This window comes from Ovis aries, chromosome X (genome assembly GCF_016772045.2).
Source record: "Ovis aries strain OAR_USU_Benz2616 breed Rambouillet chromosome X, ARS-UI_Ramb_v3.0, whole genome shotgun sequence".
Classification (NCBI taxonomy): domain Eukaryota; kingdom Metazoa; phylum Chordata; class Mammalia; order Artiodactyla; family Bovidae; genus Ovis; species Ovis aries.
In genome coordinates this window covers 71,138,135-71,210,223 of record NC_056080.1, presented here as the reverse complement: position 1 = coordinate 71,210,223, position 72,089 = coordinate 71,138,135, and the positions used below count along the sequence as shown (strand labels likewise).

The following is a 72,089-nucleotide window of genomic DNA, read 5'->3' as shown; positions in this document are numbered from 1 at the left end:
TAATAAATGCATTCAGTAAAGTTGCAAGAGACATGAATTTTATACAGAAATCCATTGCTTTTATGTACAATAATAATGAACTATCAGAAAGAGAAAGCAAGAAAAGAATCCCATCTAAAATTGCATTAGAAAAAAAAATATATATATATACCTAGGAATAAAGTTAACCAAGAAGATGAGAGACCTACACTCTAAAAACTATAAGACACTGAAAGAAATTGAAGATGGTACAAAGAAATGGAAAGATATCCTGTGTTCATGATTGGAAGAAATGTTATTATTAAAATGTCCATACTACTCAAAGCAATCTACAGATTTAAGCAATTCTTATCAAAACACTCATGGTATTTTTCACAGAACTAGAACAGGTAATCCTAAAATTCATAAAGAACCACAAAGAACCTGAATATCCAAAACAATATTAAGGAAAAAAAAAAGAATAAAGCTAGAAGGATAATGTTCTTGTATTCACTCTATACAACAAAACTACAGTAGTCACAACAGCATGGAACTAGCACAAAAGTAAACATATAGATCAATGAAACAAAATAGAATGCCTAGAAGTAAACTCATGCATTTTGGTCAATTATCAACAACCGAGGAGGTAAGAATATATTGGAGAACACACTGGAGAAAAGACAATCTCTTTAATAAGTGGTGCTGGGAGAACTAGAGGTCTGTATGTAGAGTAATAGAATTAGAAATTTTTCTCATATCATATAAAAATAAACTGAAAGTAGATTTAAAGTCTAAATGTAAGGCTGGAAACCATAAAACTCCTAGAAGAAACCAGGCAGTACACTCTTTGACAAAAGCCATAGCAATCTGTCTCCTAAAGCAAGGGACACAGAAACAAAAAGAAACAAATAGACCTAATCAAACTTAAAAGCTTTTACACAGGAAAGGAAACTATCAACAAAATGAAAACACAACTTACTGAATTGGAGAAAATACTTGTAAATGATAATGTCTAATAAAGGATTTATATCCAAAATATATAAACAGCTCATACAACTTAATATAAAAAATTAAGAGAACACCTAAATAGACATTTTTAAAAACTCATATAAATGTCCAATAGGCACAAGAAAAGATATTCCACATCTCTAATAATCAGAGAACTGCAAATAAAAACAACAATGAAATATGACCTCACATCTGTCAGAATGACTGTCATCAAAAAGACAACAAATAACAAATGTTCAAGAGGACAGAGAGAAAAGGGACCACTGATACACTGTTGACAGGAATATAAATTGCTTACAGCCACTATGGAAAATAATATGAAAGCTGCACAAAAAACTAAAAATAGATATTTCAAAAAAAGGAACACCAACTCAAAAAAGACATATGTACACCAATGTTCATAGAGGCATTATTTACAACAGCCATGATATGGAGGCAGACTAAGTGTCCATCAATGAAATAATGGAATCTTCAAAACATAAAAAGTCTCACAGATATGCATAACAAAGCATTGGTTATCATTGGGGAGAGGGATGGGGTAGCGGATTAAGAAGTAAAAAAACTATGTATAAAATAAACTACAGGGGTGTAATGTATGGAACAGGGAATATAGCCAATATTTTATGATATTAAATGAAGTACAATATATAAAGATGTTGAATCACTTATGCTGTACTTCTGAAACTATCACCTAAACTTCAATAAAGAAGAAAACTAAAAAGTTTCTATATGAACACTTACACTTACATTAAATAATTTCTGACTCACACAACTCTCAAAACTATTTTGGCATCATCTGAAGTGGAAAGTATCTCTAACAGTAGCAAATGCTTTGTTCTTTCTCACAATATTATCCTTTAAGACTCAATCAACTCACCTGATTATTCAAGTTTTAAAAAGGTTTCCTGGCAAGAAGAAATTTTAAAGTGTTGAGTGCTCTGTCATAGTAAAGGTTTCTAGAAAAATGGTCTTTTGGATAACTATATATTTTAATCACCAAATATTACCACTTCTTATAAAAGTAATAGTGAAATATTAGAAATTTCACACATAGAAATGGTAAATATGTAGATGTATTTTTCCTAACTATTCAAGACTATTTTTCATTATTTTTTGGTTCACTTAAATTTTGCATCCAGATTCTCATCCTGTCACCTTTCTCATCTCTCACTTTCTAATTATCAGTATAAATTGGATAAATTTTTAAGTCACCTATGGCAGCCACTTAAACCCATTCTTTTTGTCTTTAAACTTCTAATCCCACTTAATCTTCTATTTGCCTCAGTTAAAAGAGCTTTACCTCATCTGTAGCCCTAAACTTTTTCACCTGTCACTTGCACAAATTTTTGAAAATCAAACAAAAAACAGCAGAACAATTAAACAAGCAAGGGAAATATTTTTGTCTGCCTAGGGAAAATATTTTTTCATTATAAACAGGAAGATCAGTTCAGTTCAGTCGCTCAGTTGTGTCTGTCTCTTTGCGACCCCATGAATTGCAGCATGGCCTCCCTGTCCATCAACAACTCCCGGAGTGGAGTTCACTCAGACTCACATCCATCGAGTCAGTGATGCCATCCAGCCATCTCATCCTTGGTCGTCCCTTTCTCCTCCTGCCCTCAATCCCTCCCAGCATCAGAGTCTTTTCCAATGAGTCAACTCTTCTCATGAGGTGGCCAAAGTACTGGACTTTCAGCTTTAGCATCACTCCTTCCAAAGAAATCCCAGGGCTGATCTCCTTCAGAATGGACTGGTTGGATCTCCTTGAAGACCAAGGGACTCTCAAGAGACTTCTCCAACACCACAGTTCAAACGCATCAATTCTTTGATGCTCAGCCTTCTTCACAGTCCAACTCTCACATCCATACATGACTACTGGAAAAATTATAGCTTTGACTAGATGGACCTTAGTCGGCAAAGTAATGTCTCTGCTTTTGAATATACTATCTAGCTTGGTCATAACTTTTCTTCCAAGGAGTAAGCGTCTTTTAATTTCATGGCCGCAGTCACCATCTGCAGTGATTTTGGAGCCGCCCCCAAAATAAAATCTGACACTGTTTCCACTGTTTCCCGATCTACTTCCCATGAAGTGATGGGACCAGAGGCCATGATCTCCGGTTTCTGAATGTTGAGCTTTAAGCCAACTTTTTCACTCTCCTCTTTCACTTTCATCAAGAGGCTTTTTCGTTCCTTTTCACTTTCTGCCAGAAGAGTGCTGTCATCTGCATATCTGAGGTTATTGATATTTCTCTCGGGAATCTTGATTCCAGCTTGTGCTTCTTCCAGCTCAGCGTTTCTCATGATGTACTCTGCATACAAGTTAAATCAGCAGGGTGACAATATACAGCCTTGATGTACTCCTTTTCCTATTTGGAACCAGTCTGTTGTTCCACGTCCAGTTCTAACTGTTGCTTCCTGACCTGTATACAGATTTCTCAAGAGGCAGGTCAGGTGGTCTGGTATTCCCATCTCTTTCAGAATTTTCCACAGTTTATTGTGATCCAAAGTCAAAGGCTTTGGCATCATCAATAAAGTAGAAATAAATTTTTTTCTAGAACTCTTTTGCTTTTTCCATGATCCAGCAGATGTTGGCAATTTGATCTCTGGTTCCTCTGCCTTTTCTAAAACCAGCTTGAACATCAGGAAGTTCACGGTTCACATATTGCTGAAGCCTGGGTTGGAGAATTTTGAGCATTACTTTACTAGCATGTGAGATGAGTGCAATTGTGTGGTAGTTTGAGCATTCATTGGCACTGCCTTTCTTTGGGATTGGAATGAAAACTGACCTTTTCTAGTCCTGTGGCCACCGCTGAGTTTTCCAAACTTTCTGGCATATTGAGTGCAGCACTTTCACAGCATCATCTTTCAGGATTTGAAATAGCTCAGCTGGAATTTCATCACCTCCATGAGCTTTGTTCGTAGTGATGCTTTCTAAGGCCCACTTGACTTCACATTCCAGGATGTCTGGCTCTAGATGAGTGATCACACCATCGTGATTATCTGGGTTGTAAAGGTCTTTTTTGTACAGTTCTTCTGTATATTCTTGGAAAGACCCTCATTTATACCATACTACAATTTCCAGGAAACAAAACATTCATCTTATATAAATTAGAAAGCCTGCGTGCAAGCTGGAATAATTCTTCAGTTTAACCTGATAAATGGGTAACTGAAACAAGAAGCAGAAGTGGTCTTATTTATGATTCCTCCTTGCCAATCAGCTATGTGCATTTGAAAGTACTGAATGAGGAATCAAATCCTGAATTGAATCAGAGCCCTCCATTTGCTCAAAACTTGCTTGGGCAAATCATATAATTTTTCTGAGACTGTTCTCATTTTTAATGGGTAAGAAGAGGATAATAATACCTACCAGTTTGCCTCAGATTCAGTTCAGTCGCTCAGTCATGTCCGACTCTTTGCGACCCCATGAATCACAGCACGCCAGGCCTCCCTGTCCATAACCAACTCCTGGAGTTCACTCAAACTCATGTCCATCGAGTCGGTGATGCCATCCAGCCATCTCATCCTCTGTCGTCCCCTTCTCCTCCTGTCCCTAATCCATCCCAGCATCAGAGTCTTCCAATGAGTCAACTCTTCACATGAGGTGGCCAAAGTATTAGGGTTTCCAATGAAAACTCAGGACTGATCTTCTTTAGAATATACTGGCTGGATCTCCTTGCAGTCCAAGGGACTCTCAACAGTATTCTCCTACACCACAGTTCAAAAGCATGAATTCATTGGCCCTCAGCTTTCTTCACAGTCTATCTCTCACATCAGTACACAACTACTGGAAAAAAAAACCATAGCCTTGACTAGACGGACCTTTGTTGGCAAAGTAATGCCTCTGCTTTTTAATATGCTATCTAGCTTGGTCATAACTTTTCTTCCAAGAAGTAAGCGTCTTTTAATTTCATGGCTACAGTCACCATCTGCAGTGATTTTGGAGCCCAAAAAATAAAGTCTGACACTGTTTGCACTGTTTCCCCATCTATTGCCCACGAAGTGATGGGACCAGACGCCATGGTTTTAGTTTTCTGAATGTTGAGCTTTAAGCCAACTTTTTCACTCTCCACTTTCACTTTCCTCAAGAGGCTTTTTAGTTCCTCTTTACTTTCTGCCATAAGGGTGGTGTCATCTGTATAACTGAGGTTATTGATATTTCTCTTGGCAATCTTGATTCCAGCTTGTGCTTCTTCCAGTCCAGCGTCTCTCATGACGTACTCTGCATATAAGTTCAATAAGCAGGGTGACAATATACAGCCTTGACGTACTCCTTTTCCTATTTGGAACCAGTTTTTTGTTCCATGTCCAGTTCTAACTGTTGCTCCCTGACCTGCATATAGGTTTCTTAAGAGGCAAGTCAGGTGGTCTGGTATTCCCATCTCTTTCAGAATTTCCCACAGTTTATGGTGATCCACACAGTGAAAGGCTTTGCCATAGTCAATAAAGCAGAAACAGATGTTTTTTCTGGAACTCTCTTGCTTTTTTCCATGATCCAGCGGATGTTGGCAATTTGATCTCTGGTTCCTCTGCCTTTTCCAAATTCAGCTTAAACATTTGGAAGTTTATGTTTCACGTATTGCTGAAGCCTGGCTTGGAGAATTTTAAGCATTACTTTACTAGCGTGTGAGATGAGTGCAATTGTGTGGTAGTTTGAGCATTCTTTGGCATTGCCTTTCTGTGGGATTGGAATGAAAACTGACCTTTTCCATTCCTTTCACCACTGCTGAGTTTTCCAAACTTTCTGGCATATTGAGTGCAGCACTTTCACAGTATCATCTTTCAGGATTTGAAAGAGCTCCACTGGAATCCCAATACCTCCACCAGCTTTGTTCATAGTGATGCATTCAAAGGCCCACTTGACTTTATATTCCAGGATGTCTGGCTCTAGATGAGTGATCACCCCATTGTGTTTATCTGGGTGTGAAGATCTTTTTTGTACAGTTCTTCTGTGTATTCTTGCCACCTCTTCTTAATATCTTCTGCTTCTGTTAGGTCCATACCATTCTTGTCCTTTATCGAGCCCATCTTTGCATGAATTGTTCCCTTTGTATCTCTAATCTTCTTGAAGAGATCTCTCGTCTTTCCCATTCTGTTGTTTTCCTCTATTTCTTTGCACTGATCACCGAGGAAGGCTTTCTTATCTCTCCTTGCTATTCTTTGGAACTCTGCATTCAGATGCTTATATCTTTATTTTCTTCTTTGCTTTTTGCTTCTCTTCTTTTCACAGCTATTTGTAAGGCCTCCCCAGACAGCCATTTTGCTTTTTTGCATTTCTTTTCCATGGGAACGGTCTTGATCCCTATCTCCTGTACAATGTCACGAAGCTCTGTCCATAGTTCAGCAGGCATTCTATCAGATTCTAACTTTATTTCTCAGATTACTAAGTATCAAACAAAATGATATACAGCAGTACTTTGTAAACTATAAAGTTCCATCCAAATTGAGTTATTTTAGGCAGTATAATGAGATTTATATTCTTCTATATTAGAACTTTCATTTCCATTACACACCACAGGCAAAATACAGACTTCTGAGGCCTGCTCCAAACTTATTCTATCAGAATCTGTAGAGGCAAGTCTCAACCATCTGTATTTTTAGCAAGAACACTAAAGTTTGAGAGGTACTACCCACTCCAGTATTCTTGCCTGGCAAATCACATGAACAGAAGAGCCTGTAGACAATGAGGTTGCAATGAGTCAGACACGACTGAGCTACTAACACACATATAATAGTACATCATTCTCTTTTCTGGCATATTCTTTTCTTTCTACATCAAGGTAAGTTTAACTGTTATGTACCATTGAATTTTCTTATTATCTTTAAGTTGTTTGCTAAAATACAATGAAAATGCTGTTGTGTTGTCACAAAGCAATCTCAATTAAATTTTAAAAAGTAATTTAGAATTCAACTGAAATTGTCTGATAAGCGCTTTTAATTTTAAAAAGGGAAGCTTGTTCTTTGTATTAAAATGGATTGAAAAATAGATAATTTAAAAATGAAGAATTGTGAAAATAACTCAATATCCTGGGGGAATTATAATTACCATATTAGCTTTATTCATGCCAGAGTTTAACACATTCAATAGTTCCTGAGTTAAGAGACTATATTGTTTCTTTACATCTCAATTATTCCAGTAAAAATTCAAGATTTCAAAACACATGTCTCTAAGTTTCATACATGAAATTTACCATATCTGAGTTTATCAATATGTGACTTACGCTGTTTCAGTTAAACCTTGTTATTTAAAGTCCCAAAAGAACAGTTTGGGCTTCCCTTGTGGCTCAGCTGGTAAAGAATTTGCCTGCAGTGCACGAGACCTGGGTTCAATCCCTGGGTTGGGAAGATCCCCTGGAGAAGGGAAAGGCTACCCACTCCAGTATTCTGGCCTGGAGAATTCCATGAACTATATAGTCCATGGGGTCACAAGGAGTCGGACATGACTGAGCAACTTTCACTCACTTCACTCATACATATCACCTTTATCACTTTACCCATGTTTTAAGGGTGAAAAAAGAAAAACACAGTTGCCTATTTAGGTTAGACAGGGTAGGAGGTATTACTAAATCTGGTAGAATGGAAGAAACAAAACCAATATCTAATATAACCCAAGACAAAAAGAAATACTACTAAATACAATGAACAATGAATGAATAATTGTGCCTAGGGTGTGCCTAGAGTGCAAAATTATATTTTTGAAGACTACATCTAGCTTTTAAAAACACTAACATTGATAAATTGAACATTTCCAGATTTCATACTAACATGTTTATGAGAATACAATAAGTTCAGTGATCTTAAATGTTTAATTGGATTATGTGTTAATATAACATTAACATATTTTTAGAGACTCTATTAATTTGGAAACAACCCAAATAACCATCACAGTACATGAATAAATCATGATATATTTATACAGCAGAAAACTCTATTACAGTGAAAATGAATGAACTATGGTTACATGTAGTAACATAAATAAGGAACATTATAATGAGTTACAAAAGCAAGTCAAAGAAGAAGGAAAAGTAGTTATGATTTCATCAACACAAAGTTCAAAAACACATAACACTAAAGAACATACTGTTTAGGAATGCAAATACTATAGTAAAACTATTAAAAAAAAACAGGGGATATTATATATAAAGTTAAGACAATAGTTGCCTCTAAAGAGAGAAGGAAAGGAATGTGATTAGGAGAGGATTACACAAGAGAATTTTGGGGGAATGGTAATTTTCTTTTCTCATAATGGATACTCAGTCACAGGAGTTTGTTGTTCTGTACTCATGTTTTACAAATATTATTTTACAGGCACTCGATGTTTAAAACAAATTAAAATTTCATGTATTTATTTTCTCTGTAATATATTTGCTCTGTCATAAAACAAGTATATGATTAACAGATTTCAGTTCTTTGTTTCAAACAGCAGCAGTTATAACTGAATATGCTGGTGGCTCAGATGGTAAAGAATCTGCCATCAATGCAGGAGATTTGGGTCCAATCCCTTGGTCAGGAATATCCCCTGGAGAAGGGAATGGCTACACACTCCAGTATTCTTGCCTGGAGAATTCCATGGATAAAGGATCTTGGCAAGTCACAGAGTCAGACATGACTGAGTGACTAACACATGTATTTACTTTAAATAGTTCTATTACTGTGCCTAAGATTTAAAAAAAAAAAAAAACTAAATCTAACTTTAAGAAAAAAAGAAGTTCAAGGATAATACAAGGGCAGTTTTTGGAATCAAAATTAGTTTAGAACTGTGTGGTTTTTTTTTTTTTTCTAACTTAAGATGGACAACAGTAACAAACTTACAAACTGGACAAATATCTTCAGAACTTATTTTTACCCAAAACCTGATCCTATCCTAATATCCCTCTCTTAAGAAGATCCACAATATGCAAAAACACTTTTAAGATACTTTTTTAAAGAAAAGATTTGCTCTTTTTTTTAGAAGAACATAAGTAAAGTGAAAGTCACTCAGTCATGTCCAACTCTGCAACCCCACAGACTATACAGTCCATGGAATTATCCAAGCCAGAATACTGGAGTAGGTAGCCTTTCCCTTATCCAGGGATTGAACCCAGGTCTCCCACATTGCAGGCGGTTTCTTTACTAGCTGAGCCACAAAGGAAGCCCCCATAACTAAAGTACTTTACATAAAACTTAGAAATGCTTAAGCTTTGGTGCATTGTTCTGGTCTACATGTGGATTTACTGAAAGAATTGTATAAATACATATTAAAAACGTAGCAAAGAATTTTTAGAAACATTCTTTTTTACCTTTTCACCAAAAATGTCCTCAAACTGTGAAATACAATTGTTTATTTAGCAAGTAAAGTGATAAAATAATAATGAAATCTGCCAAGTTTTGTCTCCAGAGAAGTAAATCTTGCATCCCAAACACATACATGTGGAAAGAAATAAAAATCTTTATACAGTTTCACCTATGGAAGTGGTTTACAGATTATTCTTCCTCAGAACTATAAACAAAAAGGATTGTTTTTCCAGCATTACGGGTTTAGAATTAGTTAACAGTCTGAAGTCTAATAATTATTAACACAAAATAATCAACAGTATCATTTTGAACCATTTTGGTTCAATAGGAAATGATCTTTAAGATAAAAAGAGGCTTACCAAATTATTTGTTCATTATTTTTCCCACATAGTTAAATATTAAAGATAAAGAAAAAAGTTAACATCACACATAAATTTCCCCACTAAAAATATAATTATTATGGCTATTTTTTCCCCTAAAGTAATATATATTAGTGCTTTCCTGGAATTTCTAAGAGTTCTGAATTGAAACACGACGCCAATGCCAAAGATCCTTCCCATAAATCTAGAGATTTAGCATCTAGTAAATTACCTTTGGGCATATTAACAAATCACATATAAATGCTAATCACTATTTAGCATTTCTATTAACCTCCTGCTCACTATAGATTTCATAGTAGCTTTCCTATTTTACACCATTTATTATTAAAAATCTATTACTAAGATATATTTCACAGTAACTTCATCTCTTAAACTCCTAGGCTTACTTTTTTGTCCTCCCCGTCTAACCTAACAAATCAAAATCACCATCGCCAAATCCCTCAGGTCCTTATTTCATACAAGCAGAAGTTTTTAAAAGTACTTTAAAATCCCTATACCTTTTTCCTTCATCCGTAAAACTTAAGCTCTGAGAACAGAAGTGAGGCATCAAGGATAGTATGAAATCTGAGGAAAGAAGTGTGGCAGAAGGTTAAAGAGAGTATGGAGTAGGACGAGAGAAACAACTATGTCTGCTGGGTGAGGAAAGCCGTTAGGCGCTGGTCACGCTAAAGACACGAGGGGGAGGGGCGTGACCTCTTGCCCTCGAGCCCCCTAACGCCCCCCAGTGACTGCCGCGCACTCTAATGGCTTCTCCGAATGGCAGCCATTTTGACTTTGCCCTAGCCACGCCCCTCTGACGCAGACGGCTCCTCCCCCAACCTGCGCAGAAACAGGAAGCCGAATTGCGAACCGTGGAGCAGGGCAAATAGCAGCTCTGGACTAGAACCGCGCTCTGAGCGGCTTCAAATCCTTGCTGCTGCCAATGGCTGTTGCAGTCCATGAAAGTCATGGGACCATATCGAATATGGAGCGTATTCTTTCCTGTTTGAAAAGCTGCTGCTATGGCTTAAGGAAGCGGGGAAGGGGAGGGCTGGGAGCCCTGAAAGTGGCTTCTGCTGCTGCTGCTAAGTTGCTTCAGTCGTGTCCGAAGTCGTGTCTCTGTGCGACCCCAGAGACAGCAGCCCACCAGGCTCCCCCATCCGTGGGATTCTCCAGGCAAGAACACTGGAGTGGGTTGCCATTTCCTTCTCCAATGCATGAAAGTGAAAAGTGAAAGGGAAGTCGCTCAGTCATGTCCGACTCCTAGTGACCCCATGGACTGCAGCCTACCAGGCTCTTCTGTCCATGGGATTTTCCAGGCAAGAGTACTGGAGTGGGGTGCCATTGTGGAGACCTTTTCAGGTCTAGTTGAGGATGTGTGAGGGCTCTGACAGCGCTGGCAGCTTGTTTTTTGTTTGTTTGTTTGTTATTGTTTTCCTGTTAGCTGCATCCATCCTAGAATCAGGAGACATCGGACTGCTTTGCCAAGAGTCAGGAGTCACGGGACTGGTTTGAGAAGCTTCCTGAACGTGAACCCTTGCTTGTTGAGGACTACTGTTACTTGTTTTTTTCTGTGAATTTATCCACTTCTGACAAATCGAAGTAGGGTCGTGTGGAAACAGGTGACAGAAGTTTGCCAGAGGTTTGGGGCAGAGGTATAGGTTTTGAATGGATAATGAGGGCAAATAGTTTTTGTGAACAGTGTAGCCTGGCGTGTTGCAGCACATGGGGTCACAAAGAGTCAGACACGATTGAGTGAACTGAACTTAATTTTTGTGGTACTTCTTCCTTTTTCTGGATGCAGGTGACTGGTAATGAGTTAAGGTTCTTAATATCATTCCTCTGAACTAAATTGAGTGCTTGCTTTTTAATAATCTGATTTAACAGATGAGGAAACTCAGTTCCTAAAGCTACGAAAATTCATCAGTGCCACCTGTGTTACCCCTTAAGCAAGGAGGTTGAGGTTAGAAACGAACCTGTGAGAAGCCCTGAATTGAAGAAGGATGAGATAGTTTTTCACAACTGAAATGCCATCACAGAATTTCCATGTGGCTGTTCTTCCAGAAATTGGTATTACAAAAATAGAGTAGTTTGGTATCTTGCTATTGAATGAAACTTGGCAAAATAACAAAATGTGGGTCATAGAAATTCTTTGATAGCTCATATTAAAACTATTTTGCCTATATTAATTTGTAAATCTGAAATATAGAAAGACGTTTGGTGAGAGGATTAAATAATGTAAACCATACTGAGAATATTGGTAACATTTTGTGCTGAACTGGCCAAGATAAACCAAGAAAAAAATGTGAACCTTTGTAGAGATGCAGAAATAGATCATTTTATGAACAGAGTAGATATCTGAAAGGCTCAGTTTAAAGGATATAATTTACAGAAGTGTAGTTGTGTTAGATAATATTTTTTAAAGAACCATCATAAAAGAAAGAGCACTGGACTATGAGTCAGAAAGTCAATTTCCAATCTCATTTCTGCCTTTTAAAAAACATGTGTTGAGATGTGTCATATAGTCTTTGTCATGTAATGTTTACTCATCTGTAAACATTTTGACCTGCCAAGCTTTTAAAGCTTTTGTGAAGATGAAATGTAAGGGCTCACCAAATTGTAAACTTTTGAAACATGTTAAGCATTAAGAAGTAGAGTACAAATTGCTGTCTCTTTCCCCAGATCTTTTGGAAGAATTTGAGGTAATAGCTCTAACACTGCCTTTGTTTCCTACTTTAATAATACAGGTTACTTTTGCTCTACCTAAAAGCCTTTGCTATGTGATTTCCATTAAGATAGTTACTAATTCTCTTTCACTGTGAAGTATGTATGCCTGCCTATAATTTAAATTAATAATACTATTATCAACAGTTTAGTACCTAACAAAAATGAACTACTAACAACTCTTCAGTCCATCAAAGGAAGTGGGAAGTGCAGAGGTTTAACTTGAATCATACCATCTGGCAGTGATTAGTTCTCTTGATTCTTTTTTTTTTTTTTTTTTAGTAAATGGACCTTTTCCTGTGAGTAGAGGAAGAAGAAAATGACATGGACTCAGACCTATCTTTCATAAATAAATAACTTGAACTGAAACTTGAGTAACATTTATTTGTCACCTATATAAAATGCAGAAATCGCATTGTTGCAGTATGCAAAAAGAATAAATGTGCTACCACAATCGAATTAGCATGGTAATTGTGAATTCTGTCTTCAGGCAGTTAAGTACACTAAAGCAATGATGTTAGATTAGACCAGTCATATTTTAAAGAGTTTGATGGAGTAGCCAGGTTTATTTCTTGTAATGTGTTCATGTAGATGTTTTACAAGTATATAGTTAATAGCAATATGTGTGCAATATAAACATTGTTTCAAGAGTAGTACTTGATGAAACAAGGAAAGAATTGAAGGATACTTCTGTACCCCAATGTTCTTTTTTTTCCTTTTTTGCTTCTCTCATTTTCTACCACTCTACTGTGTTATTCCTTAAGCAATGAGGTTGAGGTTAGGAAAATGTTCTGACATTTTTTGTTATTTTGTTGTTGTCGTTGGACTTAGTTAAAACATATTCATTTCCAGGAAGCCTTCCAGGTCATCTACCGAATCTCCTAACCTATCATCCCAACAAACCAAATCTGAAAGCACTGCTGCTGCTGCTGTTAAGTCGCTTCAGTCATGTCCGACTCTGTGCAACCCCATAGATGACAGCCTACCAGTCTCCCCTGTCCCTGTGATTCTCCAGGCAAGAATTCTGGAGTGGGTTGCCATTCCTTCTCCAATGCATGAAAGTAAAAAGGGAAAGTTAAGTCACTTGGTCGTGTCCGACTCTTAGAGACCCCATGGACCACAGCCTACCAGGCTCCTCCATCCATGGGATTTTCCAGGCAAGAGTACTGGAGTGGGGTGCCATTGCCTTCTCCGTCTGAAAGCACAATTTCCCACAAATCCCTATTCTTTCCTCCTTTCCCCATCTGTTTCCTTTTCATTTTAGAAGCTCCCCCCTTTTTGTTTTTACCTTTATAATCATATGTTTACTTATCTCTTTCATTAGACTGAATTCCTTAAGGATGGAGTTCTTATAATTTTTCTTTGAATCCTCATTTTCTCACACAGCACTTGGCCCATAGTGAGCAAAAAAAAAAAAAAAAAGAGAGAGAGAGAGAGCAGATGACCTGCTAAGAATTAACACTTATTGAGTCTCTATTGTGGGCTGAGCAGTGCATTTAGGATGTCAGTACAGAGATTTATAGGACCCATTCCCAATTTTAAGCAACTTTTGATCTAACTGAACCAGGACACATAAGAAAATGAATGCTAGAACAGCAGTTCTTAATCCCATGTGTGGATTTACTAAGCTTGAAATGGTATGTAAAATTTTGTATATTAGTATGTGCCTTTTCCTGGGGAAAACGTCTATTGTTGACATCTGTTTCTCCAAGGGACCCTAACCTGGAAAAAGTTGAGAATCAGTGAAGTAGATAATAGGTACTGTAGACATAAGAGTAAAGAAAGGGATGTTGTAAACTGGACTAGTATCATTGTCTCCTTTTGTAGTCACCTAAAAAGATGAAACTGTGTTATAGGCAAAAGTTGCCAGCTACCTTACAAATGCTCTCCGTTGTGAATGGCTTTACATGCTAAAGCAGAATTACATATCAGAGTCTCTGAGGCTTTGCTATTATTGTCTCTGAAGCTTTGCTATTATTGACAAATGCATTTTTGACCACAATATTATTATTTCAAATTTTGTTTTTCAATATAACCTGAAAGTAGTCTTATGATTTATGTCCTAGCTAACTAGTAGAAGATGTATCTTATAAGAAGTATTGCATGTAAGGATTGCTTATGATTCATCATTTGATGAACTTGTCAACTTCTTTCATTTTACAGATGTGAAAACTGAAGCCTAGAGATGGATAATTAACTGCTGAATAGAAGAACAAAGAGGAAGGAGGAATTCAATGCCAGCTCAACTCAAAGTCACTATGAAAGTTAGAATGCAAAGAAAGAAATAATAGTTGAGTTGGCTTTGAATTCTTCCTTCCTCCTGTTCTTCTATTCATCAGTTACTCGATTATCCATCTCTGAGCTTCAGTTTTCACATTTGTAAAATGAGGGAAGTTGACAAGTGATCTCTAAGTTCTCTTTCAATTCTGAAGATCTTGAGTTTCTGTATTTTCAAACTCTACAATCCATACATATACAAAGGATGATTAAGATGCTGGGAGCTACTACAGAGGCACATGCTGACCCACACTGACAGCCAGTCAGACACAGAGGCCTCATTGGCCAGCAGTGAAGTGCTGGACCTCATCGCCTGGGAGCAGGAGCTGCTAAGCCCAGCCTGCTCCCCATCCCGGTCCTGAGGAGCCCCAGTGGCAGTGCAGGGCATAGTGAAGCAAGTGGTGGCTGAGGAAGAGGAGCACCACACTGAGGAGTAATGGGATGAGGATGCTGATGACTCTGAGGACGGCATGGTCAGCAACAAGAGCCTGGATCTCAACCTTGTGAACAAGCTGATGGGCTACAAGCTGGCTAAGGAGAAGATGAGAGCAGGTGCACAGGACTATAAGCATGCCTACCACGTATGTGGGAAGAGCTTCAAGTTCCTTGGGACCCTCAGCTGCCTCTGTAAGGCACAGGGCCCTGAGGAGCCTGGGGCAAGAGCACTGTCTTCCGGGAGCCTAAGGGACCACCACTGAGCCACTTCCCGGGCCAGCTGAGCCCCAGACCCTGGAACCCCTGGCCAAGGTGGAGGCCAGACCTGAAGCCCTGGAAGATAAGCAGACGAGGAGGTCAAGGGGCCCTCTGACCATGTGGGGGGAAGAGCGGGGTGGGGGGCTGCAGAGAAGAAGTCCTTGGAGAAGAGTGACAACAAGAAGCCAAAGACAGGCTCCCCCAGGAGCACAGCCAGCAAGGCGGACAAGAGGAAGAAGATGTGCAGCATGTGTTGCAAGAGGTTCTGTTCCCTACAGGACCTGATGCAGCACATGAGGTCGCACACAGGAGAGAGGCTGTACAAGTCCCAGACCTGAAAGTGGACCTTTTCCTTGAAGCACAGCCTGGTGCGCTACCAGGGGTCCACCAGAAGGCCCTGCACACCGAGCACCACAACAAGGACAGTGAAAGAGAGGCCAGGGGGGATGGCAAGAATGAGTTTACCCACAGTGGCATCACCCACATGTCAGAGAGCAAGGTGGACTTGGGCCTGCTTGCCAGCAACCACATGGCAGTCACCCAGAGCCAGGAGAGCATGGCCACCATGAGGAGAGGGCAGTGGGTTGGACCACCATCACTGGCCAGGACAAGGCTGGCAGGAGTGCTCACAGGGTCACCACTGTAGGCAGCCCCTAGGAACTGGTATGTCAGGGTGACCCTGGCCAGGATAGCCCAGCTCCCCTTATGCAGGATGTGCTAGAGCTGTCCAGCTGGAGGCCTGCCCACCCTTTCCTGGCTTCTGCCAACAGTGCCTTTCTCCTGGGCCTGGAGTGATTGCCTGGCCTGCGCCCAAGCCCACAGATGAAAGCCAGCAGAGCAAAGTGTCCTAAATCTATGTTTTCTGAGGTATCCTTAGTGTCCTTCAGTGATTTGGGGGACAGAAAGAGAGAGAGAGAAGGGCAGCTGCCTCCTCTGTGCCATAGCCTTACTGACTGTACAGAGATGCAGCACATGCTATTCGAGTGCCTTAACTACTTACCAGCCCATTGGAGTCATCCTGGGTGTTGTGTGCTCCCAAAATGACTTTTTGAAAAACAAAGGATATATTTTAATAAATTATTTGGAGAGTAAGAATTAACCTTACCTTCTATCATGATGTGTGTGAACTTACTTTTGTGAATCTATGATGGTAACGTTTGTTCTGTGAGCTGGAAACAAGAGGAAAAAAAAAATGCCCTTGGATACCTAGGGCCAATAACTGGAGGATATGTGAAAAAGATGATCATTTCTCAAATACACTTTTTTTTGTTTGTTTTATTCTGTTTGCTACATGGTGGAGCTGTAATTTGGTCCTCAGTGTCTTGCAGAATGTGGTTAATGAAGGTTTCTAATTTGGTTCAAGCCAATGCCAGGAAAGATTCTAGCTTCGACCTCGTACATGTTTCCACTCTCACAGTGTTAGACATGCCATTACTGTTGCAGTTTCCAGACAGAGAAGAATCCCCTGGCAACTGAACTGATGGAAAACATGCATAGATGTAATATATCTGATCCCATCCCCTTTTTGGTTTATGTATTATTATTATTTGTAGGTCATCAGTTTGATGGTCATCAATTTGTCCTGGGAGATCTGAGCCACCCCCACCCAGGTCTCCTTTTGAGTGTCTGCCCACAGATTTTCCTTGTCTCCCTCAGATGGCAGCTCTTCTACTGTACTTAGACAAGCCTCTCTTCTGTGACTGAAGAACCCAGCAGAGGTCGTGTGGTCCTCCACCCACTCAGGGGCCTGGGTGCAGCTGGAAGGGGAGAGGAGGCTAGGTGGGTGCCGGGGTTTCTGAGAAAGCCAGGCAGCAATATCTGTCGCTCCCCAGGTTTTCCTGCCAAACCCAGCCCAGGCCTCACCCGCCTGCACTCCTGTCCTTTGCAGAGTGAGGAAATTCTACAACTGGTAATGTGAGACTGAAGAGGAAAAATAGGTGTTTGTTTACCCTCCTATAAGCTGGATTTGGTGCTTGAAGATAAACACCTTGTCTCTGGTTTCTGAATTTCCTGAGCCCCTGGGCATGCAAACTAAGCTATGATTCACCCAGAGTTTAAACAAATCACAAATTTCATAGTTTAATATTGGGGGAAGGGACAGAACAACAAATAAATGATACATCTCTCAACCTCACTAATAAAATGTGGCAAAACCTATCAACTACAAGGGTACAGATGAAGCCTAAATAAAGCTTTAAATCCACAGTGATTATTGCGAGTGGCAGCCTTGGGTGCATTGCTGGGCTAGTTCCTGCTACATCTCACCCCAGCATGGAGTTGGGTTGGGCACACAGAGGTGGATTTTTTTCCTAAGCATTGTATGCAGTCAATTGACCCCCTCACTTTAGCTGCCAGCAGTGACTAGAAACTGATCATACTGTAGCTGTGCTCAGCGGCCTGTTCTCCAGTCAGACCCCAGGACCCAACAACCTCAGTGCCTCAGACCTCCTGGGACTCAGAACTCCTCTGTCCATAGATTTGTGCTCACCACATGGACCCCCTAACCCCTCCATTTCTTCACCAACTTATGGTGGCCAAAATCAACCTGCCCAGTCTTCAAAGGAAGCTATGTGTTCTTGATCTTTGCATATGAAAGGAGAAAGGTTGAGGTATATAAGATTTTTATCTATATTCGGGATGTGTGAACCAGTTTCAAAATGAGGTTTTATTTTTTCTAGGTGAAGATGCATCAGAACCAATGATCCTCCCGCCCCATATCACTTCATACCATGTGTGGTATGCTTACCTAAAACCAGTTCATTCATCCTTTAAATTTTTATGACAATTGTTGTTAGTTTTGTTGTTATTATTATTATTTGGGTGTCTTGTTTTTCTTCCCAGCTCTCCACGCTAAAACTCAGAACGTTGTGGGGAGAAACCATGAGTAACTCTCTGCTGGGGAATATTACTTAGCCATAAAAAGGAGCTAATGTGAGTCAGTTGAACTGAGATGGACAAACCTAGAGCCTGTTATACAGAGTGAAGTAAGTCAGAAAGAGAAAAATATAGTGTTAATGCATATATATGAAAACTAGAAAAATGGTACTGATTAACTTATTTGCAGGGAGGGCATAAAAGCACAGATATAGATGGGGGATTTGTGGACATAGCAGGGGAAGGAGAAGGTAGGACGAATTGAGAGTAGTGTTGAAATACAGGCTTCCCTGGTGGCTCAGACGGTAAAGCATCTGCCTGCAATGTGGAAGACCAGGGTTCGATTCCTGGGTCGGAAAGTTCCCCTGGAGAAGGAAATGGCAATCCACTCCAGCACTCTTGCCTGGAAAATCCCATGGACGGAGGAGCCTGATAGGCTACAGTCCATGGGGTCACAAAGAGTCAGACACGATTGAGCGACTTCACTTCACCATATGTGAAACTGTTAGCTAGTGGGAAATTGTTATATAACACAGGGAGCTCAGCCTGGTGCTTTGTGATGACCTAGAGGGATGGGATGGGGTAAAACGTGGAAGAGGGGTTCAAAAGGGAGAGGAAATATGTATACCTATGACTAATTCATGTTGATGTGTGGCAGAAACCAACACAACATTGTAAAGCAATTATCCTCCAGTTAAATACAAGTTAAAAAAGGTATAATTTATACTGTATATTTTCCAATTTTATATGCATGGTATCATGTTGCTTTCTTTTTTATTCAATATGATATGTCTGATTCACTATGTCATTTTCACTTTCACCTCAGTATAGTTTTTTTTTTTTATTATTATAGAAATATCACACAATTTACCCATTCTATTTACTGATGTACATTTAGGCTGTTTCCATAGTTTTCTGTCATTGTAAACAATAGTTCTTTGGTCATTCTTGTACATATTTCCCATGTCAGCTGAGAACAGTTTCTCTCGGGAATATATCTGAGTGGGGTTGCTGGGTTAGAGACTATAGGTATTTTCAAGTAATGATTCTTTTTTGATTTCCATTGTAATCTATACTACATTTACTAGGAATCCAGAACAATGCTTAATTTCATATTTATATATTGATCTATATCTGTGATTATGCAAATCTGTTAGTTGACCATCAGTTTTCATGGATGTTTTGTTTTCCCATCCTAGTTTACTAGATGTTAGGTCATGAACCATTCATCTGAAAGTTGGTTTGTTGAATACATCAAATGGTGGATTTTATCTAATGTTTTTTCTCTTTATGTTCAGGTTAACATTTGTGTTTTTTTCTTTAACTTCATAATATGGTTGAAATACATAGATCCATTTTTCAAATATTAAACTATGCTTACATTTCTAGGCTAAACCCATCATGCAGTATTTTTAGTGCATTGCTTGAATAATGTTTTTCTCAGTCTCCACACTTTGATTCTGAACGATGAAAGAAACTGTTTTTAAAGCATTGTTCCATGATGTTTTTAGAGTCTTGGAAGCTACTGGAGTAATTAATTGAACTGACCAAGCTTATGTTCATTCATTAAAAGTGCAAGAAAAAATTCCACAGGGCATGAGGCAGAATATTGTTTCATTGATAATCTTTTGTATAGTATTTTTGCCTCTCTGTTTTCAAGTGAGTTTAGTTTATAATTGTCCATTCATTTATAGTAGTATTCTTTTTTTGTTTTGGGTATCAAAAGTTGGGGAGTGTTCTTTATATTTTCTATTCTTCGGAAGAGTTTGTTTAAGATAGGAATTGCTCTTTTCTCAAATGATTGATGTAATGTACCAGTAAATGTAATGTACCAGTAATGTACCAGTGAAACCATTTGGTACTGTGTCTGTTGTTATTTGTTTATATGTTTTAACATATTTAATCAAAATTTAAAATACTATTTAACTGTTTCTAATTTGTTTCAGAAATATTGTCCTATGATATGTCCATTTTTTCTAATTCCAATTTATTGGCATACTGTTCATAATTTATCATTTTAAAGTAACTTCATCTGAAGCTATTTTCTATTTTTATTTCTGTACTTTGTTTATGCCTTGTCTTTTTCCCTTATCACTTTCTGTAGAGGTATGTTAATAGTCTTTACAGAGAACTCAACTTTAAACTTTTTGATCCTTTCTATTGTATTTCTATTTTTTTAACCTCTGAGTTTATTTTCTTATACCTCCTTCAGATTTATTCTCTGTTTTTCCTGGCTTTGTGAGATGAATGCTTAATGAGTTAATTTTTAGCTTACCTTCCTTTCTAAAGTGAGTTTTTAAGTACAGAAAATTCTAAGTATGACATTAACTTTACATTCCACAAGCCACATTCCACTTATTTATTTGTGTTTCAATAGTAAGTGTTATTAAATTAAAAAAAAATGTTTCTTAAGTTCATACATATAGACTTTTCCAAATATATGTATGACTATATATGTGTTTTATATTATTTTATTTTTTTAAGAGAAACCTTTTGGGTTTTATTTATTTTTTAATATAAATATATTTATTTTAATTGGAGGTTAATTACTTTACAATATTGTATTTGTTTTGCCATAAATCAACATGTATCCACCACAGGTATACACAAGTTCCCCATCCTGAACGCCCCTCCCTCCTCCCTCCCCGTATGAACCCTCTGGGTCATCCCAGTTCATCATCCCCAAACATCCAGTATTATGCATTGAACCTGGGCTGGCGACTCTTTCATATATGATATTATACATGTTTCAGAGCCATTCTCCCAAATCATCCCACCCTCTCCCTCTCCCACAGACTTCAAAACACTGTTCTACACATCTGTGTCTCTCTTGCGGTCTCGCATACAGGCTTATCATTACCATCTTTCTAAATTCCATATATATGCATTAGTATACTGTATTGGTGTTTTTCTTTCTGGCTTACTTCATTCTGTATAATAGGCTCCAGTTTCATCCACCTCATTAGAACTGATTCAAATGTATTCTTTTTAATGACTGAGTAATACTCCATTGTGTATATGTACCACAGCTTTCTTATCCATTCATCTGCTGATGGACATCTAGGTTGCTTCCATGTCCTGGCTATTATAAACAGTGCTGCAATGAATATTGAGGTACATGTGTCTCTTTCAATTCTGGTTTCCTCGGTGTGTATGCCCAGAAGTGGGATTGCTGGGTCATAAGGCAGTTCTATTTCCAGCTTTTATAAGGAATCTCCACACTGTTATCCATAGTGGCTGTACTACTTTGCATTCCCACCAACAGTGTAAGAGGGTTCCCTTTTCTCCACACCCTCTCCAGCATTTATTGCTTGTAGACTTTTGGATCACAGCCATTCTGACTGGCGTGAAATGGTACCTCATTGTGGTTTTGATTTGCATTTCTCTGATAATGAGTGATGTTGAGCATCCTTTGATGTGTTTGTTAGCCATCTGTATGTCTTCTTTGGAGAAATGTCTATTTAGTTCTTTGGCCCATTTTTTAATTGGGTCGTTTCTTTTTCTGGAGTTGAGCTGTAGGAGTTGCTTGTATATTTTTGAGATTAGTTGTTTGTCAGTTGCTTCATTTGCTATTATTTTCTCCCATTCCGAAGGCTGTCTTTTCACCTGGTTTATAGTTTCCTTTGTTGTGCAGAAGCTTTTAAGTTTAATTAGGTGACATTTGTTTATTTTTCCTTTTATTTCCAGTATTCTGGGAGGTGGGTCATAGATGATCCTGCTGTGATTTATGTCAGAGAGTGTTTTGCCTATGTTCTCCTCTAAGAGTTTTATAGTTTCTGGTCTTACATTTAGATCTTTAATCCATTTTGAGTTTATTTTTGTGTATGATGTTAGAAAGTGTTCTAGTTTCATTATTTTCCAAGTGGTTGACCAGTTTTCCCAGCACCACTTGTTAAAGAGATTGTCTTTAATCCATTTTATATTCTTGCCACCTTTGTCAAAGATAAGGTGTCCATAGGTGCGTGGATTTATCTCTGGGTTTTCTATTTTGTTCCATTGATCTATATTTCTGTCTTTATGCCAGTACCATACTGTCTTGATGACTGTGGCTTTGTAGTAGAGCCTGAAGTCAGGCAGGTTGATTCCTCCAGTTCCATTCTGCTTTCTCAAGATTGCTTTGGCTATTTGAGGTTTTTTGTATTTCCATACAAATTGTGAAATTATTTGTTCTAGCTCTGTGAAAAATACCATTGGTAGCTTGATAGGGATTGCATTGAATCTATAAATTGCTTTGGGTAGTATAATCATTTTCACTATATTGATTCTTCTGATCCACGAACGTGGTATATTTCTTCATTTATTAAGGTCCACTTTGATTTCTTTCACCAGTGTTTTATATTTTTCTATATATAGGTCTTTAGTTTCTTTAGGTAGATATATTCCTAAGTATTTTATTCTTTTCGTTGCAATGGTGAATATAATAGTTTCATTGATTTCTCTTTCTATTTTCTCATTATTAGTGTTTAGGAATGCAAGGGATTTCTGTGTGTTGATTTTATATCCTGCAATTTTACAATATTCATTGATTAGCTCTAGTAATTTTCTTGTGGAGTCTTTAGGGTTTTCTATGTAGAGCAGCATGTCTTCTGCAAACAGTGAGAGTTTTACTTCTTCTTTTCCAATCAGGATTCCTTTAATTTCGTTTTCTGCTCTGATTGCTGTGGCCAAAACTTCCAAAACTATGTTGAATAGTAATGGTGAAAGTGGGCACCCTTGTCTTGTTCCTGACTTTAGGGGAAAGGCTGTCAATTTTTCACCATTGAGGATAAAACTTGCTGTGGGTTTGCCATATATAGCTTTTATTATGTTGAGTTATGTTCCTTCTATTCCTGCTTTCTGGAGAGTTTTTATCATAAATGGATGTTGAAATTTGTCAAAGGCCTTCTCTGCATCTATTTAGATAATCATATGGCTTTTATTTTTCAATTTGTTAATGTGGTGAATTACATTGATTGATTTGCAGATATTGAAGAATCCTTGCATCCCTGGGATAAAGCCCTCTTGGTCACGGTGTATGATCTTTTCAATGTGTTGCTGGATTCTGATTGCTAGAATTTTGTTGAGGATTTTTGCATCTATGTTCATCAATGATATTGGCCTGTAGTTTTTCTTTTTTGTGGCATCTTTGTGAGGCTTTGGTATTACGGTGATGGTGGCTTCATAGAATGAGTTTGGAAGTTGATCTTCCTCTGCAATTTTCTGAAAAAGTTTGAGTAGGATAGGTGTTAGCTCTTCTCTAAATTTTTGGTAGAATTCAGCTGTGAAGGCTTCTGGACCTGGGCTTTTGTTTGCTGGAAGATTTCTGATTACAGTTTCAATTTCCGTGCTTGTGATGGGTCTGTTAAGATTTTCTATTTCTTCTGGGTTCAGTTTTGGAAAGTTGTACTTTCCTAGGAATTTGTCCATTTCTTTCACGTTGTCCATTTTATTGGCATATAATTGCTGATAGTAGTCTCTTATGATCCTTTGTATTTCTGTGCTGTCTGTTGTGATCTCTCCATTTTCATTTCTAATTTTATTGATTTGATTTTTCTCCCTTTGTTTCTTGATGAGTCTGGCTAATGGTTTGTCAATTTTATTTATCCTTTCAAAGAACCAGCTTTTGGCTTTGCTGACTTTTGCTATGGTCTCTTTTGCATTTATTTCTGCCCTAATTTTTAAGATTTCTTTCCTTCTACTAACCCTGGGGTTCTTCATTTCTTCCTTTTCTATTGCTTTAGGTGTAGAGTTAGGTTATTTATTTGACTTTTTTCTTGTTTCTTGAGGTATGCCTGTATTGCTATGAACTTTCCCCTTAGCACTGATTTTACAGTGTCCCAAAGATTTTGGATTCTTGTGTTTTCATTTTTATTCATTTCTATGCATATTTTGATTTCTTCTGTGATTTGTTGGTTATTCAGCAGCATGTTGTTCAGCCTCCATATGTTGAAATTTTTAATATTTTTTCTCCTGTAATTGAGATCTAATCTTACTGCATTGTGGTCAGAAAAGATGCTTGGAATGATTTCAATTTTTTTAAAATTTACCAAAGCTAGATGTATGGCCCAGGATGTGATTTATCCTGGAGAATGTCCCATGGGCACTTGAGAAAAAGGTGAAATTCATTGTTTTGGGGTGAAATGTCCAATAGATATCAATTAGGTCTAATTGGTCTATTGTGCCATTTAAAGTTTGCATTTCCTTGTTAATTTTCTGTTTAGTTGATCTACCCATAGGTGTGAGTGGGGTATTAAAGTCTCCCACTATTATTGTGTTATTGTTAATTTCCCCTTTCATACTTGTTAGCATTTCTCTTACATATTGTGGTGCCCCTATGTTGGCTGTGTATATAATTATAATTGTTATATCTTCTTCTTGGATTGATCCTTTGATCATTATGTAGTGTCCTTCTTTGTCTCTTTCCACAGCCTTTGTTTTAAAGTCTATTTTATTGGATATGAGTATTGCCACTCCTGCTTTCTTTTGGTCACTATTTGCGTGGAATATCTTTTTCCAGCCCTTCACTTTCAGTCTGTATGTTTCCTCTGTTTTGAGGTGGGTCTCTTGTAGACAACATGTGTAGGGGTCTTGTTTTTGTATCCATTCAGCCAGTCTTTGTCTTTTGATTGGGGCATTCAACCCATTTATGTTTAAGGTAATTATTGTAAGTATGATCCCATTGCCATTTACTTTATTGTTTTGGGTTCGAGTTTATACACCCTTTTTGTGTTTCCTGTCTAGAGAGTATCCTTTAGGCTTTGTTGGAGAGCTGGTTTGGTGGTGCTGAATTCTCTCAGCTTTTGCTTGTCTGTAAAGCTTTTGATTTCTCCTTCATATTTAATTGAGATCCTTGCTGGGTACAGTAATCTGGGCTGTAGGTTATTTTCTTTCATCACTTTAAGTCTTGCCATTCCCTCCTGGCTTGAAGAGTTTCTATTGAAAGCTCATCTGCTATCCTAATGAGAATCCCCTTGTGTGTTACTTGTTGTTTTTCCCTTGCTGCTTTTAATATTTGTTCTTTGTGTTTGATCTTTATTAATTTGATTAATATGTGTCTTGGGTGTTTTGCCTTGTGTTTATCCTGTTTGGGACTCTATGGGTTTCTTGGACTTGGGTAATTATTTCGTTCCCCATTTTAGGGAAGTTTTCAACTATTATCTCCTCAAGTATTTTCTCATGGTCTTTCTTTTTGTCTTCTTCTTCTGGGACTCCTATGATTCGATTGTTGGGACATTTAACACTGTCCTGGAGATCTCTGAGATTGTCCTCATTTCTTTTAACTCATTTTTCTTTTTTCCCCTCTGACTCATTTATTTTTACCATTCTATCTTCTAATTCACTAATCCTATCCTTTGCCTCTGTTATTGTACTATTTGATGCATCCAGAGTGTTTCTGATCTCATTTATTGCATTATTCATTATATATTGACTCTTTTTTATTTCTCCTAGGTCCTTGTTAAACCTATCTTTCATCTTCTCAGTCCTTGTCTCCAGGGTATTTATCTGTGATTCCATTTTAATTTCAAGATTTTTGATCATTTTCGCTATCATTATTTGGAATTCTGTATCAGGTAGATTCCCTCTCTTCCTCTTATGTATGGTTTGGTGGGCATTTATCCTGTTCCTTTCCCTGCTGGGTATTCCTCTGTCTCTTCATCCTGTTTATATTGCTTCATTTGGGGTGTCCTTTCTGTATTCTGGCAGTTTGTGAAGTTCTCTTTATTGTGGAGTTTCCTCACTGTGGGTGGGGTTATATCAGTGGCTTGTCAAGGTTTCTTGGTTAGGGAAGCTTGTGTTAGTGTTCTGGTGGGTGGAACTGGATTTCTTCTCTCTCTTTTCGAAGACAATGTGCCTGATGTCCTCTGCCAGCATCCAGAAGTTGTTTTGTGGATTTTACTCATCGTTTAAATGTTCTTTTCATGAATTTGTGGGGGAGAAAGTGATCTCCCCTTCCTATTCCTCCACCATCTTAGGAACGCCGTACCAGTGTCACTGACAGAGCGAGACTGAGTCACATGCTTTAAGAGGCAGCAGGCTGGGGGCCTCCCAAGCTGGCTCCCCTGGCCTGGAGACCTATATATGTATTTTAAATAAACTGTAACTCTTAGAACAGTTTTAGATTCTTACAAAAAATTCTGAAGCAAATTATCATAGTAATTCATTATTGAACTGTGGTTAGGCAGTAGGTTTGTCTGATATGTTTTATATCTCTTTTATGGCACAGTGTAACAGTGGAAACAGTGTCAGACTTTATTTTTGGGGGCTCCAGAATCACTGCAGATGAAGAGTGCAGCCATGAAATTAAAAGATGCTACTCCTTGGAAGAAAAGTTATCACCAACCTAGACAGCATATTCAAAAGCAGAGATATTACTTTGCCAACTAAGGTCTGTCTAGTCAAGGCAATGCTTTTTCCAGTAGTCATGTATGGATGTGAAAGCTGGACTGTGAAGAAGGCTGAGCACCGAATAATTGATGTGTTTGAACTGTGGTGTTGGAGAAGATGCTTGAGAGTCCCTTGGACTGCAAGGAGATCCAACCAGTCCATTCTGAAGGAGATCAGCCCTGGGATTTCTTTGGAAGGAATGATGCTAAAGCTGAAAGTCCAGTACTTTGGCCACCTGATGCAAAGAGTTGACCCATTGCAAAAGACTCTGATGATGGGAGGGATTGGGGGCAGGAGGAGAAGGGGACAACAGAGGATGAGATGGCTAGATGGCATCACTGACTCGATGGACGGGAATCTAAGTGAACTCCGGGAGTTGGTGATGGACAGGGAGGCCTGGTGTGCTACGATGCATAGGGTCACAGAGTCGGACATGACTGAGCGACTGAACTGAACTAAACTGAACTGATGATCAGTTTCATGTGTTGTATTCTTATAAATGATGTGTACTCACAAATTAATGGGCACAGGTTTCACTATAATTGTCTATATGTTAAATTTTAAATTAAGATACTTAATCAGGTCTTTTGTAATTTTATTAGTCTTAGTTTTGTCAGGGACTGAGAGAATTTTATGGAAATCCACCAAGGTTAATAATTCCCTGTGTCAGTTTTATATATATCCGTACAAACTTACTTTGAGACTATATGGAGGAACATGAGTGCTTGCCTGGTAGCGTAGCTGGTAAGGAATCACCTGCAATGTAGGAGACCCCCAGTTTGATTCCTGGGTTGGGAAGATCCACTAGAGGAGGGCATGGCAACCCACTCTAGTATTCTTGCCTGGAGAATCCCCATGGGCAGAGGAGCCCAACAGGCTACAGTTCATGGGGTTGCAAAGAGTCATAAATGACTGGGTGACTAAGTACAGCACAGAGGAACATGAAAGTTTACAATTATTTCAGTTTGTGAATTTACTTTCTATCGTTTTATAGTGATCCACATTTTTTTAAAATTTTCTAATGCTTTTAGATAGTATGCTTTGATTGATAAAGCTACAACTGTTTTCTTAGGTTAGTGTTTATGGACAGAGAACCCTGGCAGGCTACAGTCCACGGTTTCACAAAAAGAGTTGGACAAGACCTACCAACTAAACAACAATTTGTCTGGTACAATTTTTTCTGACTTTTAACATCCAATGAATTATTATCATGTAAAATCCTATCTAAAGTACATATTTTTAATTTGTTTCATTATTTTTAAATATATCCTGATATATTGGGGATGTTTCTTTTTATTTTATGATTTCTGTTTATTCTGTTTCCTCAGTGATTCAATTTTGCTACTTTCTTTTGGATTTATTAAGTGGTTTACCCCATTTTTTCCTCTATTATTTTAGAAGATACACACTATTTCCTTAGTAGTACCCTTCACATTTTTACATGCATAGTTAATCTCATGTCTAAATAGAAACTCTTTTCTTGGATTTTCAAACATATAACTTGTCACCCCATCCTCTGTCTTATATGATGTTTATTGTCTAATTTTTATTTGTTCTCCTTTTTTCACCTGCAGAATTAGACCTTATGATTATCTTATACTCAGCACTTCTCTGGATTTACCTGTGTTCACCAGTCTCTGCGCTCACTAAGCCTTTCATTATGTCAGACCTAATTTTGTTTCTTGTGATGTACATTTGGTCATCATTATTCACAGACTATGAATTTGCAAATTCAGTTACTAAAATCTGTTTTTAGCCTTAAATTAGTCCTTGCTGTGTTTTCAATGTTATTCATGGACATGCTCTGGCAGTGAAAAATTAGAATGTTCAAAGGAGCATGTTCACAATTGAGGGTGAAGAGTGTGATGCTCTTCCTTCTTATTTTAGCTCTCATAATGTAAACAAACATTATTTTCACTTCATCAATCTTTTTTTTTTTTTTTTGCGCTTTCTGTTGGTGATTTCACTTATCTCCAATAAAGAAATCAGATTGATTATATTCTTTGCAGCTGAAGATGGGGAAGCTCTATACAATCAGCAAAAACAAGACTGGGCGCTGACTGTGACTCAGATCATGAACTACTTATTACAAAATTCAAATTTAAATTGAAGAAAGTAGGGAACACCTCTAAGCCATTAAAATATGGCCTAAATCAAATCCCTTATGATTATATGGTGGAAGTGACAAATAGATTCAAGGAATTAGATCTGATAGAGGGTCTGAAGAACTATGGACAGAGGTTTGTAATATACAGGAGGCAGTGATCAAAACCGTCCCCAAGAAAAATAACTGCAAAAAGACAAAATGGTAGTCTGAGAATGCCTTACAAATAACTAAGAAAAGAAGAAAAGCAAAAAAGATATACCCATCTGAATGCAGAGTTCCAAAAAATAGAAAGGAGAGATAAGGAAGCCATCTTAAGTGAACAATCCAAAGAAACAGGAAAGCAATAGAATAGGAAAGACTAGTTCTATTGAAGAAAATTGGAGATACCAAGGGAACATTTCATTCAATGATGGGCACAACAAAGGACAGAAATGGTATGGACCTAACAGAAACAGAAGATATTAAGAAGAAAGGGCAAGAATGCACAGAAGAACTATATGAAAAAGGTCTTAATGACCCAAACAACAGTGATGGTGTGATCACTCAGCTAGAGGCAGACATTTTGGAGTGTGAAGTCAAGTGGGCCTTAGGAAACACTACTACAAACAAAGCTAGTGGAGGTGATGGAATTCTAGCTGAACTATTTCAGATCCTAAAGAAGATGCTGATAAAGTGCTTCCCTCAATATGCCAACAAATTTGGAAAACTCAGCAGTGGCCACAGGACTAGAAAAGGTCAGTTTTCATTCCAAACACAAAGAAGGGCAATGAAAAAGAATGTTCAAACTACAGCACGACTGTACTCATTTCACCTGCTAGTAAGGTAATGCTCAAAATCCTTCAAGCTAGCCTTGAATAGTACATGCACTGAGACTTCTAGATGGTCAAGCTGGATTTAGAAGACAGAGGAAGCAGAGATCAAATTGCCAAAATCTACTGAATCATAGAAAAAGCCAGGGAATTAAAAATCTACTTCACTGACTATTCTAAAGCCTTTGACCGTGTGGATCATAGCAAACTGTGGAATATCCTTAAAGTGATGGGAATACCAGACCAACTTAACTGCCTCCTGAGAAACCTGTATGCAGGTCAAGAAACAACATTTAGAAAGACACATGGAACAAAGGACTGATTCACATTTGAGAAAGGAGTATGTCAAGGCTGTATATTATCACCCTGCTTATTTAACTTATGTGCAGTGTACATCATGTGAAATGCCAGGTTGGATAATGCACAAGCTGGAATCAAGATTGCAGGGAGAAATATCAATAGCCTCAGATATGCAGATGGCACCACATTTATGGCAGAAAGTGAAGAGGAACTAAAAAGCCTCATGATGAAAGTGAAATAGGAGAGTGAGAAAGCTGGCTTAAAACAGCATTCAAAAAGGAAGATCATGGCATCTTGTCCCATCACTTCATGGCAAATAGATGGGAAGAAAATGCCAGCAGTGACAGACTTTAATTTGGGGAGCCCCAAAATCACTGTGGACACTAACTTCAGTCATGAAATTAAAAGATGTTTGCTCCTTGGAAGAAAAACTATGGCAAACCTAGACAGATTATTAAAAAGCAAAAACAACACTTTGTCGACAAAGATCCACCGAGTTAAAGCTGTGGTTTTTCCAGTAGTCATGGGTGGCTGTGAGAGTTGGACCATAAAGAAGGCTGAGCACTGAAGAATTGATGCTTTCAAACTGTGATGCTGGAGAAGACTCTTGAGAGTGCTATTGGACAGCAAGGAAATCATACCAGTCAACCTTAAAGGAAATTAACCTTGAATATTCATTGAAAGGACTGATACTGAAGCTGAAACTCCAATACTCTGGCCACCTGATGGGGAGAAATGACTCATTGGAAAAGACCCTGATGCTCAGAAAGACTGAAGGCAGGAGGTGGGGACGACAGAGGATGCAATGGTTGGATGGCATCACCGACTCAATGTACATGAGTTTGAGAAAACTCAGAGAGATAGTGAAGGGCAAGGGAGCCTGGTGTGTTTCAGTCCGTGGGGTCACAAAGAATCCAACACTGCTGAGTGACTGAACAATAATGAATGTACAAGTGTAATGTTGAAGTGCAGTGTAATGTTCCAAATTGCAGGACTATGATGCGGCTTATGGAGAGTATATGTTTGTTAGATATACTTCTTTCATGCACGAGTTACAGTGCTGTTTGCCATGAATTCAGTGTTAATGGCTCAGCAATATATATTATGTAAGATGTGTTAAAACATAAATACACAGAAAACAAAGTTATGTATTCATAGGTTGACAAAAGTGTTTTGACCAGAGACTCACAGGAACTTAGCCCTGTATTTTCCTTAGGAGCAGTGTTTCTGTACTCATTAATTCCCTGTTTGCAGTGATTTTATGAAGCATAGCTACTTTGAATATTGTGAATCTACTGTAGATCCTTTGGAAGTTACATTACCATTTCATTTGAAATTCTGGTCAGTCTGATCTTTAACTCTTATAAATAATCTGAATTTTCATTATGCCTGTCTTAAATATTTAGTATTTGATATTCTGAGGTGTACTGTGATGTATCTAAGTATAGATTGAATTTTATATTTCCTGCTTGAGATTGTTCTTTGTTTGTTTGTGCTTTGTCAACTACAAATTGGAACTTTCCATCTATCTCTATAAGGTTTAAATCATGAACTGCTGCAGCTGCTGCCCTTCCAACAGCCCCTGAAAGGAGTTCAAGGTGGAGATCAGAAATGAGGCCTTCTGTGCTCAGAAAAAAACTGGCAGAAAAGGTCTTCAGGTGGCTAGTTATCTTCAGTGGATGATTTTGTAAGCATGATTCTTGTATCTTCTCCTATCTAGAAAAGCACTAGTGACGTCTGTTCCTTGTGACTAGAAGTAACCTTCATGAAACTAGCAGAAACCTTCTGCAAAAAAATGTGTGCATGATTGCATGTATCCCCCCTTTACCAAAATGACATATATACCAATCTTTCCTCCTACCTTTTTGGAGCAGTTTCTCAGGAGTACCAAAATGCTGTTTCCTGGACTATAGTCTTCACTTTGTCCCAAATGAAACTTAACTCACAACTCTCATGTTGTGTGGATTTTTAAGTTGGCAGCTAATCAAGGAATATAGTAAAGTTGCAGGATATAAAATCAACACACAGAAATCCCTTGCATTCCTAAACACTAATAATGAGAAAATAGAAAGAGAAATTAAGGAAACTATTCCATTCACCATTGCAATGAAAAGAATAAAATACTTAGGAATATATCTACCTAGAGAAACTAAAGACCTATATATAGAAAACTATACAACACTGGTGAAAGAAATCAAAGAGGACACTAATAGATGGAGAAATATACCATGTTCATGGATCGGAAGAATCAATATAGTGAAAATGATTATACTACCAAAGCAATTTATAGATTCAATGCAATCCCTATCAAGCTACCAACGATAGTTTTCACAGAGCTAGAACAAATAATTTCACAATTTGTATGGAAATACAAAAAACCTCGAATAGCCAAAGCAATCTTGAGAAGGCAGAATGAAACTGGAGGAATCAACCTGCCTGACTTCAGGCTCTACTACAAAGCCACAGTCATCAAGACAGTATGGTACTGGTACAAAGACAGAAATATAGATCAATGGAACAAAATAGAAAACCCAGAGATAAATCCACGCACCTATGGACACCTTATCTTTGACAAAGGTGGCAAGAATATAAAATGGATTAAAGACAATCTCTTTAACAAGTGGTGCTGGGAAAACTGGTCAACCACTTTTAAAAGAATGAAACTAGCACACTTTCTAACATCATACACAAAAATAAACTCAAAATGGATTAAAGATCTAAATGTAAGACCAGAAACTATAAAACTCTTAGAGGAGAACATAGGCAAAACACTCTCTGACATAAATCACAGCAGGATCATCTATGACCCACCTCCCAGAATACTGGAAATAAAAGGAAAAATAAACAAATGTCACCTAATTAAATTTAAAAGCTTCTGCACAACAAAGGAAACTATAAACCAGGTGAAAAGACAGCCTTCGGAATGGGAGAAAATAATAGCAAATGAAGCAACTGACAAACAACTAATCTCAAAAATATACAAGCAACTCCTACAGCTCAACTCCAGAAAAAGAAACGACCCAATTAAAAAATGGGCCAAAGAACTAAATAGACATTTCTCCAAAGAAGACATACAGATGGCTAACAAACACATCAAAGGATGCTCAACATCACTCATTATCAGAGAAATGCAAATCAAAACCACAATGAGGTACCATTTCACGCCAGTCAGAATGGCTGTGATCCAAAAGTCTACAAGCAATAAATGCTGGAGAGGGTGTGGAGAAAAGGGAACCCTCTTACACTGTTGGTGGGAATGCAAAGTAGTACAGCCACTATGGATAACAGTGTGGAGATTCCTTATAAAAGCTGGAAATAGAACTGCCTTATGACCCAGCAATCCCACTTCTGGGCATACACACCGAGGAAACCAGAATTGAAAGAGACACATGTACCTCAATATTCATTGCAGCACTGTTTATAATAGCCAGGACATGGAAGCAACCTAGATGTCCATCAGCAGATGAATGGATAAGAAAGCTGTGGTACATATACACAATGGAGTATTACTCAGTCATTAAAAAGAATACATTTGAATCAGTTCTAATGAGGTGGGTGAAACTGGAGCCTATTATACAGAATGAAGTAAGCCAGAAAGAAAAACACCAATACAGTATACTAATGCATATATATGGAATTTAGAAAGATGGTAATGATAAGCCTGTATGCGAGACCGCAAGAGAGACACAGATGTATAGAGCAGTGTTTTGGAGTCTGTGGGAGAGGGCGAGGGTGTGATGATTTGGGAGAATGGCATTGAAACATGTGTAATATCATATATGAAATGAATCACCAGTCCAGGTTTGATGCATGATCCTGGATGCTTGTGGCTAGTGCACTGAGATGATCCAGTGGGATGGTACGGGGAGGGAGAGGCATTCAGGATGGGGAACACTTGTATACCTGTGGCGGATTCATGTTGATGTATGGCAAAACCAATACAATATTGTAAAGTAATTAACCTCCAATTAAAATAAATAAATTTATTTAAAAAATAAAAATCCAAAAAAGTAAATAAAAATGAAGATTTCCTCCTCTCATCAGTTATGGCAGACTCTCAAGTAACATCTCTTTAAATATATCACTTTACACATTCTCTTATTATGTCTGTGGTATTCCAGACATTCTTTCCAGGTGTCTCAGATAGTGAATAATCTGCCTGCAATGCAGTAGACCTGGGTTCAGTCCCTGAGTCAGGAAGACTCCCTGGAGTAGGAAATGACAACCCACTCCAGTATTCTTGCCTGGAGAATTCCATGGACAGAAAAGCCTCTTGGTCTATCATGGAATCGCAAAGAGTCAGACACAACTGTGCAACTAACACACAATTTCCGGACACTAGACCTTTTAATTCTATTTTCTGTTTTTTCTTATCTTCTCTTCCATATTAACCTGTTTCCACTCTAATCTTTAGGCACATGTATAGTCAGTTTGCTCATTTTCTCATCAGCTTTGTCTAATTTTCTTTTTATTTAGTTTGCTCCACCTCTAGCTGTGAGCCAAGGCCCATGACAGTTAATCATGTTAACTCATCTTTCTTTACCAGCTGATAAGACTTCTTTATGTTGTACCCTTATGTTAATATTGTAGCCTTCACAAGTTCTAGCTTTATTAAGACAATTCAGTTCCAGCATCTCATCTTCTTTGTGCTCTATAGGGGATTTGTCTTCAGTGGCTTCAGTGCTTACCTACTACTGATATTTACTTTTCCTCTTTCTCTTTGTCTCCTGAGGATTTTCCTTTCACATTTGTAATCTAAGCTCTGTGTTTAAAAGGGCATTTGTTGTAGTTTATTTAATATTTCAATGTGTTTTTATAAATATCTGGGCCTCCATTATAATGGAAGTGGTTCAGTCTTTTTAGGATAAAGGGAGGGAAAGCTTGATGGTATTAGATGGACTTTTGTAATGGATCTCCTATTAATTTTTTGACTAGTATTTCATGCCATGATCAATCTCAACTATTAATATTAAATTAGAGTTGGCTATCATAAATGGAATATTGCTTGCCATATCAGTAAACAAAGGATGTCACAGTCATCAGCGATTACAGCCATTGCCAATAGTAAGCTGATAAGCCCTAAGAGAACTCAGGAAGAAAATAATATCTGACATTTGGCAGCCATCAGACTATATCCATTCCCAAGGTGAGCTGTGAGGAAATTCAGGATGTAAAAACATGGGATACTGGCCACCGATAATTGAGGTGCATATCAAAGGAATGATTTCAGTGATCCAGACTCTTGCATCTTCCCATACATAGAAAAGTGCCAAATTCCTTATCTTCGGATATCTGGTATTTTTTAGTTAACAGTAATGTGTTAATGTTCTGACTACCTTCCCTTTGTTGTAAAACTTCTGTATATTCTGGATTCCTCCTCACTTCCTTGCAATGGTTCTCTCATGGTTACTTGAGGTGCTGTCCCCTAGGCTTTAAGTTCTGAAAATTCATGCCAAATAAAACATAACTCAACTGTTAGGTTGTGAATATTTTTTTCTTAGTTGACAGCTGTAATGGGCATTCAGTAGTCAGTCCTTCTCCTTCATGGATCACAGCCTTGTTGTGGAGAAGGGGCTTGTGTAACTCAGTGAAGCTATGAACCATGGCATGGGTGACTCATAGTGAAGTGTTCTGACAAATCATCATCCACTGGAGGAGGGAATGGCAAACCACTCCAAGACTTTTGCTGCAAGAACCCCATGAACAATATGTAAAGACAAAAAAGTACTACATCAGAAATGAGTGCCTCCCCCCGCCCCCCGATAGGAAGGTGTCCAATATGCTACTGGGAAAGAGCAGAGGGCAATTACTAATAGCTCCAAAAAGACTGAAATGGCTGGGCCAAAGTGGAAACAACACTTAAGAATGGGCACAATAAAGGATAGAAACAATAAGAACCTAACAGAAACATAAGAGACTAAGAAGAGGTAGCAAGAACAGAGAGAAGAACTATACAAAAAAGATCTTAATCATCTGGCTAATGATGGTATGGTCACTTATCTAGAACCAGACATCCTGGAGTGTGAAAACAAGTGAGACTTAGGAAGCATTACTGCAAGCAAAACTAGTAGAGGTGATGGAATTCCAGCTGAGCTATTTCAAACCCTAAAAGATGATGCTGTTAAAGTGTTGCACTTAATATGTTAGCAAATTTGGAAAATTCAGCAGTGGTCACAGGACTGGAAAAGATCAGTTTTCATTCCAATCCCAAAGAAAGGTAATGCCAAAGAATGTTCAGAGTACTGTACAATTGTGTTCATTTCACACACTAAGAAGGTTATGCTCAAAAGCTTTCATGCTATGCTTTAGCAGTACATGAACTGAGAACTTCCAGATATATGAGCTGGATTTAGAAAAGTCAGAGGAACCAGAGATCAAATTTCCAACATGTGTTGAATCATAGAGAAAGCAAGGGAATTCCAGAGATACATCTACTTCTTCTTCATTGACTACACTAAAGCTTTTGACTTCTTGGATCACAACAAACTGTAGAAAATTCTTAAAAGACACGGGAATGCCAGACTATCTTACCATCTCCTAATAAACCTCTATGTGGGTCAAGAAGAAACAGTTAGAATCTTACTGGAACAACTGACTGGTTCAAAATTGGGACAGGAGTAGGTCAAGGCTGTATATTGTCACCCTTAACTTTATGCAGAGTACATCATGTGAAGTACTGGGCTGGGTGAATTACAGACTGGAATCAAGATTACTGGCAGAAATATCAGCAACCTCACATATGCAGATGATACCACTCTAATGGCAGAATATGAAGAGAAACTAAAGAGCCTCTTGAAGGGGGTGAAAGAGGAGAGTGAAAAAGCTGGCTTAAAGCTCAACATTCAAAAAGCTATGATCGTGGCATCCTGTCCCATCATTTCATGGCAAATAGATGGTCAAAAAGTGGAAACAGTGAGATTTTATTTTCCTGAACTCCAAAATCACTGTGGATGTGATTGTGAAAGGTTGCAGCTGTGAGCCATGTGCTACACCATGATTTGTGACTTCTGGAAGAGAGGATTTTTATCCAGGGCCAGAGATGAGACTTGACCATGTGGACCTTTTTGTGTATGAGAATTTTATTAAATTATAAAAGAGAGAAAGCTTCTGACATAGACATCAGAAGGGCAGAGAAAGAATGCCCCCTTGCTAGTTTTTAGGAAGCCATTTTATGTCTGTTCAGTTGAGTCCCTCAGTCGTGTCTTGACTCTTTTTGATTCCATGGACTGCAGCATTTCAGGCTTCCCTGTCCATCACCAAATCCCGGAGCTTGCTCAACCTCATGTCCATTGAGTCGCTGATGTCATCCAACCATCTCATCCTCTGTTGTACCCTTCTCCCACCTTCAATCTTTCCCAGCATCAGTGTCTTTTCCAATGAGTCAGCTGTTTGCATCAGGTGGCCAGAGTATTGGAGTTTCAGCTTCAGCATCAGTCTTTCCAATGGATATTCAGGACTGACTTCCTTTAGGATGGACTGGTTGGATCTCCTTGCAGTTCAAGGGACTCTCAAGAGTTTGCTCCAACACCACAGTTCAAAAGCATTAATTCTTTGGCGCTCAGCTTTCTTCACAGTCCAACTCTCACATCCATACATGACTACTGGAAAAGCCATAGCTTTGACTAGATGGACCTTTGTCAGTAAAGTAATATCTCCACTTTTTTATATGCTGTCTCAATTGGTCATAGCTTTTCTTCCAACGAGCAAGCAAGCTGCTAATCAAATAAGAGAGACACCTCAAGGCTGAGGGAGTTTTACCAGGTCCTGTCTCCCACAATATGCATTTTTGAGTTAGAATGGCACAAGGTGTGTCATCCTGGGTCATAAAACAATTGGCATGAATATGGGTTTGTTGAGTGATTATCAGCCCAAGGTTTGAGAAAAGAAAAAAAAAAATTAGTCTTAGGAAGAACAAATTTGAAGAAAGGCAGATTCCAAAGCAAATAAATAGTTTCACTAACATAGCTTAAGAAAACATGTCCACAAGAAAAACGCATTGATTAGCCCAAGGTATGAGAAAACTTCAGGCTGAACCAGGCTTCCTCAACACAAAATTAAAAGAAGCAAGCCTCTTTTAATTTTGTGTAGAAAAGGAACAACAAAATCTGACACTTGCAGTTTATTTCCTCCTGCAACCTGGGGACCTCTGGCCTTCCTACCTGTTAACCCTCTCAAGTGCAGCCACAAAATTAAAAGACACTTCCTCCTTGGAAGTAAAGCTATAACAAAACCTAGACAGCATATTAAAAAGCCCACAAAGTCCATACAGTCAAAGTTATGGTTTATCCAGTAGTCGTGTATGGATGTGAGAGTTGGCCCATAAAGAAGGCTGAATAAAAAAGAAATAATGCTTTTGAACTGTGGTGTTGCAGAAGACTCTTGTGAGTCCCTTGGACTGCCTGGAGAGTACACCAGTCAATCCAAAAGGAAATCAACTCTGAGTATTCATTGGAATGACTGATGCTGAAGCTGAAGCTCTAATACTTTGTCCACCTAATGCCAAGAGCCAATTCACTGGAAAAGACCTTGGTGCTGGGAAAGATTAAGGGCAAGAAAAGAGGGCAGCAGAGGATCATATGGTTAGATTAGCACCACTGACTCAATGGACATGAGTTTGAGCAAACTCCTGGAGATAGTAAAGGACAGGGAATTCTGGTGTGCTGCAGTACATGGGGTCACAAAGAGTCAGACATGAATTAGTGACTGAATAATAACAACACAGTCAGTCCTCAGTATTTGCAGTTTATAGTAAATTTCAGTTTTAAGGGAAAATTAAATCATTCTTTAGAAACAGCAATGAACATATGAATTATGTGGATTCATCTAAAATATTTGGCTTCTTAATCCAGCTTTTAACAATAGTGACTTTTTCTACAGAAACAGCAATTCTATTTGGGAGATGATTTGAGAAATGAGAAACTCATTTAATTTTCTTTCTTTATTTTCATCTATATCAGTGATTCAGATTCTTAGCAGGGTTTAATTTTGCCTCTTCCCCACCTCAGGTGACATTTGACAATGTCTGGAGACATTTTTATCTGTTGCAATTCAAGGGATGGGGAGTGGATTGCTTGTGTTCTCTAGTGGGTAAAGGCAGAGAATGCTGATAAACTTCCTGGACATCCCCCACAAAAAAAAGTATGACCTAGCCCAAAATATCAATAGTGCTTAGGTTGAAAAACCCTATTCATAATGGGAGCTATAATTTTCTCAGTCATCTAGCTAAATTTGATAATTATTTTAAAACATAAAGTATATGATACATTAAAACTACCGAGATTTCATTCACATATACTTATTTTGTTAGCAATTCTAGGTACATCTGTTGTGAAAAATACTCAATGTAGCAAAGCCATTCCTCTTATTATCTATAAATATAAGGTGTTAAAATCCTGAAGGTACTGAGAGATGAACAAGATTAAATTTATGGTTTAGCTTTGGTAAATAATCAAATAATTCTTATTTTCTGATAATAATATAATCAATCCAAAAATCGGCCCTTAAACGACCCAATCAAAAAATGGGCCAAAGAACTAAATAGACATTTCTCCAAAGAAGACATACAGATGGCTAACAAACACATGAAAAGATGCTCAACATCACTCATTATTAGAGAAATGCAAATCAAAACCACAATGAGGTACCACTTCACACCAGTCAGAATGGCTGTGATCCAAAAATCTGCAAGCAATAAATGCTGGAGAGGGTGTGGAGAAAAGGGAACCCTCCTACACTGTTGGTGGGAATGCAAACTAGTACAGCCACTATGGAGAACAGTGTGGAGATTCCTTAAAAAATTGCAAATAGAATTACCTTATGACCCAGCAATCCCACTTCTGGGCATACACACCGAGGAAACCAGAATTGAAAGAGACACATGTACCCCAATGTTCATTGCAGCACTGTTTATAATAGCCAGGACATGGAAACAACCTAGATGTCCATCAGCAGATGAATGGATAAGAAAGCTGTGGTACATATACACAATGGAGTATTACTCAGCCGTTAAAAAGAATTCATTTGAATCAGTTCTGTTGAGATGGATGAAACTGGAGCCGATTATACAGAGTGAAGTAAGCCAGAAAGAAAAACACCAATACAGTATACTAACACATATATATGGAATTTAGGAAGATGGCAATGACGACCCTGTATGCAAGACAGGGAAAGAGACACAGATGTGTATAACGGACTTTTGGACTCAGAGGGAGAGGGAGAGGGTGGGATGATTTGGGAGAATGCCATTCTAACATGTATACTATCATGTGAATTGAATCGCCAGTCTATGTCTGACGCAGGATGCAGCATGCTTGGGGCTGGTGCATGGGGATGACCCAGAAGGAAGTTGTGGGGAGGGAGGTGGGAGGGGGGTTCATGTTTGGGAATGCATGTAAGAATTAAAGATTTTAAAATTTAAAAAAATAAAATAAAAAAAAAATAAAAAATAAAAAAATAAAAAAAAAACTATATAGTATATGTTTATTTTTCTAAAAAAACCTATATATTAAAAAATTATTTATTTTTGGCTGTTCTGAGTCTTCATTGATACATAGCCTTTTCTCATAGTGAGCAGAGTCTACTCTCTATTTGCAGTGTATGGGCTTCTCTTTGCAGTGACTTCTCTTATTGTGTGGCACTGGCACTAGGGCATGAGGCTCTCAGTGGTTGTGCCTTTCAGGCTCTAGAGCAGAGGCTCAATAGTCATGGCTCACAAACTTAGTTGCTCCTTGGTATGTGGGATCTCTCTGTACCAGGAATTGTACCTATGTCTCCTGCACTGGCGGGTGGATTCTTTACCACTGAGCCACTAAGGAAGCCCCCCTCCCCCGACTGCAAACACACACAAACACACTTTTTTTTTTTACATATAAATTTAAAATTGAGGGTCTTTTTCTTACAGTATATTTTACCTTTTACTAAAGGGTAGAACACAAGAGAAAACTCTACACATGTACATCACTAGATGGTCAGTACTGAAATCAGATTGATGATATTCTTTGCAGCTGAAGATGGAGAAGCTCCATACAATCAGCAAAAACAAGACCTGGAGCTGACTGTGGCTCATATCATGAACTCCTTATTGCAAAATTCAGGCTGAAATTGAAGACAGTAGAGAAAACCACTAGACCATTCAGATATGACCTAAATCAAATCCCTTAAGATTATAAAGTGGAAGTGACAAATACATTCAAGAGATTAGACCTGATAGACAGAGTGCCTGAAGAACTATGGGTGGAGGTTCACTGTACAGGAGGCAGTGATCCAAAGCATGCCCAAGGAAAATATATGTAAAAAGGCAAAATGGTTGTCTGAGGAAGGCTTAGCTCTTAAGCTAAGAAAAGAAGAGAAGCTAAAGGCAAAGGAGAAAAGGAAAAATATACCCATTTGAATGCAGAATTCCAAAGGATAGCAAGGAAATATAAGAAAGCCTTCCTCAGTGATCAATGCAAAGACATAGAGGAAAACAACAGAATGGGTAAGACTAGAGATCTCTTCAAGAAAATTAGTTACCAAGGGAACATTTCATACAAAGATGGGCTCGATAAACGACAGAAATTGTATGGACCTAACAGAAGCAGAAGATATTAAGAAGAGGTGGCAAGAATACACACAAAAGAACTATACAAAAAAGATCTTAATGACCCAGATAGCCACGATGGTGTGATCACTCACCTAGATCCAGACATCTTGGATTAGGAATTCAAGTGGATCTTAGGAAACATCACTACGAGCAACGCTAGTGGAGGTGATGAAATTCCAGCTGAGCAATTTCAAATCCTAAAATATGATGGTATTAAAGAGTTGCACTCAATATGCCAGCAAATTTGGAAAACTCAGCAGTGGTCACAGAACTGGAAAAGGTCACTTTTCATTCCGATGCCAAAGGAGGGCACTGCCAAAAAATATTCAAACTACTTCACAATTGTACTCATTTCACATGCTAGCAAAGTAATGCTCAAAATTCTCCAAGCCAGGGTTCAACACTAAGTGAACCTAGAACTTCCAGATGTTCAAGCTGGATTTTGAAAAGGCAGAGGAAGCAGAGATCAAACTGCCAAATCCGTTTGATCATAGAAAAAGCAAGGGAAATTCAGAAAAAAACATCTATTGCTTCACTGAATACAATAAAGTCTTTGACTGTGTGAATCACAATGAAGTACGGAAAATTCCTAAAGAGACAGGAATACCAGACTATCTTACCTGCCCCATGAGGAACCTGTATGCAGGTCAAGAAGCAATAGTTAGAGCTGAACATTGAACAACGGGCTGGTTCCAAATTGGGAAAGGAGTACATCAAGGCCATATATTGCCATACTGTTTATTTTTTAACTAATTAATTTATTTTAGTTGAAGGCTAATTACTTTACAATATTGTGGTGGTTTATTGCCATACATTAACAAGAATCAGCCAAAGGTGCTTATTTAACTTTTATGCAGAGTACATAGTGTCAAATACCAGGCTGGATGAAGCATAAGCTGGAATCAAGATCACTTGGAGAAATATCAATAACCATAAACATGCAGATAATGACACCATAATTGCAGAAAGCATAGAGGAAAAAAGAGCCTCTTGATGAAGATGAAAGAGAGTGAAAAAGCTGGCTTAAAACTCAACATTTAAAAAACTAAGATCATGGCATCTGGTCCCATCACTTCATGTCAAATAGATGGAGAAACAATGGAAACCATGATAGACTGTTTTCTTGGGCTCCAAAATCACTGCAGATGTTGACTGCAGCCACAAAAATAAAAAAATGTTTGCTCCTTAGAAGAAAAGCTAGGACAAACCTAGACAGCATATTAAAAAGCACGGCTATTCTGAGAAAGGTCTGTGTAGTCTAAATTAGGGTTTTCCAGTAGTCATGTATGGATATGAAAATTGCACTTTCAGTTCAGTTCGGTTCCATCACTTAGTTCTGCCTGACTCTTTGCCACCCCATGGACTGCAGCATGCCAGGCCTGCCTGTTCATCACCAACTACTGGATTTACTCAATCTCATTTCCATTGAGTCGTTGATGTCATCCAACCATCTCATCCTCTGTTATCCCCTTCTCCTCTGCCTTCATTCTTTCCCAGCATCAGGGTGTTTTCCAATGAGTCAGCTCTTTGCATTGGGCAGCTAAAATATTGGAATTTCAGCTTCAACATCAGTTCTTCCAATGAATATTCAGGACTGATTTCCTTTTGGATGAACTGATTGGATCTCCTTGCAGTCCAAGGGACTCTCAAGAGTCTTCTCCAACACCACAGTTCAAAAGCATCAATTCTTTGCCACTCAGCTTTCTTTTCTTTGTGAGTCAAGCTCTCACATCCATACATGACTACTGGAAAAACCATGGCCTTGACTAGACTGACCTTTGTTGACAAAGTAATGTCTCTGCTTTTTAACATGCTGTCTATGTTGGTCATAAATTTTCTTCCTAGGAGTGAGCGTCTTTTAATTCATGACTGCAGTCACCATCTGCAGCGATTTTGGCGTGCAAAAAAATAAATAAATAAATAAATAATATAAATAAATAAATAATAAAAATAAAGTCTGCCACTGTTTCCACTGTTTCTTGACCTATTTACCATGAAGTGCTGGGACTGGATGCCATGATCTTTGTTTTCTGAATGTTGTGCTTTAAGCCAACTATTTTTGCTCTCCTCTTTCACTTTCATCAAGAAGCTCTTTAGTTCTTCGCTTTCTGACATAAGGGTGGTGTTATATACATATCTGAGGTTATTGATATTTCTCCTGGCAATCTTGATTCCAGCTTGTGCTTCATCCAGCCCAGTGTTTCTCATGATATACTCTGCATATAAGTTAAATAAGCAGGGTGACAATATACAGCCCTGAGGTACTCCTTTTCCTATTTGGAACCATCTGTTGTTCCATGTCCAGTTCTAACTGTTGATTCCTGACCTGCCTACAGGTTTCTCAAGGGGCAGGTCAGGTGGTCTGATAGTCCCACCTCTTTAAGAATGTTCCACAGTTTGCTGTGATCCAGAGTCAAAAGCTTTGGCATAGTCAATAAAGCAGAAATAGATGTTCTTTTTCTGGAACTCTCTTGCTTTTTAGATGATTCACTGGATGTTGGAGACTTGATCTCTGGTTCCTCTGCCTTTTCTAAAGCCAGCTTGAACTTCTGGAAGTTCACAGTTCACATACTGTTGAAGCCTGGCTTGGAGGATTTTGAGAATTACTTTACTATCGTGTGAGATGAGTGCAATGTGAGGTAGTTCGAATATTCTTTGCCACTGCTTTTCTTTGGGACTGGAATGAAAACCAACATTTTCCAGTACCGTGACCACTACTAAGTTTTCCAAATTTACTGGTATATTGAGTGCAACATTTTCATAGCATCATCTTTTAGAGTTTGAAATAGCTCAACTGGAATTCCATCACCTCCACTACCTTTGTTCATAGTGATGTTTCCTAAGGCCCACTCGACTTTGCATTCCGGGATGTCTGGCTCTAGGTGAGTGATCACATCATTATGATTATCTGGGTCGTGAAGATAATTTTTGTAGTTTTTCTGTGTATTCTTGCCACCTCTTCTTAATATCTTCTACTTCTGTTAGGTCCATACCATTTCTGTCCTTTATCGAGCCCATCTTTGCATGTAATGTTCCCTTGGTATCTCTAATTTTCTTGAAGAGATCTCTAGTCTTACCCATTCTGTTGTTTTCCTCTATTTCTTTGCATTGATCGCTGAAGAAGCCTTTCTTATCTCTCCTTGCTATTCTTTGGAACTCTGCATTCAGATGCTTATATCTTTCCTTTTCTCCTTTGCTTTTCACCTCTCTTCTTTTCACAGCTATTTGTAAGGCCTCCTCAGACAGCCATTTTGCCTTTTTGCATTTTTATTTCTTGAGGATGGTTCGGATCCCTGTCTCCTGTACAGTGTCATAAACCTCCGTCTATAGTTCATCAGGCACTCTATCTATCATATCTAGTCCCTTAAATCTATTTCTCACTTCCACTGTATAGTCATAAGGGATTTGATTTAGGTCATACCTGAATGGTCTAGTGATTTTGCTACTTTCTTCAGTTCAAGTCTGAATTTGGCAATAAGGAGTTCATGATCTGAGCCACAGTCAGCTCCTGGTCTTGGTTTCGTTGACTGTATAGAGCTTCTCCATCTTTGGCTGCAAAGAATATAATCAATCTGATTTTGGTGTCAACTATCTGGTGATGTCCATGTGTAGAGTATTCTCTTGTGTTGTTGGAAGAGGGTGTTTGCTATGACCAGTGAATTCTTTTGGCAGAACTCTATTAGCCTTTGCCCTGCTTCATTCTGTATTCCAAGGGCAAATTTGCCTGTTACTCCAGGTGTTTCTTGAATTCCTACTTTTGCATTCCCATCCCCTATAATGAAAAGGACATGTTTTTTGGGTGTTCATTCTAGAAGTTCTTGTAGATCTTCATAGAACTGTTCAGCTTCCACTTCTTCAGTGTTACTGGTTGGGGCATAGACTTGGATTACCGTGATATTGAATGGTTTACCTTGGAAACGAACAGAGTTCATTCTGTTGTTTTTTAGATTGCATCCAAATACTGAATTTCGGACTCTTTTGTTGGCTATGATAGCTACTCCATTTCTTCTAAGGGATTTTTGTCCACAGTAGTAGATATAATGGTCATCTGAGTTAAATTCACCCATTTCCAGTCCATCTTAGTTCACTGATTCCTAGAATGTCATTGTCCAGTCTTATCATCTCCTGTTTGACCACTTCCAATTTGCCTTGATTCATGGACCTAGCATTCCAGGTTACTATGCAATATTGTTCTTTACAGCACAAACCCTGCTTCCATCACCAGTCCCATTCACAACTGGGTGTTGTTTTTGCTTTTTCTCCATCCCTTCATTCTTTCTGGCTTTGTTTCTCCACTGATCTCCAGTAGTATATTGGGCACCTACCAACCTCGGGAGTTCATCTTTCAGTGTTCTATATTTTTGCCTTTTCATTATTCACTGATAAAAAGTAAGAACATTCTGCCATTTGCAGCAACATGGATGGATGTTTAGCATCTTCTAGATGAAATAAATCAGACAGAGATAGGCAAATGACATATAATCTACATTATGTGAAATCTCAAAAAAAAATCATGGAAAAAGAAGATAGATTTGTAGTGTCCAGAGGAAGAGGGTGGGGGTGTGAAATGGATGAAGATGGCTGAAAGGAACAAACTTTCAGTTATGAAATGAGGCCTGGGGATATAATGCACAGAACTGTGACTATAGTTTATACTATATTGCATATTTGAAAGTTGCACTGCCCTGGTGGCTCAAACAGTAAAGCATTTGCCTACAATGCAGGAGACCTGGGTTCAATCCCTGGGTCAGGAAGGTCTCCTGGAGAAGGAAATGGCAACCCACTCCAGTATTCTTGCCTGGAGAATCCCATTGATGGAGGAACCTGGTAGGCTACAGTCCATGGGATCGCAAAGAGTCATACAGGACTGAGGAACTTCACTTTCACTTTTAAGAGTTAGATCTTAAAAGTTCTCATCACAGGAAAAAAAAATGTAACTGTGTGGTTATGGATGTTATCTAGAAAAAAACTTAGAAAATGAGGTTGCATGTACTAATATATTGATCACATTGCTGTTTATATTATTGAAGAACTGGAAACAAACTGCATACCCATCAAACAGGGATATTAATTGATTCATGTTCTCTAATTTCAGTCACTTATGTACCCTTTGATTCTGGTATATTTAATATTTTTCTTTAAATTGACTTTTAACTTTACCTCTGGTCATAGCTATTCCAGTGTAACAAGAAGCATGTATCTGTACTAGTTACATCCATTTCACATATAAATTTAAATAAATGCATACTTAAAATGAATATGCTAATGTCTGTGTAATATCTATAATAATTTTATGTACTATATCATTAGTTTTATCACGCAATAAAAGCCCTGGTTAATGGTATATCCATATAAGACAACTGCTAGAAATGATGATGTTGTCATATACTTATTGACTTAAAAAGTTTTTAATTAGGTGAGAAAACAGTATGCTCTTATGCATGTACTTTTGTAATTTATAGGTTTATGTACTTGGAATAGTTTACACTAAAATATTAATAAGTTGTAATGGCTGAGTGATTATGGGAAAAATCAAAAATTTTGAACTTCATCTTCTAATTTCTTAAATATTAACAAGCATATAAATTCTAATCATAAATAAAAATAAAGAACTATCAATTCTCCTATTTTAGGCAAAATTAAGTGTATATATATATATATATATATATATATAGAGAGAGAGAGAGAGAGAGTCTTTTTAAAATTTAAATTTATCTGGGGAGGGAGGTGGGAGGGGGGTTCATGTTTGGGAATGCATGTAAGAATTAAAGTTTTTAAAATTTAAAAAATAAAAAACTAAAAAAAATAAAATAAAATAAAATTTAAATTTATATACTTTAATTGGAGGCTAATTACTTTACAATATTGTGGTGGTTTTGCCATATATTGACATGAATCAGCCATGGATGCACATATGTTCCCCAATCCTGAACCCCCTTCTCACTTCTGTCCCCACCCCATCCCTCTAGGTTGTCCCAGAACACCAGCTTTGGTGCATCAAAGCTTGCTTCATGCATCAAACTTGCACTGATCATCTATTTTACAAATGGTAATATACATGTTTCAATGTTATTCTCTCAAATCATCCCAATCTCACCTGCTCCCATAGAGTCTGAAAATCTCTTTTTTTACATCTGTGCCTCTTTTGCTGTCTTGCATATAGGATCGTCAGTACCATTTTTCTAAATTCCATGTATATGTGTTAATATACTATATTGGTGTTTCTCTTTCTGATTTACTACCCTGTATATAATAGGCTCCAATTTCATCCACCTCATTGGGCTTCCCTTGAGGCTCAGCTGGTAAAGAATCCACCTGCAATGTGGGAGACCTGTGTTCGATCCCTGGGTTGGGAAGATCCCCTGGAGAAGGGGAAGGCTACCCACTACAGTATTCTGGCCTAGAGAATTCCATGGGCTGTATAGTCCATGGGGTCACAAAGAGTCAGACACGACTGAGCGACTTTCACTTCACTTCACTTCACTTCACTACACTCACCTCATTACAAATGACTCAAATGAGTTATTTTCTGTAACTGAGTAATATTCCATTGTGTATATGTACCACAACTTCCTGATCCATTTGTCTGACGATGGATGTCTAGGTTGCTTCCGTGTCCTTGCTACTGTAAACAGTGCTGAAATGAACATTGGGGTAAATGTGTCTCTTTCATTTCTGATTTCCTCGGTGTGTATGCCCAGCAGTGACATTGCTGGGTTGTATAGCAGTTCTATTTCCAATTTTATAAGGAATCTCCACAAAGTTCTCCATAGTGGCTATACTAGTTTTAATGCCCACCAACAGTGTAAGAGGGTTCCCTTTTCTCCACACCCTCTCTGGCATTTATTTGTAGATTTTTTCAGTTCACATCAATTTTTCGGTGCTCAGCTTGATGGCAGCCATTCTGACTGGTGTGAGATGGTACCTCATTGTGGTTTTGATTTGCATTTATCTGATGTTAAGCATCTTTTCATGTGTTTATTAGCCACCTATATGTCTTCTTTGGGAAACTGTATGTCTAGTTCTTTAGCCCACTTTTTGATTGTGTCATTTGTTTTTCTGGTATTGAACTTCATGTGTTACTTTTATATTTGTAGATTAATTCATTGTCAGTTGTTACATTTGTTATTATTTTCTCCCATTCTGAAGGCTGCCTTTTCACCTTGTTTAGCATTTCCTTCATTGTGCAAAATCTATTAAGTTAAATTATGTCCATTTGTTTATTTTTGTTTTTATTTACATTACTCAGGGAGGTGGGTCAGAAAGGTTCTTGCTGTGATTTATGTCAGAGAATGCTCTGCCCATGTTTTCCTCTACGAGGTTTATAGTTTCTGGTCTTAAGTTTAGATCTTTAATCCATTTTGGTTTTATTTTTGTGTATGGTTTTAGAAAGTGTTCTAGTTTCATTTTTTTACAGGTGGTTGATCAGTTTTCCAGCACCACGTGTTGAAGAGATTGTCTTTTCTCCATTGTATATTCTTGCTTCCTTTGTCAAAAATAAATTGTCCATAGGTGAGTGGATTCATTTCTGGGCTTTCTAGTTTGTTCCATTGATCTATATTTCTCTCTTCACACCAGTACTATGCTGTCTTGATGACTGTAACTTTGTAGTATAGTCTGAAGTTAGGCAGGTTGATTTCTCCAGTTCCATTCTTCTTTTTCAAGACTGTTTTGTCTATTTGAGGTTTTTCATGTTTCCATATGAATTGTTCAGTTATTTGTTCTAGTTCTGTGAAAAATATGTTTGGTTAGTTCATAAAGATTGAGTTGAATCTATAGATTGCTTTGGGTTGTATACTCATTTTCACTATGTTGATTCTTCCAATCCATAAACATGGTATATTTCTCCATCTATTTGTGTCATCTTTAACTTCTCTCATCAAGGTTTTATAGTTTTCTATATATAGGTCTTTTGTTTCTTTAGGTGAATTTATTCCTAACTATTGTATTCTTTGTGTTGCACTGGCAAATGGGATTGTTTCCTTAAATTCTATTTTTTCATTGTTAGTGTATAGGAATACAAAGGTTTTCTGTGCATTAATTTTTATATCCTCCAAGTTTGCTATGTCCATTGATTTGCTTTAGTAATTTTATGGTGGTATCTTTGGGGTTTTCTATGTAGAGGATGGTGGCTCAGATTGTAAAGCGTCTGTCTACAGTGTGGGAGACCTGGGTTCGATCCCTGGGTTGGAAAGTTTCCTGGAGAAGGAAATGGCAACCTATTCCAGTACTCTTGCCTAGAAAATCCCATGGGCGGAGGAGCCTGGTGTCCATGGGGTCACAAAGAGTCGGACACGACTGAGCAACTTCACTTCACTTCATGTAGAGGGTAATGTCATCTGCAAACAATGAGAGTTTTACTGTTTCTTTTAAAATCTGGATTCTTGTATTTCTTTTTATTCTCTGATTGTGGTGGCTAAGACTTCCACAACTATGTTGAATATTAGTGGTGAGAGTGGGCATCATTGTCTTATTCCTGACTTTAGAGTAAGTGCTTTCAATTTCTCACCACTGAGGATAATGTTTGCTGGGTTTGTCATATATGACTTTTATTATGTTGAGCTATGTTCCTTCTATGTCTGCTTTCTGGAGAGTTTTGATGATAATGGGTATTGAATTTTGTTGAAGCCTTTCTCTTCATCTATTGAGATAATAATATGGTTTTTATCTTTCAGTTTGTTAATATGGTATGTCATATTGATTTTTTTGGCGAATATTGGAAGAATCCTTCCATCCCTGGGATAAAACACACTTGGTCAGATGAATAATCCTTTAATATGTTCTTGAATTGTGTTTGTTAGAATTTTATTGAGGATTTTTGCATCTATGTTCATCAGTGATATTGGTCTGTAGTTGTTGTTGTTGTTGTTTTTTTTTTTTTTTTGTAGCAACTTTGGGTTTGGTGTTTGACTGTTGGTGGACTCAGAATGAACTTGGGAGATTACCTTCCTCTGCAGTATTCAGAAAGAAATTGAGTAGGATAGTTTTCAGCTCTTCTCTAAATTTGTGGTAGAATTCACCTGTGAAGCCAACTGGTCCTGGTCTTTTGTTGGAAGGCATTTTATTACAGATTCAATTTCTGTTCTTGTGATGGATATGTTAAGATTTTCTATTTCTTCCTGATTCAATTTTGGAAGGTTATAACACGACAGACTGTTTCCAAATAGGAAAAGGACTATGTCAAGGCTGTATATTCTCACTCTACTTATTTAACTTATATGCAGAGTACATCATGAGAAATGCTGGGCTGAAAGAAGCACAAGCTGGAATCAAGATTGCTGGGAGAAATATCAATAACCTCAGATATGCAGATGACACCACCCTTATGGCAGAAAGTGAAGAGGAACTAAAAGCCTCTTGATGAAAGTAAAAGAGGAGAGTGAAAAAGTTGGCTTAAAGCTCAACATTCAGAAAACTAAGATCATGGCATGTGGTCCCATCATTACATGGGAAGTAGATGGGGAAACAGTGGAAACAGTGTCAGATTTTATTTTGGGGGGCTCTAAAATCACTGCAGATGGTGAGTGCAGCCATGAAATTAAAAGACACTTACTCTTTGGAAGAAAAGTTATGACCAACCTAGATAGCATGTCTCAAAAGCAGAGACATTACTTTGCCAACAAAGTCTAGTCAAGGCTATGGTTTCTCCAGTAGTCGTGTATGGATTTGAGAGTTGGACTTTGAAGAGGGCTGAGCGCTGAAGAATTGATGCTTTTGAACTGTGGTGTTGGAGAAGACTCTTGAGAGTCCCTTAAACTGCAAGGAAATCCAACCAGTCCATTCTAAAGGAGATCAGTCCTGGGTGTTCTTTGGAAGGAATGATGCTAAAGCTGAAACTCCAGTACTTTGGCCACTTCATGTGAAGAGTTGACTCATTGGAGAAGACTCTGATGCTGGGAGGGACTGGAGGCAGGAGGAGAAGGAGACAATAGAGGATGAGATGGCTAGATGGTATCACTGACTCAATGAATGTGAGTTTGTGTGAACTCCGGGAGTGGTGATAGACAGGGAGGCCTGGTGTGCTGCAATTCATGGGGTCACAATTCATGGGACACGACTGAGCGACTGAACTGAACTGAACTGATACATTTCTAAGAATGTGTCCTTTTCTTCCTATTTGTCCATTTTATTGCTATATAATTTCACATAGTAGTCTCATGATATTTTTAAATTTCTGTGTTGTCTGTTGTGATTTCTACATTTTCATTTCTAATTTTTTATTGATTTGGTTCTTCTTTTTTTCTTGATAAGTCTAGCTAATCCTTTGTTTATTTTATCTTTTCAAACAATGTGCTCTTAGTTTTGTTGACATTTGCTATACTCTCATTCATTTTTTTCCAATTATTTCTGCCCTGATATTTATAATTTCTTTCCTTCTACTAACTATGAGGTTAATCATTTCTGCTTTTTCTAGTTGTTTTAGGTGTAAAGTTAGGTTGTTTATTTAATGTTTCTCTTGTTTCTTGAGATAGGTTTGTATTGCTATGAACTTCCCTTTTAGCACTGCTTTTACTAAGTTTCATAGGTTTTTGACTGTCATGTTTTCATTTTCAGTTGTTTCTATGCATATTTTGACTTACTTTTTGATTTATGTCCTTTTCATTATAGCGGACTGGAATGCAAAAGTAGGAAGTCAAGAAACACCTGGAGTAACAGGCAAATTTGCCCTTGGAATGTGGAATGAAGCAGGGCTAAGACTAATAGAGTTTTGCCAAGAAAATGCACTGGTCATAGCAAACACCCTCTTCCAACAACACAAGAGAAGACTACACATGGACATCACCAGATGGTCAACACCAAAATCAGATTGATTATATTCTTTGCAGCCAAAGATGGAGAAGCTCTAGACAGTCAACGAAACCAAGACCAGGAGCTGACTGTGGCTCAGATCATGAACTCCTTATTACCAAATTAAGACTTAAATTGAAGAAAGTAGGGAAAACCACTAGACCATTCAAGTATGACCTAAATCAAATCCCTTATGACTATACAGTGGAAGTGAGAAATAGATTTAAGGGCCTAGCTCTGATAGACAGAGTGCCTGAAGAACTATGTATGGAGGTTTAAGACACTGTATATGAGACAGGGATCAAGACCATCCCCATGGAAAAGAAATGCAAAAAAGCAAAATAGCTGTCTGAAGAGGCCATAAAAATAGCTGTGAAAAAAAGAGAGGTGAAAAACAAAGGAGAAAAGGAAAAATATGAGCATCTGAATGCAGAGTTCCAAAGAATAGCAAGGAGAGATAAGAAAGCCTTCTTCAGCGATCAGTGCAAAGAAATAGAGGGAAAAAAAACAGAATGGGAAAGACTAGAGATCTCTTCAAGAAAATTAGATATATCAAGGGAAGATTTCATGCAAAGATGGGCTCGATAAAGGACAGAAATGGTATGGACCTAACAGAAGCAGAAGATATTAAGAAGAAGTGGCAAGAATACAGAGAAGAACTGTACAAAAAATATCTTCATGACCTAGATAATCATGATGGTGTGATCACTCATCTAGAGCCAGATATCTTAATGTGAAGTCAAGTGGGCCTTAGAAACCATCACTACAAACAAAGCTAGTGGAGGTGATGGAATTCCAGTAGAGCTGTTTCAAATCCTGAAAGATGATGCTATCAAAGTGCTGCACTCAATATACCAGCAACTTTGGAAAACTCAGTAGTGGCCACAGGACTGGAAAAGGGCAGTTTTCATTCCAATTCCAAGGAAAAGCAATGACAAAGAATGCTCAAACTACCGCAAAATTGCACTCATCTCACATGCTAGTAAAGTAATGCTCAAAATTCTCCAAGCCAGGCTTCAGCAATACATGAACCGTGAACTCCCTGATGTTCTAGCTGGTTTTAGAAAAGGCAGAGGAATGAGAGATCAAATTGCCAACATCTGCTGGATCATGGAAAAAGCAAGAGAGTTCCAGAAAAACATCTATTTCTGTTTTATTGACTATGCCAAAGCCTTTGACTGTGTGGATCACGATAAACTGTGGAAAATTCTGAGAGAGATGAACACCTGACCTCCCTCTTGAGAAACCTGTATGCAGGTCAGGAAGCAACAGTTGGAACTGGACATGGAACAACAGACTGGTTCCAAATAGGAAAAGGAGTACGTCAAGGCTGTATATTGTCACCCTGCTCATTTAACTTCTATGCAGAGTACATCATGAGAAAATCTGAACTGGAAGAAACACAAGCTGGAATCAAGATTGCTGGGAGAAATATCAATAGCTTCAGATATGCAAATGACACCACCCTTATGGCAGAAAGTGAAAAGGAACTAAAAAGCCTCTTGATGAAAGTGAAAGAGGAGAGTGAAAAAGTTGGCTTAAAGCTCAACATTCAGAAAACGAAGATCATGGTACCTGGTCCCATCACTTCATGGGAAATAGATGGGGAAACAGTGGAAACAGTGTTAGACTTTTTTTGGGGGTGGGGGCTCCAAAATCACTGCAGATTGTGATTGCAGCCATGAAATTAAAAGACGCTTACTCCTTGGAAGAAAAGTTATGACCAAGCTAGATAGTATATTCAAAAGCAGAGACATTACTTTGCCAACTAATGTCCATCTAGTCAAGGCTATGGTTTTTCCTGTGGTCATGTATGGGTGTGAGAGTTGGACTGTGAAGAAGGTTGAGCACTGAAGAATTGATTCGTTTGAACTGTGGTGTTGGAGAAGACTCTTGAGAGTCCCTTGGACTGCAAGGAGATCCAACTAGTCCATTCTGAAGGAGATCAGCCCTGGGATTTTTTTTTTGGAAGGAATGATGCTAAAGCTGAAACTCCAGTACTTTGGCCACCTCATGTGAAGAGTTGACTCATTGGAAAGACTGATGCTGGGAAGGATTGGGGGCAGGAGGAGAAGGGGATGACCGAGGATGAGATGGCTGGATGGCATCACTGACTCGATGGACGTGAATTGAGTGAACTCCGGGAGTTGGTGATGGACAGGAAGGCCTGGCCTGCTGTGATTCATGGGGTTGCAAAGAGTCGGACATGACTGAGAGACTGAACTGAACTGAACTATGTTGAACACATATATATTTATGATTTTTACATCTTCTTGGATTGATACTTTGATCATGATGTAGTGTCTTTCATTGTCTCTTCTCACGATTTGATTTCAAATTCTATTTTATCTGATATGAGTATTGCTACTCTGCTTTCTCTTAGTCTCCATTTACATGAAATATTGTTTTCCATCCCCTCACTTTCAGTCCTCATTAGCCCTAGGTTTGTTGTTGGTCTATTGTAGATAGCATATGTATGGGTCTTGTTTTGTATCCGTTCAGCCAGTCCTTGTCTTTTGTTTGGAGCATTTAACCCATTTATATTTAAGGTAGTTATTGATAAGGATGTTCCCATTACCATTTACATTGTTGTTTTGAGCTCCATAAACCTTTTCTGTGTTTCCTGTCTAGATAACATCCCTTAGCACTTATTGAAGAGCTGATGTGGTGGTGCTGAATTCTCTGCTTTTGGTTGTCTGTAAAGCTTTTGATTTCTCCTTCATATCTGAATGAGATCCTTGCTCAACAGAGTAATCGTGGTTGTAGGTTTCTCTGTTTCATCACTTTAAGTATGTCCTGCCATTCCTTTCTGGTCTGAAGAGTTTCTATTAAAAGGTCAGCTGTTATCCATATGGGGATCCCCTTGTCTGTTATTTGTTGCTTTTCCTTTGCTGCTTTTATTATTTGTTCTTTGTGTTTAATTTTTTGTTACTTTGTTTAATATGTGTCTTGCAGTGTTTTGCCTTGGGTTTATACTATTTGGGATAAATAGGAGATTCTTGGACTTGGGTTGCTATTTCTTTCCCCATTTTAGGGACTTTTGGATTATTATATCCTCAAGTATTTTCTCCTGCCCTTTCTTTTTGTCTTCTTCTGGGACACCTATCACTCGAATGTTGGTGCATTTAACATTGTCCCAGAGGTCTCTGAGGTTGTCCTCATTTCTTTTAATTCTTTTTTCCTCTCAGCTTCATTTATTTCCACAATTCTATCTTCCAACTCACTTATCCTCTCTTCTGCCTGAGTTGTTACATGGTTGGTTCCCCCCAGAGTGCTTTTAATCTCAGTTATTGCATTGTTCATTATTGATTGACTCTCCTTTATTTCTTCTGTGTGTTAGTCATTGCACAGTCATGTCTGACTCTTTGTGACCCCATGGATTGTAGCCCACCAGGTTCCTCTGTCCATGGGACTCTCCAGGCAAGAATACTGGAGTGAGATGACATTTCTTCTAGGTCCTTGTTAAACATTTCTTGCATCTTCTCAATCCTTGTTTCTAGTTTATTTATCTGTAACTCCATTTTGTTTTCAAGTTTTGAATCATCTTTACTATCATTATTCTGAATTCTTTTTTCAGGTAGACTCCCTATCTCTTCCTCTTTGGTTTGGTTTGGTGGGTTTTTATCATGTTCCTGCTGAATATTTCTCTGCCTTGCCTTTTTTTTTTTTTTAGGTTGCTATGTTTGGGGTGCCCTTTCTTCAGGCTGGAAGATCATGATTCCTCTTAATTGTGGAGTGTGCTCCCTGTGGGTGGAGTTGGACTAGTGCCTTGTCAAGGATTCCTGTTTGGGGAAGCTTGCATCTGTGTTTTGGTGGGTAGAACTGGACCTATTCTTTCTGGAGTGCAATGAAGTGTGCAGTAGTGACTTTTCAGGTGTCCATGGGTTTTGCATGACTTTGGGCAGCCTGTCGTTTAATGTTCAGTGTTGTGCTCCAGTTTTTCTGGAAAATTAGCGTGGTGTGCCTTACACTGGAAATTGTTGGCTCTTGGGTGAAGCTTGGTTTCAGTGTAGGTATGGAGAATTTGGGGTGAGCTCTTATCTATTAATGTTCTCTGCCGTCAGATGTTCTCTGATGTTCTAAAGTTCTGGAGTTAAGTTTCCTGCCTCTGGCTTTTGATCCATCTATTACAGTAGCCTCAAGATTTCACATCCATAGAGCACAGAATATAAAACCCATAGGTTAATGGTGAAACAATTCTCCACAACCAGGGACACCTAGAGATTCATAGAGTTATATAGAGAAGAGAAGAGGGAGGAGGGAGATAGAGGTACCAGGAGGAGAAAAGTTAGAGTCAAAAGGGGAGGAGCAATCAAGTCAGTAGTCAAATCCCTAACTTCTCTCCATAGCCCATAACACCCAGAGAGTTTCACAGAGTTATGTAGAGAAGAGAAGAGGGAGGAAGGAGATAGAGGTGACCTGGAGGAGAAAAGGGAGAATCAAAAGTGGAGTGAGCAATCAAGCCAGTAATCAAATCTCTAAGTGAAAATGAATACTGAAAATGGATACTTTAATCAGGTACAAAACTGATTAAAAATATGGGGAAGCAAAGATTGGAAACCTAGAATAGAGGTTAGAGTCTTAAAAATACAAAACAAAATCAATCACAAAAATTAAAAAAAATATACGAAATTTGTTTTTTAAAATAGGGTTTTTTTGAAAGGTAATAATAGGCTATAAAATGAAAGTTAAAGGCATAATAAAGAACTTATGCTTTAAAAACGTTAAGAATTGATAATAGTAAAAATATATCTAGGAACTTCTATGGAGCAGTTGAGACAGTGTTGGGTCAATTCAGTCTCAGATAGCCCCTTGTTCCAGCTTATACTTCTCAAGGTCTCTGGTTGTTCCTTACATGCACAGTCTCAGCATTAACTGCAGGGTCTTAGTCTGTTGCACCTGTTACTTCCAGAACACTTCCCCCTTCTTTGTTTATTTTGGCTTCCTCTGTTTGCAAGTCTCTTTAGTATCTAATTTCCACCTTGACACAAGGGGTGAATGTGGCCACTTATTTAGGCTCACCTGTTCAGTTGTGCAGCGAAAGCAATGGCAATGCACTTCAGTACTCTTGCCTGGAAAATCCCATGGATGGAGGAGCCTGGTAGGCTGCAGTCCATGGGTTGCTAAGAGTCGGGCACGACTGAGCGACTTCACTTTCACTTTTCACTTTTCACTTTCATGCATTGGAGAAATAAAAGGCAACCCACTCCAGTGTTCTTGCCTGGAGAATCCCAGGGATGGGGGAGCCTGGTAGGCTGCTGTCTATGGAGTCGGACATGACTAAAGCGACTTAGCAGCAGCAGTTCAGTTGTGCTGTGGGGAGGGAGGGACATTGTAAACAAATACTACTGTCATGCGTGAGGAGTGCTTGCAGTGGATGAACCACACTGGTTTTGACACAGCCCAAGGCAGTGTGTACTTCCTAGGTCCACACTGCTCAGGTTTCATGGTGCTCTGCAGTGGCACTGTCCCAAGTGTGTGCTGCATTTGTGCCCTTCCCTGGGCTAAGCTGCTCAGGTGCCTGGGTACTCTGCAAGGGCACAGACCCCAATGGGCTGTTCATTTTTTGCCCTTCCCAGATCCAAGCAACTCAGGTGACCAGGTACTTGGCAAGCACACTGACCCAGATGGGCTATGCGTGTTATGCACCTACTCAGTCCCGACCGCTTGGTTTCCCTGCTGTGCCCAGAGGGCACAGTCTCAGGTGTGCTGTGTGTCTCCTCTGGGAAGCTGATCTCAGGCTGTGACACTCCTGGCAGATGTGAAGCATCCAAAATCCCAGGAAGATGTGGTTAGAAACTGGCCTGCCCATAGTTGGGAGGAAGATGAGGTATCTGGGGCCAAGATGGCAGCAGCCCCTTGCTTTCAGGCTCTGGCTGTCATACATCTCCCTCTCTGCCTCTGGGGAGGAAGGGCCGTATATGGCAGCTGGGTTGCTCTCCTTTGGTACTCGTTCAATAATTTGTTCTGTGAGAGCACCAGGGGTCACTCTGAGGAGTTAGAGCCTTTTGCAGGAAAGATATATATATATATATATATATAATTTCTTTTGTCTCTAGTGATCCAATAACTTGTGTTACTATCTCACATTAGCTCCCTCATATTGTCCTCAGGACATTTAGTCCTGGTCCTTACCCTAAGGACTAACTATGCAGCCTGTGCCTCCCTACTCAGCTCTCACTTGCTACTGTACCACTTCTCTGCTAGTAGTTGCAGTTTGGCATGCATTCTGTGGGTTTTTTTTTTCCCTCCAATTTATTTTGCCCTCTGAGATTCCAAAGTTTCCCACAGACATGCCTGTGAGAGGGTTTCCTACTGTGTGGAAACATCTCCTTCATGACACCCTCTCCATGACAGTCTCCATCCCTAAATCTTTTGTCTCTGTTTCCATCTTTTATATTTTATCCTACCTCCTTTCAAAGAGATTGGGCTGCCTTTCTGGGTACCTGGTGTCCTCTGCCAGAATTCAAACATTTTTTTGTGGAAGTTGCACAACATTCAAATTATCTTTTGATGAAATTTTGGAGGAGAAATTGGTCTCCCCATTCTATTCCTCCACGATCTTTGGATGGCTCCCAAATTCTCTTTTCATTTCTAAAAAAAAAAAAAAAAAAAAGAAAAAGAAAAAGAAAAAAAAACTAATTGTAAAAGCTCTTAAATATTTTTAAAAATTGGTTAGTTGAGCATTGTTTCCCCATTTCTAAAATATCTGTACTTTCGCTCCCAGTATTTCTTTCTTTTTTATTTTCTTCACTATTTACTTCTGCTCTGTTAAAAGCAGGCTATTCAGAAGGGAAATACAGAAGTTGCATGAATACATGATAAGGATGTAATCTGTCAGAAGAAACAAGCAATTAAGTTCTTGAGAATGAGTGCTAGGTTTGATGCTGTGGCAGCCAGAGTTGAAACTGCAGTAACAATGGGCAAAGTAAACCTTAGTATTTTGATTTAAGTTGTTGAAGGTATTAAGAATTGTCAGAAGTCTAAAGTCACCTTGTTGCAAGGTACTACAAGGGTACTTACTGGTAAAGTCCTTCATGGGAAGGAGAGATATAGTCAAAATGCTTAGTGAGGAAAATGATTTTTGTAGTGGCTTTTCAACTAAGGTCTAATTAGTTGTCTTGAAGTGAATAAAGATAAAAGATAGTCAGTGCCTAGACCAGAAATATATACTGCATTTTTACTGTTAATAAAATGGTAGATAATTTTATAAGATGATCTACAAGTAAAATAAGAAACTATAAAAATTTTGAGATTGTTTATATTACAGGATTCTCAGTCATTTTTTTTAATTTTTATTTTTACTTTATTTTACTTTACAATACTGTATTGGTTTTGCCATACATTGACATGAATCCACCACGGGTGTGCATGTGATCCCAAACATGAACCCCCCTCCCACCTCCCTCCCCACAACATCCCTCTGGGTCATCCCCGTGCAACAACCCCAAGCATGCTGTATCCTGCATCGGGCATAGACTGGCGATTCGATTCTTACATGATAGTATATATGTTTCAATGCCATTCTCCCAAATCATCCCACCCTCTCCCTCTCCCTCTGAGTCCAAAAGTCTGCTATATACATCTGTTTCTTTTTTGCTGTCTTGCATACAGGGTCATCATTGCCATCTCAGTCATTTTTAAATACTCCTTATAGGTAACCGAGTCCATTGCAGATGTATTTAAGTCTATGGATGCTAAACTAAGGAGTATGAACCTTGAAAAGGTAAAAGTAAATAAATAAATAAATTGTTATTCCGATAGTATCTTTTCAGAGTAAGTTTTTTCTTATGACCATATTCATTTTTTCCAGATTTCTGCCCTGAAGAGGATAAATTTGATACTGCAGTTTGAAGCACAGGATGTTCAAACACAACAAATGGAACACACTATTAGCAGTACTACAACCTTAACAACTCCACAAGTAAGAATACTTTCTCTACTTAGACTAACTTTAAAAAATATATATTTTAATTGCAGTGTAATTACTTTACAATATTGTATTGGTTTTGCCATACATCAACATGGATCCACCACGGGTGCACACGTGTTCCTCATCTTGAACCCCCCTCCCACCTCCCTCCCCATATCACCCCTCTGTGTCAAATTATCCAATTTCAAAATACAATGGCTTTGTGAGGCTATCTCTTCTCTAGAATGTGAAGTAAACTTGCTATATCCTCAAAATGCAAGTAGGAAGTTATGCTCTGACTTTGGATTCCTGGAAACATATTAGAAGACATTTCCTATCTTATTTTGAAGTTCTAAGAATTATTATAGGTCACAAGCCTAGAAAGTCTGAAACTTGGCTCTCCCTCGATGCCAGTGGTCCTTACTGAGCCCTAGAGGCTCACAGAGACCAGTGGGTATTAGGTATTATCCTAACCCCAGTTAATTCATCTCATTGCATGAATTTTCCTTCCTGCCTACTCTGTAAGCATGTTATTTATAGACAAATCACAAGAGAACATATAATAAATTACAATATCAATTATTTTTTCAGAAAACTAAGATGTTTTCTAGGATGTTGTTGAATCTGCAATTTAGAGAGAGATGTGCTACAGAGAAAATTAAATTTGAAACTAGTTTGGATGAGCCAGAAACAAAAATTTTGTTAACTTGAATATGAAGATACAAAATGTATTTCCTTATCATTCTTTTTGATCCTAGAACCAATCACATGGTTAATCAAATAAAAAAAAAATTGTGTCATCACCACTTCAGATGATAATATGGAAAACATATAGTTTATAAAATAGGTTAAGAGAAAATTCAATAACCATCCATCAGAATTTTGCTGCAGGTGATGAGTTTCACTGAGACGTAACTGATAAGAAAACAGGCCTATACTTAAGTTTTACATTTAAGAAGGAAGAAGGAGAAATGTCTGTTTAGTTCTTTGGCCCATTTTTTGACTGGATCGTTTATTTTTCTGGAATTGAGCTGCAGGAGTTGCTTGTGTATTTTTGAGATTAGTTGTTTGTCAGTTGTTTCATTTGCTATTATTTTCTCTCATTCTGAAGGTTGTCTTTTCACCTTGCTTATAGTTTCCTTTGTTGTACAGATTTTAAGTTTAATTAGGTCCCGTTTGTTTATTTAGAAGACACATAGATGGCTAACAAACACATGAAAAGATGCTCAACATCACTCATTATTAGAGAAATGCAAATCAAGACCACAATGAGGTGCCAGTTCACACCAGTCAGAATGGCTGCGATCCAAAAGTCTACAAGCAATAAATGCTGGAGAGGGTGTAGAAAAAAGGGAACCCTCTTACACTGTCGGTGGGAATGCAAACTAGTACAGCCACTATGGAGAACAGTGTGGAGATTCCTTAAAAAACTGGAAATAGAACTGCCTTATGACTCAGCAATCCCACTACTGGGCATACACACCAAGGAAACCAGAATTGAAAGAGACACATGTACTCCAGTGTTCATTGCAACACTGTTTATAATAGCCAGGACATGGAAGCAACTTAGATGTCCATCAGCAGATGAATGGATAAGAAGGCTGTGGTACATATACACAATGGAGTATTACTCAGTCATTAAAAAGAATACATTTGAATCAGTTCTAATGAGGTGGATGAAACCGGAGCCTATTATACAGAGTGAAGTAAGCCAGAAAGAAAGATACCAATACAGTATACTAACACATATATATGGAATTAAGAAAGATGGTAATGATAACCCTGTATGCGAGACAGCGAAAGAGACACAGATATAGAGAATAGGCTTTTGGACTCTGTGGGAGAGGGCGAGCGTGGGATGATTTGAAGAATGGCACTGAAACATGTATAATATCATATATGAAATGGATCACCAGTCCCGGTTCGATGCATAATACTGGATGCTTGGGGCTAGTGGACTGGGATGACCCAGAGGGATGGTATGGGGAGGGAGGTGGGTTCAGGATGGGGAACACGTGTATACCTGTGGTGGATTCATGTTGATGTATGGCAAAACCACTACAATATTGTAAAGTAATTAACCTCCAATTAAAATAAATAAATTTATATTAAAAAAAGAAGGAAGAATGTATTTATGTGTGTGTCTTATAGAGAGGATATATGTAGCTATTTTTTAAACTTATTTATTTTAATTGGAGGCTAATTACTTTACAATATTGTAGTGGTTTTGCATACATTGACATGAACCAGCCATGAGTGAACATGTGTTCCCCATTCTGAACTCCCTTCCCGCCTCCCTCCCCATCCTATCCCTCTGGGTCATCCCAGTGCACCAGCCCCGAGCAACCTGTCTCATGCATCGAACCTGGACTGACAATCTGTTTCACATATGATAATATACATGTTTCAATACCATTCTCCGAAATCATCGCACCCTCACCTTCTCCAAAGGAGTTCAAAAGACTGTTCTATACATCTGTGTCTCTTTTTCTGTCTTGCATATAGGGTTATCATTACCATCTTTCTAAATCCATATATATGTGTTAGCATACTCTATTGGTGTTTTCTTTTCTGGCTTACCTCACTCTGTATAATAGGCTCCGGTTTCATCCACCTCATTAGAACTGATTCAAATGTATTCTTTTTAATGACTGAGTAATATTCCATTGTGTATATGTACCATGGCTTTCATATCCATTCATCTGCTGATGGACATCTAGGTTGCTTCCATGTCCTGGCTATTATAAGTAGTGCTGCAATGAACATTGGGGTACACGTGTCTCTTTCAATTCTGGTTTCCTTGATGTGTATTCCCAGCAGTGGAATTGTTGTGTTGTATGGCAGTTCTATTTCCAGTTTTTTTAAGAAATCTCCACAGTAATCTCCATAGTGGCTATACTAGTTTGCATTCCCACCAACAGTGTAAGAGGGTTCCCTTTTTCTACACCCTCTCCAGCATTTATTGTTTGTAGGCTTTTGGATCGCAGCCATTCTGACTGGTGTGAACTGGCACCTCATTGTGGTTTTGATTTGCATTTATCTGATAATGAGTGATGTTGAGCATCTTTTCACTAGTTTGTTAGCCATCTGTACGTTTTCTTTGGAGAAATGTATGTTTAGTTCTTTGACCCATTTTTTTTTTAATTGGGTCGTTTATTTTCCTGGAATTAAGCTGCAGGAGTTGCTTGTATATTTTTGAGATTAATTCTTTGTCAGTTGCTTCTTTTGCTATTATTTTCTCCCATTTTGAAGGCTGTCTTTTCACCTTGCTTATAGTTTCCTTCGTTGTTCAAAAGCTTTTAAGTTTAATTAGATCCCATTTGTTTATTTTTGCTTTTATTTCCATTACTCTGGGAGGTGGGTCAGAGACAATCCTGCTGTGATTTACGTCAGATAGGGTTTTGCCTATGTTTTCCTGGAGAAGTTTTATAGTTTCTGGTCTTACATTTAGATATTAAATCTATTTCGAGTTTATTTTTGTGTATGGTGTTAAAAAGTGTTGTAGTTTCATTCTTTTACAGGTGGTTGACCAGTTTTCCCAGCACCACTTGTTAAAGACATTGTCTTTTCTCCATTTTTCTTGCCTTCTCTGTCACAGATAAGGTGTCTATAGGTGCATGGATTTATCTCTGGGCCTTCTATTTTGTTCCATTAATAGACATTTCTGTCTTTGTGCCAGTACCATACTGTCTTGATGACTATAGCTTGGTAGTATACCCTGAAGTCAGGCAGATTGGTTCCTTCAGTTCTATTCTTTCTCAAGACTGCTTTGGCTATTCAAGGATTTTTGTATTTCCATACAAATTGAGAAATTATTTGTTTTAGTTCTGTGAAAAATACCATTGATAGCTTGATAGGGATTGCATTGAATCTATAGATTGCTTTGGGAGGTATACTCGTTTTCACAATATTGATTATTCTGATCCATGAACACTGTATATTTCTCGATCTATTAGTGTCCTCTTTGATTTCTTTCACCAGTGTTTCATAGTTGTCTATATATACGTCTTTTGTTTTCTTTAGGTAGATATATTCCTAAGTATTTTATTCTTTTCTTTGCAATGGTGAATGGAATTGTTTCCTTAATTTTTCTTTCTGTTTTCTCATTGTTAGTGTATAGGAATGCAAAGGATTTATGTGTTAATTTTATATCCTTCAACTTTACTATATTTACTGATTAGCTCTAGTAATTTTCTTGTGGAGTCTTTAGGGTTTTCTATGTAGAGAATCATGTCATCTGCAAACAGTGATTGTTTTACTTCTTTTCCAATCTGGATTCATTTTATTTCTTTTTCTGCTCTGATTGCTGTGGCCAAAACTTCCAAAACTATGTTGAATAGTAGTGGTGAGAGTGGGCATCCTTGTCTTGTTCCTGACTTTAGGGGAAATGCTTTCAACTTTTCACCATGGAAGATAGTGTCTGCTGTGGGTTTGTCACATATGGCTTTTATTATGTTGAGGTCCTTTATGGAGTTGCACAGAATCGGACACAACTGAAGCGACTTAGCAGCAGCAACAGCAGCATGTTCCTTCTATGCCTGCTTTCTGGAGTTTTTTTTTTTTTTTTTAATCATAAATGGATGTTGAATTTTGTCAAAGGCTTTCTCTGTATCTATTGAGATAATCAAATGGGTTTTATCTTTCAATTTGTTAATGTGGTGTATTACATTGATTGATTTGTGGATAATGAAGAATCCTTGCATCCCTGGGATAAAGCCCACTTGGTCATGATGTATGATCTTTTTAATATGTTGTTGGATTCTGTTTGCTAGAATTTTGTTAAGGATTTTTGCATCTATGTGCATCAGTGATATTGACCTGTAGTTTTCTTTTTTGTGTGGCATCTTTGTCAGGTTTTGTTATTAGGGTGATGGTGGCCTCATAGAATGAGCTTGGAAGTTTACCTTTCTCTGCAGTTTTCTGGAAGAGTTTGAGTAGGATAGGTGTTAGCTCTTCTCTAAATTTTTGGTACAGTTCAGGTGTGAAGCCGTCTGGTCCTGGGCTTTTGTTTTGGGTTGTTGTGTTTTCATTTTCATTCATTTCTATGCATATTTTAATTTCTTTTTCGATTTCTTCTGTGATTTTTTGGTTATTCAGCAGCATGTTGTTCAGCTTCCATATGTTGGAATTTTTAATAATTTTTCTCCTGTAATTGACATCTAATCTTATTGCATTGTGGTCAGAAAAGATGTTTGGAATGATTTCAATTTTTCTGAATTTACCAAGCATAGATTTATGGCCCAGGATGTGATCAATCTTGGAGAAGCTTCCGTGTGCACTTGAGAAAAAGGTGAAATTCATTGTTTTTGGTTGAAATATCTTATAGATATTAGTTATGTCTAAAGGCCATTGCATAATTTAAAGTCTGTGTTTGCTTGTTAATTTTCTGTTTAGTTGATCTATCCATAGGTGTAAATGGGGTTTTAAAGTATCCCACTATTATTGTGTTATTGTTAATGTCCCCTTTCATACTTGTTATCATTTGCCTTGCATATTGTTTTGTTCCTATGTTGGGTTCATATATATTTATAATTGTTATATCCTCTTCTTGGATATATCCTTTGATTATTATGTAGTGTCCTTCTTTGTCTTCTTTCACAGCCTTTATTTCAAAGTCTATTTTATCTGATATGAGTATTGCTACTCCTGCTTTCTTTTGGTCTCTATTTGCATGGAATATTTTTTCCAGCTCTTCATGTTCAGTCTGTATGTGTCCCTTGTTTTGAGATGGGCCTATGTAGACAACATATATAGGGGTCTTTTTTTTGTATCCATTCATCCAGTCTTTGTCTTTTGGTTGGGGCAGTCAACCCATTCACATTTAAGGTAATTATTGATAAGTATGAAACCATTGCCATTTACTTTGTTGTTTTGGGTTCGAGTTTATACACCTTTTCTGTGTTTCCTGTCTAGAGAAGTTCCTCTAGCATTTGTTAAAAGCTTGTTTGGTGGTGCTGAATTCTCTCAGTTTTTGCTTGTCTGTAATGTAGCTATTACTTTTATACATCTTCTACTTTTATACATCTTACATAGCCTTGCTCCCTAAAGTGTTGTGAAAAAATCAGGAATATCTGTATCATCTGGGAGCTCATCAGGACTCCAGACATTTGGATCTTATCCACAGATACATTGAATCTGAATCATTTTAATAAGGTTTACAGGTGATATTTAGGCACTGATTTTGAGAAGTACTGTCCCAGAGTTTCTGATTCTTATTCAGGCATGTGAGGTGATTTCCAGGTGATTTTATGGTCAAGTGTAGGAAAACACATGGGGACTGGAAAATTGACTCAAAGTCAGGACACTTGGATATCTAATCCCCACTCTGGCAAAATTAATTTTGGGACCTTAAGATACTCACTACCTTGGGTCTGAGTATCTTACATCTGTGAATATAAGGTTGGATTTGATGCTATCTGAATGTCTTTTAGCTCTGAAAAATTTTAAGGTTCATTCACGTATCATCAACAATTCCCCATTTCAGGTATTGTGCTAGGTGCTGGTGATATTCAGGTATATGCACAACATTCTTGATAAAAAGTCAACCAAATCTTATAACAGAAATGGAGAGGGATCTAGTTGAACATGCTTAGCTGCCCAAATCCTCATGCCCTGTTAATGAGTAATTAGAATTTAAATTGGTATATTCACTTTGGAAAAGCAATATGGTAATATCAAAAATCCACTCTTAATGTAGTAACCAGAGCAGTCCTGTTAAAACAAGTCAGATGAAATAATTCTTCTACTCAGAATCCTTAAATGGCTCAAGATCTCACTCAAAATAAAATCTAAATCCTTTATAGTGGCCTCTAGGATCTTCCTCATTTGTCTTCTCTGACCTTATCTTCGGTTGTTGTCCATCACTCTACTAAGTTATTGGTCTCCTTGTTATTTATCAAACACACAACCTACATTTCTTCCTCAAAGTCATTACACTTACAGGTTCCTCTCCCTGAATCTCTTCCTTCTACCTTGCATGCATCCTCATTTCACACTCCCCCATCTCCTTCAGTTCTTTGTTCAAATGGCATTCTCTCAGTGAGGTCTTTTATGACCATGCTACTTAGAAGTATGTCAGTAACACATTTACCATGTGCTATACTCCTCATCTTCCACCCCTGCTTTATTTTTCTCCATTATACAATCATCTTCATAATTTTTACAAATTTTGTATACTCCCCTTGAACATTATTATCTGCACATAATAGAATTTAAGCTTAACGATATACCCATCTGAATGCAGAGTTCCAAAGAATAGCAAGGAGAGATAAGAAAGCCTTGGTAAGTGAACAAAACAAAGAAATAGATGAAAACAATAAAATGGGAAAGATCTCTTCAAGAAACTTGGAGATAACAAGGGAACATTTCATGTAAAGATGGACACAAAATAAAGGACAGAAACTGTTTGGACCCAACAGAAGCAGAAGATATTAAGAAGAGATGACAAGAAGACACAGAAGAACTGTAAAAAAAAAAGGTCTTAATGACCTGAATAAACACGATGGTGTGATCACTCACCTACAGACAAACATTCTGGAGTGTGAAGTCTAGTGGGTCTTAGGAAGCATTACTATGAATGAAGCTAGCAGAGGTGAGGAGATTCTAGCTGAACTACGTCAAATCCTAAAAGATGATGCTGTTACCGTGTTGTGCTCAATACACCAGCAAATTTGTAAAGGTCAGCAGTGGCCACAGGGCTGGAAAATATCAGTTTTCATTCCAGTTCAAAAATGGGCAATGACAAAGAGTGTTCAAACCACTGAACAATTGTGATCATTTCACCTGCTAGCAAGGTAATGCTCAAAATCCTTCAAGCTAAACTTCAATAGTAAATGAACTGAGAAATTCCAGATGTACAAGCTGAATTTAGCAAAGACAGAGGAACCAGAGATCAAATTGCCAACATCCATTGGATCATAGAAAAAGCTAGAAAATTCAAGAAATGCACCTACTTCTGCTTCATTAACTGTGCTAAAGCCTTTTACTGTGTGGATCACAACAAACTCTGGAAAATTCTTAAAGAGATTGGAATGCCTGAGAACCCTGTATGCAGGTCAAGAAGCAACAGTTAGAACTGGACATGGAAAAAACGGACTGGTTTAAACTTGGGAAAGGAGTGCATCAACACTGTATACTGTCACCCTGCTTATTGAGCCTATATTTAGCCATCATGCAAAAGGCCAGACTAGATGAAGCACAAACTGAAATCAATATGACTAGGAGGAATATCAATAACATCAGATATGCAGATGACACCATCCAAATGGCAGAAAATGAAGAGAAATCAAAGAGCTTGTTGATGAATTTGAAAAAGGAGAGTGAAAAAGCTGGCTTAAAACTCAATATTCAAAAAATCAAGATCACAGCATCTGGTCCAATCGCTTCATGGCAAATAGATGGGGAAAAAATGGAAAGTGATAGATTTTGTTCTCTTGGGCTCCAAAATCACTGGGGATAGTGACTGCAGCCATGAAATTAAAAGATGCTTGCTCCTTGGGAGAAAAGCTATGACAAACCTAGACAACATATTAAACACAGATACATCACTTTGACGACAAATGTCCATCTAGACAAAGCTATGGTTTCTCCATGTATGGATGTGAGAGTTGACCCATAAAAGAGGGTGAGCACCAAAGAATTGATGCTTTTGAACTGTGGTGCTGGAGAAGACTCTTGAAGATCCCTTGGACAGCAAGGACATCAAACAAATCAATCCTAAAGGAAATCAGCCCTGAATATTCATTGGAAGGAATGATGCTGAAGCTCCAATACTTTGGCCACCTGATGCAATCAGCTAACTCATTGGAAAACACCCTGATTCTGTGAAAGACTGAGAGCAGGAGGAGAAGGGGGCCACTGAGGATGAGATGCTTGGATGGCATCGCCAACTCAATGGAGAGGAGTTTAAACAAACTATGGGAGAAGGTGAAGGATAGGGAAGCATGACATGCTGCAGTCCATGGGGTTGAAAGAATTTGGACACAACTGAGCAACTTAACAATAAGCTCTGTGAAAACAGAAGGCTTTTTTTAAAAATCATTTCTGTTTATTATTCTGTCCCTAGCACTTAAAATGGTATCTGACATAAAGTTAACATTCATTTAATATTTTTGAGGTGATCAGAGTATATGAAAATGCATGTAACCTATGAGCTAGTTAATACCTCTACTTTTAAATTTATACCAAAAATTCCCTGCATGTATGTGCAAATATTACTGTTAGCCACCCAGTCATGTCTGACTTTTTGTGACCCCTTGTACTGTAGCCTGCCAGTCTCCTCTGTCCATAGAATTCTCCAGGCAAGAATACTGGAGTGGGTTGCCATTCCCTTCTCCAGGGGATATTCCTGATACAGGGATTGAGCCTGGTTCTCCTGCATTGCAGGCAGATTCTTTACTGTCTAAGCACCCATCAAATAATATGTACAAATAGACTATTCCCGACCCCGTGATTGAGCTGAGGTCTCATGTCTCCTGCACTGGCAGGCTGGTTCTTTACCACTGAACCACCTGGGAAGCCCTTATACAATGTATACTATAGACTGTTCTGCAGCTGGCTTTTTTCATTCAACCTTATAAGACCTAGTTGTATTGTGATCTACAATTCTAGTTCTTCAACTTTCACTACTGTATAATAGTGCAGTATTGAAATACTCTAGATTTCATTCATTTTGATTCTAGAAAATTTCCCCTAATTCCTCCTGATTATAAACAGTAGTACAATGAACATTTTTATGTAGAAGTATTAAACATTTTTTTGTGGATGTACAAATATACTTCTACACAAAAATGTTCATTGTATCAGTTTATAATCAGGAGAGATCAGGGGAAAATGTGTAAATGTCCAGAATAAAAATGAATAAAATCTAGAGTATTTCTATACTGCACTATTATACAGGAGTGAAAGTTAATGAACTAGACTTGTAGATCAACTAGATCGATACAACTAGATCTTATAAGGTTGAATGAAAGAAACAAGTTGCAGTAAAGGGCTTCCCAGGTGGCTCATTGGTTAAAAAAAAAAAAAAAAAAAAAAAAACAACAACAACAAAAAACCCTGCCTGCCTGTGCAGGAGACATAAAAGACTTCGGTTCAATACCTGGGTCAGGAAGAATCCCTAGAGGAGGGCATAGAAACCCACTCCAGTATGCTTTCCTGGAGAATCCCATGGACAGAGGACCTGGTGAACTACAGTCCATGGGGTCACAAAGAATTGGATGTGACTGAGCGACTTAGCATGCACGCATACATAGTATGATACCATTTAAGTAAACTTTAAAAATACAAATAATGCTATTTCAGATATGAAGTAAACACAATGCCATCTAAATTTACATTAATATTTGATATATTATTTTCTGAATTCTGTATTTTTTGAAGGTGAATGGAAGCCAAGAGAGATTAAGTCCCAATGGCCTTATTAGAGATTTGCTTAAAATAATGTATCTTGTTAGTGGTAGAGCAGTAACTATATCTAAGCATTCCCATCTGTATGCTTAAAATATTTAAACTGAGTTAAAACCTTTTTTTTGAGTAATTAGACTCTATTCCTTGAGAACTCCCCTACTGTTGTAACTATCTCAGTATTTATATTTTATTCATCTTTGAGTGAAGTCGCTCAGTTGTGTCTGACTCTTTGTGACCCCGTGGACTTTAGCCCACCAAGCTCCTCTGTCCATGGGATTCTCCAGGCAAGAATGCTGGAGTGGGTTGCCATTTCCTTCCCCAGGGGGTCTTCCCAACCCAGGGATCGAACCCAGGTCTCTTGCATTGCAGGCAGATGCTTTAACTTCTGAGCCACTAGGGAAGCCCCTTATTTATCTTTAGATATTGTTAAAAGAGTAATCTTTAATATCAAATTTGCATCAACTAGCAGAAGGGACAGTTATGATTAATCTATAATTTAAATGTATTACATTTTAAATACAAGCAAAGTGAGTAATAACAGAGCTTTATAAATTGATTCACTCTGAATATATATAATATATTCAAATTATATATGAATATCGGAGAAGGCAATGGCACCCCACTCCAGTACTCTTGTCTGGAAAAATCCCATGGATGGAGGAGCTTGGTGGGCTGCAGTCCATGGGGTTGCTAAGAGTCGGACACGACTGAGTGACTTCACTTTTATTTTTCACTTTTATGGATTGGAGAAGGAAATGGCAACCCACTCCAGTGTTCTTGCCTGGAGAATCCCAGGGATGGGGGAGCCTGGTGGGCTTCCGTCTATGGGGTTGCACAGAGTCGGACACCACTGAAGTGACTTAGCAGCAGCAGCATATATGAATATGACTGCAAATATTTTTCACATAACCTCATAGTTTAAGGCTTTATAATTTCACATAATTCAGAAATAAATCATTTTATAATTCAGCTCCCTATGGTTGAAATTTTTTATAACTTTCTTTTAAAAATTGTTGAACAGTTTTCTTTTTTTAAAGCTAGATCAGAAAAAAAAAAAAAACTACTCAAAATCCAAATAAAATTTAAATACAAATTCTCATTAAAAAAACATTGCTGGAACCAAGTGGATATACTGCTTCAAGAAATGGCAGATGAGGCTGGGTAAGAATTCATTCAGACCTTTTGGATAATCTTGATTTAATATCTATAAGTCCTACAATTATGTAATGCAAATAAAAATATTTGTCTTTACCACCAAAATTAGGGTTTTGATCTAGAATTTAGTGCTTCAAGGACCTTTGGAGCTCTGTCATGCTCATAAAAATGTGACTATGTTCAAATCATCCTAGTATTTTTTTAAAGCCTCTGTACATAGATTCAGCTGGTGTGTGATAAGAAAGAAAGAAAGGAAATGCAAATCAAAACCACAATCAGGTACCGTTTCACGCCAGTCAGAATGGCTGCTATCCAAAAGTCTACAAACAATAAATGCTGGAGAGGGTGTGGAGAAGAGGGAACCCTCTTACACTGTTGGTGGGAATGCAATCTAGTACAGCCACTATGGAGAAGAGTGTGGAGATTCCTTAAAAAATTGCAAATAGATCTGCCTTATGACCCAGCAATCCCACTCCTGGGCATACAAACCGAGGAAACCAGAATT

The 72,089-nt window shown here is 38.1% G+C and overlaps 1 pseudogene; it reads left to right on the top strand.

Moving 5' to 3' along the window:
- The first annotated feature begins 57,463 nt into the window (after window positions 1–57,463).
- On the top strand, window positions 57,464–68,366 carry LOC132658804 (charged multivesicular body protein 1B2-like; annotated as a pseudogene).
- Window positions 68,367–72,089: the final 3,723 nt, after the last annotated feature.